This window comes from Mangifera indica, chromosome 1 (assembly GCF_011075055.1).
Source record: "Mangifera indica cultivar Alphonso chromosome 1, CATAS_Mindica_2.1, whole genome shotgun sequence".
NCBI classification, from domain to species: domain Eukaryota; kingdom Viridiplantae; phylum Streptophyta; class Magnoliopsida; order Sapindales; family Anacardiaceae; genus Mangifera; species Mangifera indica.
The window spans coordinates 16416600-16488688 of record NC_058137.1 but is presented as its reverse complement, the minus strand read 5'-3'; the positions used below and the strand labels follow the sequence as shown (position 1 = coordinate 16488688).

The window sequence follows — 72089 nt, the reverse complement described above, 5'->3', positions numbered from 1 at the left end:
AACTAAGATCTATATAGTGTTGATATAATGATATTTGTTAATAATACACATTGTAGCACATAATTCATACTATAAAACTCCAAAGAATGGCTGAAAGGAACTTAAAGGGAGGGGGTTGAATAGATTCTTTAAAATTTTCCTTTTTTTTTTAAACACTTTAAAAGAATTTGAGATGAAGATAATCAAAGCTTAATAAGAGAATACAACAACCCAATCATAAACACAATTAATGTTATCTCAACTAACAATCAAAAAGCAGTGAATACAAGCAATAAATGTAATTCAATATGAAATATTAGAGAAAGTAAAGAAAACCTCAGTTTATAGTGATTATAATTTTTTTTTTGCAAACCTCCTACGTCCACTTCTTTAGGATATAGTTTGTTTGGCTTACGCCCAATACATTAGTTGTATGAGATTTCACCCTTAAGTGTTTGTTCATAATAAGTTTTGTATATCAAATTGCCTCTCTAAGGCTGAGAATACAAGTTAGTACATAAGGTTTTTCAAATGATTATAATTGTAAGCTTTGTGAGTGTAAGAGTATGAATTTTTTAATATGCTTTTTTAACCCCTCTTCAATTGATTTTAGCTCCTTATATAGTGAAAATATTATTTGAAACATAATAAAGTTGTTATCTTAAAATTTTTCCCTTTGAAAATAAAGAAAGAGGATTTTCTCTGAAAACAATGCATGAATGCGTTGGACACCTTTTGGGAATGATCAATACCAACAATTTTGATGTAAGGTCAACCTTAGTAAGCATTCCTAACGATAGATAATAAATGCTCCCGCCAATAGGTATTGGTCTGTATATTTGACTGAACTGATCGTTCATTGCCTTGATGACTCATTCTTTAAAATTCTAGAAGCAATAATGAAGAAAGGAACAATTGAATGAGCGACCAATGTTCTGAGCAATTTTTACACTACAAACTGGTTGGATGCCTTCATGAATGGTTTGGACTTTTTCTTTGATTTTGATCATATTGACTGCAAGGGAATCCGATTAATCAAATTAGTAATGATTGTTTCATAATTAGTAATGATTGTTTCACAGTAAAAATCAGCTATAAAATTTGAAAATCCGATTAATCAAATTGATGAATAGGTTGCATATATGACGAATAGTCATTCATGACTTGAACTGCATATTTTTCAAAACATTTTGCAATTTTGTAATGATCAAAACACCTTAAGGTATAAACCTTCGATATTTAGATCTATTTGAAGACATTCAATGTGATTCATTGCCCAATTAATTATGAACACAAGTTTAAATTGATTCTATTCAAATTTTTAAAGTGTGTTTATGCAAATGTGTATAAAAATACAATTCCACTCAATCATTCTTAATCACATACATCAAGATATGTATATATACCAGATACATAATCAAGATAGTTCATAAAATCAACATAATCAATACGTATATCCATAAGAGCATTATACATTTACTAAATTTGAATCAATCATACTAAGCTCTATTTGAATGAAGCAAAATATATCCATATTAACAAGTTGATGGTTATTATCAATAAATTCAATTTGAATATCATCCTTACTAACTTGATCACCTAAAAAGTGATGTTTAATGTCTATGTGCTTGGTTCTTGAATATAAGATAGGATTTTTGGAAAGTTGAATGACAGTTGTATTGTTACAAAAAATTGGAATAGTTTTCATTTCAAAACTAAAATCTATCCATAAAAGTTGTGCACAACAATTAGCCATAGAAAATTATTCGACTTCCCTAGTAGATGTTGCACCGAATTTTGTTTCTTTGAAAACTAAGAGACAAACATGTTTTCTAAAAATTGACAAGTGTCATTAGTGTTTTTCCTATCTATCCAACATCTTTTAAAATCAGCATTCAAAAAATGCTTGTAACTGGAATAATGATCCTTTATGGTACCATGAACTAATATTTAGAGTTTCCTTAAAGTATCTCAAGATTCGTTTTATGGCATTTAGATGTGATTCCTTAGGATTTGCTTGAAAACATGCACATATGTAAACACTAAACTTGATATTGGGCCTATATACAATTAAATACAACAATGCACCTATCATGTTTCTATATGCATTGGTTTTGACACTTTTACTTCCCTTATCTACATCTAATTTGAGTGAAATGCTCATAGGAATAGGTTGCTCCTTGGCATCTTGCATATTGAATTTTTTAAACAGGTATTTGATGTACTTAGCTTGGTTGAGTAAAATCCCTTCTTCTGTTTACTTGATTTGAAGTCCTAGGAAGTAATTTAGTTCTCCTATCATGCTCATTTTGGACTCACCCTACATTATCTCAAAAAAATCTTAATGAAAAGACTCATTAGTAACACCAAAGATGATGCTATCAACATAAATTTAAATAATTAAAATGTCTTCTATATGTCTCTTTATAAATATGGTGGTATCTAACTTTCCTTTTGAAAAATCATTTTCAATTAAGAAATGATTAGTTTCTCATACCAAGCTCTAAGATCGTGTTTTAAAGCATATAATGCTTTTCTTAATCTAAACACATGAATTAGAAATTCTCGGTGTTTGAAACTGAAAGTTTGTTCAACATAAACCTTTTTTTGAATAAAACCATTTTAAAAAGTATTTTTGACATCCATTTGAAAAAGTTTGAAATAAAAAATGACATAAATATGCAAGCAACATCCTAATTGCTTTTAATCAAGCTACGGGTGCATAAGTTTTGTTGAAATCAATGTCTTTGTTTTTAGAGTATTATTGAGCAATCAGTCTGATCTTGTTTTGAACAATAATATTGGACTTATCCATCTTGTTTCAATGTACTCATTTTGTGTCAATGGTGGGATAATCTGTTGTCCTTAGAACTAGGTCCCAAACATTGTTTTTCTCAAATTGGTCTGGTTCTTCTCGCATAGCAAACACCCAAGTCTTATCTTCAAGAGCTTCTTCTACCTTCTTGGGCTCTATTTATGACAAGAATGCCACAAATTGGCATGTATTCCTTAATTAAACTCTTGTTTTCACTCTTTAGGTAAGGTCTCTAATAATCCTTCCTTTTTTCACTTCACTTTTGGATAAAAGATTTTCCTTTGTGGTTCCTAAGGTTGCATAAGCTCATCTTCTTGATTTTTAACCTCTAATTAATGATCTTTTTTCTCTTCTATTTGATGAAATAAGTCCTTGATTTACAGATCCTCTATAAGTTTAATGACTTCATTTTCATTGTTCTTTCTTACACACTTGGAAAATTCATCAAATACCATATGTATAGATTCTTTAACCAAGAAGGTTCTCTTGTTAAAGACTCTATGTGCTTTAGAGGTGGTAAAGTAATGTAGGAAAATTTCTTCATCCAACTTGGCATCAAATTTTCCTAAGTTGTCCTTGTCATTATTTATCACAGAGCATTTGCAATCAAAGGGATGAAAATATGCAATATTAGGCTTTTTCCTTCTAAATAATGTATAAGGAGTTTTCTTAAGGGTTGGCCTAATCATGACCCTATTAATGATATAACAAGAAGTATTTATGGCTTCCCCTGAAAAATACTTAGGTAAGTCATTTTCACACAACATGGTTCTAGTTATTTCTACAAGTGTCTTATTCCTTCTCTTAACAACTCTATTTTGTTGAGATGTCCTAGGTATCAAAAAGTTGTGATCAATGCCATGTTTATTACAAAAAATTTCAAAATCTAAATTTCCAAACTCTTTTCCATGATAACTTTTAATACTTGTAATTGTATAGCATACTTGGTTTTGCAATTTCTTAACAAATGCATAAGATGCATCACTTTTATTTCCAAGAAGCAAGACCTAAGTAAATCTAGAATAATCATCAATAATAACAAAGCAATAATGTTTTCCACTAGACTTGTAGTTCTAGATAGTCCACATAAATCCATATGCAAAACTTGAAGGGATCTTGAAGTTGAAATAGAATTCTTTGGTTTAAAGCAAATTCTTGGTTGTTTGCCTTATATGCAAGCATTATACACATGGCCTTTTTAAAAAACTAATTTAGGCAAACCTTTTACTAAATCTTTTTTAAAAAGTTTTTGTAAAACATTAATGCTTGCATTCCTTAACCTTCTATATCATAGCCATATGTCTTCCTCCTTGGTTGACATAAGACCTAGGTCTCTAGATTCTATATCATGCAAATTTATAATGTAAATACATTTGTATGCCTATGATCGTTAAATGCAATTGCAATTGTGCTACCACTAACTATTTCATAACATAAAGAGTAAAAGGTAAATTATGCTTAAAACTTTCAACAAGCAAGACATCATTGATAAAAAAAAGAAGAGCTACCTATAGTGCCGATGTCGATTACCTTTTCCTTAGAATTGTCTCCAAAGTTGACATTTTCATCATCCTTGGCCTTCAAAGAGAATAATAAACCTAGGTCTCTAGATTATATATCATGCAAATCTATAATGTAAATACATTTGTATGTCTATGACCATTAAATGCAATTGCAATTGTGCTACCACAAACTATTTCATAACAAAAAGAGTATAAGGTAATTTTGAAGCCTTTATCATATAATTGACTTATACTAAGTAAATTATGGTTAAAACCTTTAACAAGCAAGACATCATTGATAAAAAAAAAAAGAGTTACCTATAGTGTCGATATCGATTACCTTTTCCTTAGAGTTGTCTCCAAAGTTGACATTTTCATCATCCTTGGCCTTCAAAGAGAAGAATAGACTTCTATCTCTCATCATGTGTGTTGAGCATCCACTATCCAAGTACCACTTGCTAAAGGACCTCAAGGAAAGCTCATAGCACACATACATCGCACAGTCATTTATTCATTTTTTTGGTAACCAAATGGTTTTGAGTCTAGTAATGTTAGTTTGCATTTCATATGTAGTGTTTACGGTTTCTTTAAGGGCTTATATGAATTTGTTAAAGGATTATTTCCATTATAGCCTAACCCTTATTTTTTAAATTGTTAAGACCACTTTTTTTTTATATGCAAGTATCTCATTTAACCTCTTAGTGCCTATTTAAAATTTTTCAAAATAGGTCATTAGAGCTAGACACATTTTTTCATCTTTTCAGGTTCCTCTTTTAAACTTGTCAACTTTTTTAGGCATGAATCATTTTCATCTATGGAACTTTTATATTTCTTAACCAAGTCACTATGATTATGTAAGAGTGAGTCATGCTCCTTTTTAATATATATTAGTTGTTTTCTTAATGTCTTATATTTCATTTGCATGCTCTCATATTTATCTATTAAAGACTCAAATATATCTTGTAATTCATGCAAGGAGTATGAGTTTGAATCATTTACCTTATTCTCCAAATCACTTTTGGCCATGAAACAAATGTTGGCCTTTTCTTCCTTTGACTTACTTTCATCACTTGAGTTGTCACTTCTTCTCGAAGTAGTGGCAAGAACCTTTTTACCTTGACTTCTTCTTCCTTGGGTTTCCTTTTTATCTCATAGGTAAGGAGACTTTCTATGAGTTCATCCATTCCCTTATTGCTTAGATCTTTAGACTCTTTAATTGTCGCGACCTTCATAATCTAAGAGTCTGAAAGAGACCTTAAGATTTTTTGCATAAGCTTTATTGTCTCAAATCTCTTGCCTAGTCCTTTGATGTCATTAATGAGATTTGAGAACCTTTTATACATGGTAGTAATACTTTCTTTAGATTTCATCTCGAATAGCTCATATTCTTGAATGAGAAGTTCTATCTTCAACTTTTTGACTTAGCTCGTCCCCTCATGTTTTGTTTGAAGTATGGTGCAGACTTTTTTTTTGGTGAACTCATAAGCCAATACCTTATTGAATTACGTACCATTAAGAGAACAAAGTAAAATGTCAATAGCTTTAGCATTTAAACTCATCATCTTCTTATCCTTATCATTGAAATCTATCTCTTTTTTTTGGTTCATTTGTTATAAGGTCCATTGGCACTAGGTCTCCACGCTCAATAATTCTCCACAATTTCAAATCAATAGACCTGATATAAAGTTTTATTCTAATTTTACATTGTGTATTGTTTGTTCCATGAAACAAAAGAGGTCTAATAAGACATTACCCTTCAATGAAAACAGGTGTAGAAGTGCTAGACTTTTAAAAAGATCATTTAACCCAAAAATCATTAGATTTTAGCAAAACTTAAGCCCAAGCTCTAATACAAATTGTAAAACCTCAACGAATGGTAAAAAAGAAACTTAGATTGGGGAGGAGGGTTAATAGGTTCTTTAAAAAATTCTTTTAAAAAAAAAAACTTTAAAAAAATTTGAGATAAAGATAATCAAAGCTTGATAAGAGAATACAACAACTCAATCATAAACACAATTAATGCTATCTCAATAAGTAATCAAAGAATAATGAATGACAAGTAATAAATATAATTTAGGGAAAAAGACAATTTCCTACCTAAGTTTTGGTGAAATGACAAATATGTACTGTAGCAAATGAAAAACCTAAATACCCACCCAAGTTTTAATCTTTTAGGATACACTCACAAAATTTCTATTAGGGTTAAAGGGTAAAATCATTATCTTATTAGTAATATTAAAATAATTAAAATTATATCTCATTTTCTCTCTTGGTTTCTAAAAATAACATTTCCCTCATTGATTAAGTTTTAAAAAATTCATTTTTCCCCTCTATGATACCAAACTTGAATTTTACCACTTTCTCTGATGAACCTTAGACCAATGGTAGAGGAACAAAATAAAGTCATCTAGAGGATGACGGTTGTCATCCAGATCTAGACAACACTTGTCATCTATCAATGTGTCATGATGGTTATAAGTGGTTGTGTAATACCTTCTGGTATGTTCCATAAGCAATTATGTCTTTTGACCCTATTTTGAGATATTTCCTATTTTAAATATATATATATATATATATATATATTCACATGTATGGGTGTGTTTATATATATATATATATATATATATATATATATATATATATATATATATATATATATATATATATATGTATAAATAACTATATAGATATATATAAATACAAAAAGAAAAAGAGATAAAGAGAATGAAATAAAGATGTATATAAAAAGACAAAAAAAATAAAGGAAGCTTTAAGCTTTTTCTATCATCTTCTCCTGTCCACTCCAGCAGCCAGCCTCCTTCATGTTGTTTTCTTTTGTTTTGTGAAGCAAAAGGAAGAAATTGTAAGGATTTGAGAAGATAAAATAAGAAGAGAAAAAAAAGGAAGCACTTTGAAAGCTTTGGTAACTAAAAGATCTCTTTTCTTTCCCTTTACCTATGATTATATATATTTGATACATGTTATATGAATATGTTCGTACGTTTTGGTATTGATTTAAAGTAATTTTGGTGATAAAGGAAGCAAGACAAGGAGGAGGAAACCAACTTGCAAAGATTGGCTTGAAACAGGGTACCTTGATATGTTTCATGTTTTATGCTTTTGGTTCCTTGGATCTATGTTATAAATGATGATTTTGAAGTTGAGAAATATTGTTTTGTCATTTGGGGTATCTATGTGTGTGATTTTATTCATGGCAGAAAGTTGGATAATATTTATAGTTTTGCCACTGGTTTTGTCTCACGTTTTGGCTGCCTTATCTAATTAATTATGAGTGCTATTATAGCTTGTTGGAAAGCTCTTTATATTCTCTTTTCAATGATATATAGCTTGTATGAATTACAGACCTACTGGACTGTTACATGGCATGAAAAGAAAGACCTATCTTACTAAATCAATAGTGAAGACAGTTTTTTGCCACTGATTTCATCCTACATTTTGCCTACCTTAACTGATGAATCATGAGTGCTATTATAAACATATATTTGAATCCTCTTTCCAATAATATATATCTTGTATGAATGAGAGATCATTTGAACTGTTAAATATTGTATGAACCAAGGATTGTTTTACCAAATAAACAGAGAAGACAGTTTTTTGCCATTGATTTCATCTCATATTTTGGCTGCCTTATCTAATGAATTATGAGTGCTATTATAGCTTTTTGGAAAGCTTTTTGAATCCTCTTTTCAACGATATATAGCTTGTATGAATTAGAAACCATTTGGACTGTTAAATTGTATGAAAAAGAAGGTTGGCCTGTCAAATGAAAAGTATTTCACAGTTTTTGGAAAGAAAGAAAGAAAGAAAAGGAGGAGAAAAAGGAAAGGAAGAAAGAAAGAAAAGAAAGGAAAGGAAAGGAAAGAAAGGAGAGAAAAAGAAAAGAAAGAAAAGCAAGAAAAGGAATTTGGGGCTCAAGATTCAGGGGTCATCCCAAGAGTATAGTCTGGTGAGTTATAAATAGATTTAGATGGAAGCAAGATTAGTAAGATATAAGACACACATGCATGATATGAACTATGAGGGGGCACTTTACACTACACCGCCCGTAATAGGACATCGACCCCTAGTAAGGTTCGCTCGCAGTAGAGCATGCTCGTAGTAAAGCTTAATTCGGATTCAAAATGGTGTAGTGAGTGAAAGAAAGAGAGCTCGAGTTTAGAAAAGTGTCAAATCCTTATAGTCAGCTTCCATAAAGTATCAAGTAGACAATAGATGGGACAAAGTATGACCCAAATAGTAAAGAATGAACTAGATTATCCCCTCGATTTCTTATAGAGGTTATGAATGAGGTTGAGTCCCGAGAGTGAGTTAGAACATGAAATGAGATAGTTTACTTAATTCTTTCCCCTTATTGAGTGTTCTTATCTCTCACTTCCTTTTCTTTCATGATTGTAGGTACAGGTGATCGAGGTAGCTATGAGACAGGGTCATGTTAGCAAAGATAGATCTGACTGGAGCAAGTTATCTCTGGTTTATATTACATGCATACAGTCGCATGTTTTTGTTAACTTTTGACCTTTTTGAGATGATTGTATAGTTATATATGATTACTCCATGTTTTCAGATACTTTCAGATGAGTTTTCATATGAGTATATACATTTTTGTTCGCTTCCAAATTTTCAGTTTTCTTAGAATAATTTCTAAACATTTTTAGTGATGCATTCATTTTAAAGCATTTAAAAAAAAATAGACACTCTGGATATTAATTCGTAACATTTCTCCTTCAATGGGTAGTATTTCTAAGGAAGGATGTGAGGGATAAGTGTTAATTTTTAAAACCTAAGGAGGAAAATTAAATAAAATTGTACATTTTTTAATAATATTATTAAATAACAGTTTTATTCTTATATTTAATGAAAAATTTAACAGTTGTTTAAGGATAGGTAGGTGTTCGAATTTTTCATCTATCACAGGTGTATTATTAAGATTGAGCTAAAACTTGGGTGTGAAATAGTCCTTTGCCTTATAATTTAATATGAAATAGTAAAGAAAGTAAATAAAAGCTAATTTTATGGTGGTTCAAAGCTTTCTCTTGCAAGCCTCCTATGTCCACTTCCCAAAGCCAACCGTCTTGTAGTTCCACTAGCACTCGAATGTTCTTTACACATAATTTGTCTGGGGTTGTGCCCAATACATTAGTTTATGGGATTTCACCCTAAATTGTTTGTTCACAATAAGTTTTGCGTATCAAATTGCCACTACAAGGTTGAGAATACAAGTTAGCACACAAGATCTCTCAAATAATTATAACTGTAAGCTTTGTGAGACTAAGAGTATGAATTTTTTTAATATGTTTTTCTAACCTCTCTTCAATTGATTATGGCTTCTTATATAGTGAAAAATATTACTTGAAACATAATGGAGTCATTATCTTGAAAATTTTCTCATTGGAAATGAAGAAAGAGGATTTTCTTTAAAAAACAGTGCATGAATAGACTAGACGTCTTTTGGGAATGGTTGGTATTGGTAATTTCAATATAAGGTCAATCTTGGTCAAAGTTCCCAAAAGTTGACAATAAATGCTCCTACTAATATTCACCAATCAGTCAACTTGATAGTTCGTGTCAGTGGGTTATGTTCGTATTATGTTAGTTTGGGTTTCGTGTCAAAGACCTTGAACTCTAATATGACTTAAATTAGAATTGTACCAAAAAATTTTAACCCTAACCTAACCCTTTAATGTTCGAATTGACCTGATTTGAGATAAATTAACCAAAAATTATTTATTATTTTCACTCTTCAAAGTATTTTTATTGTTTTAATTTCTTCATCAAATTACCCTAGCCTATTATTAATAAAACAAACACTATAACATTTTGTCTTATTAACAAATAGTTTAAAAATTTACATAATAGAACTTTTAAAACATGTTAATAATTTTATCAACCAAATCAAATTCTTACTGCTTAATAATAACATAAAATATTTGAATGAAAATATAATATAATATGAGTAATTATAATTATACAAAGATATAATTATATGTAATATGTAGAGTTTTCAAATTTTTACTATAAAGATATAACATATAATTGTAATATGAGTAAGACCTTTAAAACATATCTATAATCTAACTAATCAAATAAAATTTTTACTGCTTAATAATAAAATAAAATATTTAAATAAAAAATAAAAAGAGTAATTATAAATATATAAAGATACAATTATATGCAATTTATAAAGATTTCAATTGCTATTGAAATTGTCTTTCAACATTTCTATAATTTATCTCTAACAAATTTTATTTATATAATAAATGTCTAAACAATTGAGTCAATTTGGGTGGTATTAGATTACTTTTATGTAAACTCTAACACTGTCAGATTTAATTTTAAGTCATATTAGATTGACCCGAGATAAATTTTGTGTCAAAAAAACTCAATCGTAACCCAATTTTTTTCATGTCATGTCAAGTTAATGGATCATGTTAAAAATTGCTAACTCTACCAATCAGTATATTTGAATGCATAAATCATTATGGCCTTAATGACTCTTTCTTCAAAATTCCAGAAGAAGTAATAAGGAAGGAAACAATTGAATGAGTGACCAATGTTCCAAGCAATTTTTGTACTATGAACGGGCTGGATGCCTTCATGAATGGTCTGGACTTTTTCGTTGACTTTGATTCTTCTTTTCTTTGACTTTGATCATACTGACTCCAAGGGAATATGTAAAGTAATGAGCTGACACATCATTCTGTAACCAAAATATGCTTGGAATAGTTTATACATCTAATGGAATGATTGGTACAGGCCAAATAGAATTTTTCAAAATTCCAAAAGAATGAACAACTAATGCATAGGTTAGGGTCCAACATATACGATGTGTGCATAAGTTATTCATACAGGTCCAACGATCATCTCTGTGATGTTTTAATGCATTCCATTAACTTTGTTAGATATTCTAACTTAGGTTTTTATCATCATCAAAACATCTAGGGGCAAACACATACCATGTGTGCATAAGTAAGGCAACCAATTGAAATAGTGAGAGGATGAATCTCTACTCCCTCACTATGTGCGACTTTATGAGGTTTACCTTGTATTGGCCCTTAGACTCTTTACTGTTGTTTAATGTTTACTCTTCATGCTGTTATCTTTGCTTGACACCTATAGCCGCACACGATTCAGTCTATGGAACATGACTAGAAAAATAGCTAAGTTTAAATTTAAAATTTTAAGTAGAAGAGAAAGACTTATATATTACATTTGTCCATCGGTCGATTGATCATGACATATTTGTAAGTATTAAATGTACTACTGTATGAGATTTCTATGTCTAAGTATTTGATTTGGGTCTTCTTTCAAGTGTGAGTAAAAGATATTGGGTTTAGGTTCACCTATGATTGGTTGACCTGACCTAACCCAGTTGCTACAACTGACTATAGGCATATAGAAGAAAGTTGAGAAGGTAGTTGGACTTGGATTTATATTGTCCAAAATTTTCCCTCTCAAAAGAGAGATAAACTCATTTTTTTTACAAAAGAATAACTTATCCCAAGAACCAATAACATAGTAATCTATGTCTCCCAAGATCAAGAGTACTCGGGTAAATGGTGTCATAGAAATGACTAATGTCAACACCTTTTGTCATATTCAAATTGTTTTAGTCACAAACTCAAAATTGGGTATGTAATTTCATTTTATAGAATTCTAAAATACAGAATGACATGTTTAAGATTTTCTAATAGTATGTAAGGATGTTCTTAACAACTATCTAATGATGTTCAGTTAGATCCGATTGATATTTACTACATACACTAAGGCATATATAACACCAACCTTAGTGCATAATATGAAGTATATTATGGATTCAATTACAGATGCATATCAAATCATACTAATTTTTTCTCTATTCTTTTGTGTTTAGGGATGCATTTTATTTGAGAGTTTTACACCATGCAACATCAATAGAAATTCTCTCTTTGATTCCTCTATGTTTAACCTTTTTAGTGCCTTGTCCATGTATGCATTTTAACTTAGTCCAAACAACTTACACTATCTATCGTGATAGATCTTTATTCTAAGGAAACAAACTGCTTTTATTAGGCCATTCACAAAAACATTCTTAGATAACCAATTTTTCACTAACTGCAAGTTCTGAATATCATTTTCTATAGTTATTATATCATCAACATATAATACCAGAAATGTCACTGCTCTCCCACTAACCATCTTGTGCACAAAAAGCTTATCTTCATTCTTAATGAAACCAAAATCTCTTAAACTTTGTTAAAAAGAACATAGTAGCTCTGAGAAGCTTCTTTCAGTCTATGAATGGACTTTTGCAACTTGCACACCTTACCAACTTGTTTCTTGAGAATAAAACCATCAAGCTATTTCATGAACACATCCTTTAGAAGGTATCCATTCAAAAAAAGTTATTTTGACATCCATTTACCAAATCTCATAGTCATTCTCTTTTAAAACCTTTTGCAACTAATTGCACTTTATATATATGCATGTTACGTTCCACGTTAGTCTTTTTCTTAAAGACACATTTACACTTTATGGGTTTTATCTTTTTATTTGAATCAACTAGAGTTCATACTTGGTTCTAGTACATGGAGTCCATTTCAAATTCATATCCTCGAGCCATATCTATATCCATAATAACATCTTCATTGATCATAGGCTTGTCAACTTGATTGACCAATACATCACTATACTAAGTCATAGGAAAATTGTATCTCTTGAGCTCATGACATGCTCTGTAACCTCCTCATAATCCAATTAACTTGTAAAATTAATTACTATTTTCCACTTGAGGTTAGAAAGAATCATTAGTTGTCATTTTTTAAATTTCTAGTTCGACCTCCTCTTGTGGCATAACATCCAATCCATGTATCATATGAAATTAGAATTTCATTAAGTTCAATCTTCCTCCTACTTATCCTCTTAAGAAAACCTTAGATCGAGTAACAAGGTTCTTCATGATAGAAGTAGTATCCTTTCATTTCCTTTGGATACTCCGAAAAAAAAAAAAAAAACACTTATCACATTTGGAGTCTAGCTTTTTTTAGGTCTATCTTTTGACATAAGTTTCACAACCCTAATCTTTAAATAAGTTTTCTTTTGCCTAATTCATAATTCATATGAAGTCTTGTTTACATATTTAGATAACAACCAATTTTGTGTATAGGTTGCAATCTCTAGGGTTTAATCTTTAAAAGATATTGATATATCAATTAAACTTATCATAGATCAAACCTTATCTATCAATGTTCGATTTCTCCATTTATATGCATCATTATGTTGAAATGTACCAAAAGGAGTGAGTGAGTTGTGATACTATCCCACACTATTATTTGAAATTTATGCTTAGGTATTCACATTTTCGATTAGATCAAAGGATTTTAATACTCTTTCCCAAATGATTCATTATTGCAATCTTAAATTCTTTGATTTTGTTAAAGAATTCATACTTATGTCTCACAAGAAATATAAAGCCAAATCTATTGAAGTCATCTGTAAGTGTGATGAAGTATAAGTTGTTAGGGTTGGTACCTTAGAGCCAATCTCTATGACTATACAAGTTCATTAATAAAAGTTATATTTGTAATTTTCTGTGGCATTCTTTTCCATAAAACATATTAATATATGTTTACACAAATATTCTAAAAATGGTTGAACCATGATGAGAGGACTAGTGCTTGACACCTAATCATGAGAAACCTATGTGCATAATAAATGGTTTATGTTAAAACTTCTATAACTTTGATATTACCATGACCAAAGGCATAGGTAATAGTGATAGAGTTGTCATAATGTTGAATGACCTCATCAAAAATGTTGACAATTCTCACGTGTTAAAATTGTTTATTGATAACTTGGTGTGATACATGAGTGCACATTATAGACATGTTCACTGAACTGACCTACTAAGAGGATTCCATATGGATGGTTGTTCTTATGTTTATAAAATATATCCTCTTAGTAAACGGAGCTATTTGAGATCACTAAACCATCTTATACAATGATCGGTATAATTTAACACTAGCCCAATATAGTTTGGTTAAAGGATTGCCAAAAAGATAGTGATTGGTCATATCTTGATTTGTATGAAGGTTGTGATAGATTAATAGAGGATTCATCACTCTTGAGCATGGAAACTGATATCTTAGTTAGAGCTCTCTAATGGATGGCAACGACTAATCAAATTAATGGCTAAAATGAGATTGAGCTGATACTCAATCTAATTTTTTTTAGTTATTTATAGAAGTCAGTCTATCTAACTCAAGGATCTCTGAAGGAGACATGTAATTTATACCTCAGCTTCAAAAAGATATCATATAACGAAATGATCAAATTGTATGAGTAATCATATTACTAATAAGTTAAGAAGTCAATGCTAACACTCTACTATTTGGGTGGTTGTGATGCCTTACTAGAGACCAACTTGGTCTATGTCTTAACAGATGCCAGGTTAGGAGCTTGACACAAATTTGATCACTATAGACTTAGTGGAGAGCTTATGGGTCACACACAAAAAGAGTTGATTGAACTTTAAAGGCATAAGATTTTTTGATTCAAATATGAGTCAATGCAATTTGAATTTTAAATTGAGGGTTTTGAGTCTTGGAAAGGTCTTTAGACCCAAGAGTATATTTTATTATGCTTAAGAACTAAAGTGAAATAATCCTGAGTAGTTAAGGGTGTATGTGAGAAAGTATAAGATTGGGTTAAATTTTTCTAATGTCCTAATTTATAATTCTATGTGGGTCATAAGTTTAATTAAAATAAAATATAATTTAAAATAATAATAATATATATGGTGGGACCAATGCCTATGTGCATATCTATATATGTATATATGTGTGTGTGCGTATAAATTTCTTATGGCTTCAAGAGAAGCATACAGTAAGTACATTATGTCTCAGAAAATAGAAGTTGGACACATATTTTCATGTGTTAAAATAACCCTAGCCACCTATGATGTTAAAAAAAAAAAGCATTGTCACTCTTTTCATCTAAAATGACAAATCATGCTCAAGTCCTAGCAGCTTTCAAGCATGCATTTAGCCTCGTCTCATTCATACTTTATGTGGATACTGAGATTCAAGTTTATACTTGGTTTTAGGAGTGACTTCGTAATCTGTCTCAATCAATAAAAGTTAAAAAAGTCATTTACACATACAGATTCAATAAACACCCTATGAGAGTAAATAATATGTTCATGAATTAATTATTATACAAAGTTAATCCAAATAGGGCTTTTGTGGTATGCTTGTTTGTTTATTAAAATTTTTAATCATTATTCCACTGTCCAATGGTTGCAAATTACGTACAATAATACTAGAGTCAACCTTGCTGAATTAATTAACAAAATTATACCTGTGGATTTATTTAATTCGAGTGCATATTTGTTAATGTCAAATTGTATGCTATTATAAATTGTAATTAGCAGTTATAAAAATTATTATTTCAATTTTATGATTGATGTTATTTGAATTTAAAATTATTGACTAATATTTTGTTGTTACAACACATTTAAGGCCATGTAAACAAAATAAAGTTTATGTTAAATTTATTGAGTTTTAATTTATTAAGTTTTTGTTTGATATTATTAAAATTTGCATGTTATTAAAAATTCGGTTGATTGTTGTTAGGTCTCGTATTGTTGCACAAAATCGCCTTTTATACGTCTTGCTGCGTGTCTGAAGGTTGTTGGTGGTGTAAGGATGACATTCATATCATATTACCTCATCTTAACGAAGGTATGCTTGATTTAAGGAAGTTCTCCAGCAACTGTCACTGCAAAACTTGGAAAACATGCCACAAGTGAATGTACATGTGACGAAGCATGACCATTCATTGGTGTATCTTGTCATTGGAATGAACGTGAAATTTTCCTATTATTTAGCATTTTGCAGAGTAAAGCCTATGTGTCATTGATGCACACTCATTCATCTATTCAAAACATGCTCGTTCGCTTGGATGTTTATTTTTCATTCACCTAGTCGTTCACGACTCTGGAATTTTTTAGATATATGAAGGCAAACAACCATTTTTGAATCTTGCATGCTCGTTCAAGGTGAAAATTGCAGTTCTAATCCAATTTTGTTGAATAGGTACCAAATTGCAATTTTTTAGTTCTCTTGGGTTGAATGATTATGAAAAACATGAGGAACTAAAATGTAAATTAACACTTCAGTAAAATTATTAAAATGAGTTAATTTTTATTTTGATTATGATGCATACATAATTGGATGATATGCATGGTGTCCAGTATATAGTTGTGAATGCTTTTTATTATATTTATATTTGTTTTTATTTTAGGTTTGTAATAATTAAAATAGGATCTACATGTCCTAACTTCTCTAAAATTTAGTTATAGTTCTCTTCCTACCTAACCCCCCTCTAATGTAACTCGAGATTTCTGTTTATGAATGTAAAATTAGAATAGGTTTTATTTTTCGTTATTAGAAAAATTGTAAACCATGTACAATTAAAGACTGAAGACGAAGAAATTATTAAAGACTTGAAGAGCAGGACCTAAGTTTGTCTATCTCTCATGGCTCGAGGGGATTGACATTAGTTAAAGTTATATACCGACATGTTTAATTTACGTTGTAGTATGCATGTTAGGTTTTATATTTATCGAATAATCACCTCATATGTTAAATAACTAAAATTGGTGAGCCCATAAAAAATCCCTTAAATATATTAATTCAAAAAGAACCAAATGTCTTCCAATTTGATGCCTCAAGGTAAACCCTTATTCGTCAGAACCTTATTCATCAAAGTGAAATGTACAATTGTACTAGGTAAAAGATTTAGTGATTGTTCGTATTGAATCCGACTTAACTAGTAAACCTAACTTGTTTGCCAAAATGAAGGTGAGAATATATTAGAGGTAGAGTTAGGGACATGTAATTATCGTTATATAAGTAATACGTAGTATTCATCCTAATGAAACCGAGAATCACAATTGATATCTCACGATTGGTTTATGTGTAACTGTTGAATTAAAGATTGTGAATTTTTGTAATTGGTTTGATTGACCTACCTAATTGGTTAATTCAAACTTATTCGCCAAAGCAAGGAAAACATTAATTCGATGAGATCTCAACCCTTTAGGAAGTCCACCGAGAGTTCCCAAGTTCAATAAAGAGGGTTGTTGCATGAATAAAAAAATAGTATGATCATGTTAAATAAATATAAAATTAAAGTATGACTTTATTTTGTTTTTGTAGATAGACTTAACACACAACCTAACCTTTGAAAATATATTCGAAAACAAGTTTAGGTTAGATGCAAAATATCTCGACTAGTATTGGCGTCTACGAACTGCACTATAAGAGAAGCAAAACTTTTATGTTGTCATACAAGAATAGTTTGTTTTGCCCAAACATTGCACCAAAATGAGGGAACTTGATTCTTTTGAGAAACATGAAAATAATGCGAAACTTACATTAAGCATCATATTATCTTCGTTGACTTCTTATATGCAAACAATTGGTTTACCTGATAAAGATATAGTCAATCATTTGTGTGATATCTTTCAAGGTCATGCTTGCTTAGAGTGACATTAAGTAATAAAGGAAACCTTTAAAAAAAATGGATAACGAAGCAGAGATTGGAACTCACGTGTTTAAATATAATTAAATTGATCGAAAGGGCCAAAACTTTAGACTCACTTATGACAAATAACCTGGCCTTTAACCTTGTTATCTCATCTCTACCTTAATCATATTGTAAGATTATTATGGACTTCAGAAGGATAGGAAGGGACAATTTATTATAGGTTTGATAAGAATGGTAGTGAATGTTGTTGTACACATTAGAATGGCTAAATAGATCGAAACTAGTTTGAAAAAGTATAATAAAGAAAGTTAATGTCAAGCTAAATTGTAAATCTCAGCCAATATGTCAGAAAACACTTAACTCTCATAAGGGCACAGTTGACAAAAGTAAGGTAATTTGCTTTTGATGTGGTAAGCCTAGTCACTAGAGTAAATGCTACAAAAATCTTACCAACTAATGAAGAAGGAAGACTAAGTCTTCAACTTCAAGTAAGATTAAGAATTGAATCTTGTCTTAAAATCTCACATTATTCAACACAAGATTTAAATTCACACATTTGTTTGATATGTAAGAATTGAGGCATACTAGATGTTTGCCAAGAGAAAATGTAGGCCTATAAGTTAGAAATACGACACGTGTATGCCACATTAATTGCGGGATCTATGTATTCATTCTAGTCTACAAGTAAGATGAAAAAAATAAAACTAGTTGTAAAATTTTTCAGAAATAAAACTTCTAAGAGATTTATAACTATGATTATTTCAAAATTCTTAATTATATAAATTAATTTGGACCTATAATTTGGCACAAAAGACTAAGTCATAGCAAGAATTTTTATTCATTCAATTTTTGTTGAATGATGGATATTAGTTATGTTTTTTAGACAAAGCTGATCATGTCTACCTTTCACTGCTTTTGTTAAGAGCATTAAACAATTGTTGAATTTCGTTTGTACAACAAGAATTAACAGTTAGTGCCAAACATAATAAACTTTGAATTTCATCTTATTCATTGAAAATTTTAATGAATATGATTTGTAGATCTTTGAAAATACAAATTTGAATACTTTGAAGAAATTCAAGAATGAAATAAAAAATTTATTAACATATGTATTCAATCACTTAGGATAAACTAAGAAGGTGAATACATAAGAGAGATGGTATAATTAATACCTAAGGTGTAATAGGAGTTTCAATACCTGCTAAATATTCTAAGGTAATATCTTAGAGTTTGTAACCTACAAATGTGTCGTTTATGTCCATGTGCAACACACTATGTGTGTTGTACGTATTGGATTAAAGTCTAATGACTTGTTTAATAATGGTAGTGACAATAATATTAAACAATTAACTTGAGTTAGTTATGTTAAAATGACTATCTTGTGTGATATTATAAAATAATTTAAGAATATTGTCTTTCCAGTATCGAACAGGTTTTAAAATTCTTTTTGAAATATTCTTTTAGATGTCATTCTCTAAAATAACAAGTGGGAAGATAATAGAACTTAGTCGAGTTCTAGATAACAAGAAAGATATACATAAAATGAACAATATGCCATTGAAAGATGTTTGGACATCATAATGAAGAATACTTATGTGACACATATAAGTAAGCCTAAGGATATTTCAGTCTTTTTTTTAGTTTTAAATTTGGTGATTTCTTTAGATTTCAATAGTATATGCCTGTGCATGGAGATATAAACGACCGTGTATGGTCAACAGAAGTCAATAAGTGGATCAGATTATGATTGCGACAAAACAGGAAGTTGTCTTAGTTATGCAATTAAACCCATGACCATGTATGATCTATACATGCTCGTATATTGAATCCTAGAAATAAAAATAAAACATGATCAACCCTAACTCACACATACTTTTTTACTTCCTAATTGCTCAAAAAGTGAGAAAGTGTAAGAGAAGAGTCTGTAGTCGTTAAAAAAGTTGTCACCATTCACTAGAATCACCATAGTCATGTTAGAAAGACATTTTCATCAGAATCCAAGTAAGAGGAATGGCTTTTCTTGTTGGATCATGATCTTTACAAGTTATTTTTTATTAAATACATAATCTAGGGTGATTTAGACGTAATTATGAATAAAAAAAGTTATAAGCATGCTTAGTTTCTGAGTTGATTAGTTATACATAAGAAATCATGTGAATGTCATAATCTAGGTATATTCATACAAATAAAACCATAAAATCTTTTTATTTTACTTAGATGAATATGATATATGTATACAAAGGCGAGTGGGATTACAATGACAATTATAACATTATATATCTATACGATGATAAAAATATCATAATTAAATATCATATTTGCAGTTGGTATAAGAATTAGATAACCAAGTAATCATTCATAAAAGAATTTAAATTAAGTAATCCATATCCTCATCTGATTTATTGTTGTAAATCATATAAATTATTGAATTTAAGTTAGAATAACAAATGAAGACTGAAAGAATTCTATAAATAAGAATTCAAAAGGATTCTCCTTCATCATGATGATATATGTCTCTCTTGGATTATGTATCATTGAACATATAAATTGAGAAACAAAGATGATTAAATTTCTATTAGCGTCAACTATTAGATTGATCATAAGTATCATGATGTATTTCTCAATCTCTTGGAAATATTGATTGTGTTTGAATAAGCATCATTAGATGACACACCAAGGAATATCCTTGAATTCTTGAAAAGGAATATGGACAATTTTTAATATCATGAAGGATGAAGCCATCAAATCATAAACAGTGACATAAGATAAATTAGGTTGAAAATAATGAACAACAATTTAAAGGACAAGTCATATACATGTTAAATCGATTCTACATTGAAAGTTGAGTATGAGGCATTCAAAATGTAATATCTTAAAGGACATATTAGATCATAAAATTTACTTTCAACATTGTTGATTTAATGTTATTAGTATAAAACAGGTGTTTCATGGAGTCATGGTCTTACCAAATAGTATGATTACATACTTTAGCAATTTTAACTTGTCAATAATTATTGAGAAGAAGAAAGGTTATTAACCTTTGAAAACTCATTGAACAAGTTAAGTTAATGAATACTCTAATTACAGTAGAAGTAATGATAGGCATGTATGGTCATCTAATATTGTTTGCATGAATCTTTTGCTATAGTGCAAGTAGGAGATTGCTAAGGCTAGTGCTATAGAGCAAATCCTTATAATAATACAAGTTCATCAATAAAGCTCATATTTGTAATTTCTTGTGACATTCCTTTTCCATAAAACATATCAATATATGTTTAGACAAATGTCCTAAAAATAGTTAAACTGTGATGAGGGGATTAGCGTTCGACACCTGATTGTGAGAACCTTACTTGCACAATAGATCGATGTTTTTAAAACATCCATAACTTTGACATTGCTATGACAAAGGCAATGATACAGTTATTATAATGTTAAATAACCTCATTGAAAGATGTTGACAGTTCTCATTTATCAATATATGTTTAGACAAATGTCCTAAGGTGCATGTTATAGATGTGTTCACCAAGTTAACCGACCAAGAGAATTTCATATGGATGTTTGCTCTAGTGTCTATAGAATATATCATTTTAATGAATGAAGGTACATGCGATCTTTAGACTTGAGGTCACCAAATCGTCTTATGCAAGGATTGGTAAGGTTTAACACTAATTCAACATAATTCGACTAAAGGATTGCCAAAAAGGTAATGATTGTCCATTTCGTGATATATATGAAGACTATGGTAGATTAATAGAGCATAAGAGTTGATATCTCAATTTAAGCTTTCTGACAGATGGCAATGACTAATCAAATTTATAGTCATAATAGGATTGAGTTGATAAACGATTTGATAATTTCTTGGTCGTTGACAAAAGTTAGTCTATGTAACTTAAGGATCTTTAAGAGAGACACTTTATCTATACCTCAGCCTTAAAGAGATATTATATGATGAAAGGATCGAATTATACGAGTAACCATATAATTGATAGTTTAATAAGTCATATGCTAACACTTCATTATTCAGGTGCCTATGATGTCTTCCTATAAGCCAATCTTAACTAGTGTCAAAATTAATGCTAGGTCAAGAGTTTGATATGAATCCAATCATTATCGACTTAATGGAGAACCTATAGGTCATATATAAAGGATTTGATCAAACTTTGGAGGTGTAGGGTTTTTTAAGTCAAATACATAGACAATTTGAAGTGAAAAACATAATATATCTAAAACTTTGAGAAAACTAAGTGGCATAAATGCCCTCAAAATCTTATGCCTTTTGACCGCAACCATCACAATCACCTATACCTGTATATAAAAAAGTAATGGAATGAGTGATAAAAACAATTAATAAGTAAGAGACTCAACTGATAACTTTTACTAAAATCTCTAAAATGTCCTTAGTTTTAACCTTTACTATCTCTATCATCTAAAGTCAGCATTAAACTCTTCTATAAATGATTACAGGTCCTATGTATTGTATATGTTCTTATACTAAATTATAGGGATTGTCTAGGCTATATATCATAACTCTCAAATCAAACTATATCCCTCTCAATCAATAAGGAACCACTCCTTTATATTCCTATCTGGTTTGACTATACTAAACTTGGTGGAAGCATTTGAATCTAAAAACTATAACTAAAGTTGTATACTATGTTAATCAATATGGATCGAATACAAGGATTTGACACATTGGCCATATGAGTTATCTTTTTATTTCATTACATAAACAAATCTTAATTAGGCTCCACTATAAACAGGTACCGTATTATGGGTCTGATATCCTACTATAGATAGTATAATGATTGTATACTCAAGGTGCCCCCTTGTAATGATCCCATGATGTTTAAAATGCATGCATCTCAAGCCTTTACTTAATTTAGCTCGCTTTCGTTTCCACTTAATAGTATATTTTGTGCCCTACTATGATTAAACTTTTAGGAATGTGGGGTATTACTACGTACCCTAAAATCTTTGCATTATTACTTAGGGCATGACCTCTTACTCATTTCTTTCTTTTGCCCTAAATGCACTAGTTTGTAGCTCTTAACAAATGAGTGTGTGTCTCTTTCCTTTACTTGCACACGACCACCTTTATGACTTCTCTTTACGTGCTACTATTTATAGATACACAGGCATGTATCCTATTTCAAATGAGTGTGTGTCTTTCATATAATTATTTCACTTTCCTTTTCTATTCCCTTCTTAACTACATTACTTCTCAAGGGCACTATGGTCATTTCATCTTATACATGGTCTTACTTAGTTATACATAGAAAGTCCACATGTTCTAGTTAACTACTGACCAGTTAACAATAGCCAAAGTGTCGTGAAACTCAACCAAACTTTTGGGTGTTATGCACATAAAGTGTGTGTCCCACCTCACAATTCTATTGATTATTGCACACTTTTCCATTTAATCTTACACTAAAGTTTTTCTCTATTTCCAAAACATCATGTGCAACAAAACTACTCCATAATTACAACCAAACTTATGTCTTTAATGTCATAATTCCCATCATAGCATGAATGACAACAATTAATATATATACATAGTTTATACTTCAATCTTTCAATTTAATTTTTATGGCATATATGTATTCAAGTCATCAAATACTTTCCTAACACCATTACAATCTCTTTATTTATAATGATGCATGGATATATATTCATACATCTATATTCACTAGTAACCCTAATAACATATACAAGAAATCTACCTACTTTAATAAGGGTTTTCCATCAATATTCATCACAATGTCATGCGTAATCAATATCATTCATGTGATACACACTTCTAACAGAGAAAAATATCTAATAATCTTATGAATCGATCATCCATCAAAAGATAACATGTGACCTACTTACTTTAATTTGCAAAAAACAATAACATAAGTAGGTCTTATTCTCTCTAGACATTATCTCTCCATGTTGTCAGAAACCAATCATCAGAACTACCAAACCGAAGTCGGATTGTCAACCTCTCTCATTCACCCAAATTTATGGATTTTGTGAGTTTAAAGATTATGAAATCGTAATCCCAAAAATGTAGTGACATGTCATATATACTAAAAATGCGCTACACACATGCAGGTATGTGCTCAAGGCACATGACTATGTGTCACTTAATTTTTGAATTCTTGTCGAATCAATCTAATTTGACTAATATGGCATGACATATGGGCATGGCCTCTCTACACACAGTCGTGCGTCACCCAAAACTTATATTTTGACTTTCAAATCATGTCAAATCATGCAAAAAGACTATCTTATCCCTAAGATGTATCTGTAGGTGTTACAGATGGTATGTGACCTGTTAATAAATAGTCACGACTAGGGAAAAAAATTCTTTCAATGTGGCTAGGTAATTCACACATAAATAATATGTGTGTTGCATTATCTTTTTGTGAGAAATAATACTTATATATGTATGGCATGTGTCTCACTTTATTTCCGTGAGAAACTAGAATTGCACATAATGTACACTAGCCCTTTTATTACCTTGATAGCTAGGGCTCCTTCTTTATGAATATATTTATAAGTGTTTCTCACATATGCATTTATTGAGAAAATAATACACATAAAACATATATACATGAATGCATGGTTGCAGGCCCTACTTGTGAATTTCCATACACATATATATTATTTATTATCTAATTTAATTTTTTTAATTTGATCTTAGGCCTACATGTTATTATGTACTGGGCTTGGATTTATCGAAATCCAATCTAACCCTACACTTTCTGAGATACAACCCTAATCATTCAAGATTATCTTACTTTGGTCCCTAAGTATCATAAAATATACTTTTGGATCTAAAGACCTTTTTTGAAACCCTAAACCTAGAATCCAGAGTAGATCTGACTCATAGTTAACTTAGAAAATCCTACACCTCCAGAGTTTGATCAACTATTTTTTATATGTGATTTATAGGCTTTCTACTAAATTGGTAGTAACCATATTCGTATTAAGCTCCTAACCTAGCATCCATTTGAACATAGATTAAAAGTGGCTTCTGGCAAGACATTATATCCACCAGATTAGTCAAGTATTAGCATATGACTTTTTAACCTTTCAATGATATAGTTACTTGTACAATTTGATCCTTTCATCATATGATATCTCTTCGAGGCTGAGGTATAGATGAAGTGTCTCCCTCAATGATCCTCGAGTAACATAGACTGACTTTTATGAATGACTGGATAAATATTGGATCAAGCATCAACTCAATCCCATTATGGCCATAGATTTAATTAGTCATTGCCATCCGTCATGGGTCTTAACTGAGATGTCAACTTCTATGCTAAGGAATGGTGAATCCTTTATTGATCCACTATAACCTTAGTATAGATTCAGTATGACTAATCACAACATTTTTTACAATCTTTTGACCAGACTACATTGGACTAATATTAAACCATACTGATTCTTATATAAGATGGTCCAGTTATCTCAAGTTTAAAGATCATATGTACCTTCATTCATTAAAAGAATATGTTCCATAGATATTGGAACAACCATTTATAAAAAATCCTCTTGATAGATCAATCTGGTGAACACATCTATAACGTGCACCTATGTGTTATACTAAGTTTTTAACAAACAATTTTGACAAGTGAGAACTATCGTCATCTTTCGATGAGATCTTTCAATACTATGATAACTCTATCACTATTAGTTATGCCCTTGGTCATGTTAATATTAGAGTTATAGAAGTTTTAAGAACAACCATCTAATATGCACATAAAGTTTTATAATCATGTGCTAAGCACTGATCCCCCCACCACAATTCAACTATTCTTAAGACATTTGTTTGAGCATATATTAATATGCTTTATAGACAAAGAATGCCATTATAAATTACAAATATAACCTTTTATTAATGAACTTGTATCATCATGAGAATTAGTTCTAGGGTCCTAACATCTCCTACTTAGTAACTTTTTACTCACTCCCTTACTTTTAATGTTTATAAGTATAGGTAATTATGCTATGATTAGACTATGTAATGTATATATGTTTGATGTATAGACTACACACATTATACATGTTTGGATTAATGGTTTTTAGTTGAAAGGCATCATTTGTTATGTTTTAGCATGTTACTAATATATAGGTATTTCAGTAATTTTTGATATTGTGTTTGATTTTCTGATTGTGTGATTTATGATTATAAGTGAATGCATGTTCATTTAACTATAGTGACATTTTACTTTAAAAGACAATGTTTTTATAAGGGGTTATTACAGCTCATGTGTCATCAATGCCAATATCAAACATGTAACATTATTGATATCGCCAATATATTTTTGATAAATATTTATACCTCTTGAGCAACATTAAGATTAGGTTGAATGGGTTAGTACCTTTAATGACATATAGCTTCTTCTCTTAACATAATAGAATCCAAAGATTTTGATACAGGTCTATGAAGTTGTCATCCAACCTATTGTCCTTTCGAGTATAGATCACAATCTTATGTTATTGGTTGCTATAGTGAAATAACACATCCAAATTAGGGTTAATTAGAACACATCTTTTGTTTTATTTAATAAGGTCTTATATTAAATAAATGTTCCCATTATTTTTATCAAGCTAATAACCCTCATTATTAGTCTTAGGAAATCAATTAAATCTCCCAGTAGACCAAGATCCCATCTAGTCCATTTCACTTTCATTGTGGCAAACAAGTTATGTGAGTAATTAGGTAGGTCTACAAGCCAATTGCACAAGCCTTTGAGCTCAAGTCAAGATTCTCAATTTAGACAATTCAAATGACCTCAAGTACAACTCTTGATATCAATAAAGTAGATATCACATACCACTAATTCATTGCCAAATGGATATAACTCTACTGTTGCCTTTAAACTTAATCCACCTTGGTTATTGCAAACAAGTGTCATGGTTTAGTTAAGTCAAACCCATCATCATCGGTCACTCAGTTTTCTCTAGTTTGAAGAGTAACATTCGCTATGGCAAGCAAAGCCTAAATGAACTAGAGCTTAACTAAGCCTATGATAATTGAAGGGTTTTGTATGACTTAATATTTATTAAGGGACTTTATTCTATTATTTATATAGGTCTCACCATTATTAATCATGTTTCATGCATAACTTAGGTCTAAACATACTGCCTTAAGCATGCAATTTAAAACATAAAGTACATTTTAGTACATGGCCTTATCTAACATTGGCTCTGTTGAGCCCAAAAAGGTAGACTTGGTCAACATAGGTCCTACTCTTCATTTTTATATTCTCAGGTCTTCAAGATGTAATGTTTTTCATCTCTTCAATTACAAATTTCATATCCCATTACATTAATTTTATTCTAAACTAAATTATATCAATAATAAGAGACCTCAAATTACATTCAAGGGGAGATGAGAAGATAGTAGAATTATAATAAGAAATTAAGAGAGGCAAGGCTTATAGACCTATTCTAAAATTACACTTAAAAACATAACAAATAATAAGTTAAAACAACCCATCGGCCTTAGGCCTATGTACCAAACACTATGGCAAGCATACAAAACATGTTATCAACCAAACATGAAATCTAATCTTGGTTAAGTTAGCGTTACTTCAATTTGATTTTTAAATTTTGCGTACTTTAATTTTTAACCCTTACAAACTCAAAACAAAAATTTTGAATCCAATCATGCAATAACACAAATTTAGGCAAATGGTTTCTAGACCACGCACAATGACACATAGTAAAACTTATTGAAATATACACATCAACATGCATCGAGTCAATCCTTTCACGCAATAATATGAAAAGACTAAAATGTCCTTACTATTGAAACTTGACCAATCAATTTAGGAGACCCAATCAATTGGATTGGTTGATCATAGGTTCTTTTGGCTCTTGTTTGAACCAATAAACCAGTTGGTGAACTAGTCAATTGAATTTTGGAATTCCAAAATTCGCTTTCACATGAATTTCGAGAATTCGATCAAGCTATTTAGATCTGTTAGATTTAAAAAGGCATGAAACTTCTCCCTATGGATCTTGGACATCTTGAGAGACTTTCTCGATCAATTATTTTGTGAAAAATTGCATAATAACACAAGATCTGAAGAATAGCCTTTAACTTACGATCAATTTGAATCAACACTTTCAACTAACAAATTTACACTAAATCTTCAATCATGTCAAAGTAAAATATTACTAATACCTGTTATATTGATCACACTATCATATCAAATCAATATAAAGCATAGATATGATATAATTATCAAACAATCAATATTTACATATATAATTTAATACCCTTGGGTTTTGATATTATTGTACGGTTTTCTCATGCCTTATAAAACAAAATTGTAGTGGAATAGATCACAAAAACATGAGAAACCTAATCCCAAGGTCAAGGATTAATTATAGATGTAAAGAGAGAAGGTTTGAAACCTTTATACTTGCATTTGTAGGTTCAGTCTCTTTGGATTTGCCTTGAATCCATCCCAAATTAGAAAATTATCCTTTACAAGCTCTAAGAGGTCTTACTTGTCCACACAAGGCTCTATGATGATAAAAGGACACACATGTATTAGCCTGTGCTAGTAGTATGAGTGTATTGTTGGATTGATGAACAATTTTTTAAGAAAATTTTCTTCTAAGGAGAGAAAGAGTGGTCATAAGGAGAGAGACATGTATATTTTATGTTGTCTATGGCTCGCAATTGTATGAGTCAATCAAGTAATATAGAAAGATGTCAGTCCCACAAGATTGAATATCCAGTACTAGTTTGTTTTGTAATTAGAATTAGTTAGAGAAAGAAAATGCTAATAAAGGAAGGATGAACTAAAATAAATTAAAATATAGCTAACTACTCAAAATCAATGAAATGAAATAAACATTTAACAAATTAAAAGTAGCATATTAATATATAGAAGCCTAAGGTTCATAATTTTACCATCAATTACTCAATAATTACTAACGAATCAGATTAAGACCAATGATAAAACAAATTGTTGATGGTTGATTATCCAATTTTGTTGATTCTGCAATTTTTTCTAAGTCTTTTCTGAAAGTTAATTAGGTATGTTAAGATTAAGAGTTTACCTACTTTTATGGTATAAAGTTAATCAATACTCATTAATTTCTATAATAAACAATTTACCCATAAAGAATTTATATTTATCTAATAAAATTCAAGGTTTAACAATTATATGAACTACTAAATCAAACATTCATTACCATTAATCAATAATAAAAACTCATTAGATAATTTGTTAGAATTTATAAATCCATTACAAACCCTAGAGAAAGGGTTAGCTACTGTAGCAATTATGTTAAAACAACAAGATATGGTTGAAGAAAAAAGCACTATAAATCAATTAAAAAAAAAGATTTAGAGAGAGATCAAAAAAACTCTTGATTCTTCAAATCTTGATTATCTTGTGTCTTCCGTCTTTGATCTTCAATTTTCAATCTTCTTTTTGTTTCTTGATGTTTTTTCTCACTAAAAACCTCTTTGGCTATTATATTTTGATGATACATGACTAGAAAAAAAAAACATTTTTTTATATAATGCGCCTCTTGGCCTTTTAATTCTATTTTTTTTTTTTTTGGTCCAGTAATTATAGGCACAATTATGACCATACTGCCTATAATTTACCATTACATTACTTTCATAAAATCTTCCTATTTATTTCCCTAAACTTCCATTTTTGCTTCTAAAAGGCTCAAACTTTTTTGAAACATCTAAAACATGATTCAAAGTGTAGAAATAAGATCAAGCCATAAAAAATAAATGAAATTTAAAGAATTCAACAAAATAAACCAAAATTTACTTAAAAATATACTATTATAAACCCTATTTGTATTGTTTTATACACACATCATTTTCTCTAGTGGCTCTCATTTCTAATTCACCAGTAGGGTTATGAAAATAACATGAATTTTTAGCGTAACCCTAATGCTCCCTATATATACTTCACCCTAAGTCTTATTGGTATTTGTACAATTTGTCCAAACCATTTAATTATATCAACTAGGTTTCATAAATATTTTAAACATAATTTTAGAGATTAAAATCACCAACCTAATGTGATTCACTCTTTGCACTTAACACTGCAATAATTATAGTTGTAATAAATAATTTTTTTATGAATGTGACTTATAGGTTCCTTAATATAATAACAATGAATGATATACATGATTAATTCACAATTAATTATCCACTTATTCACAAAACATAAATGACTTCTAGTAGACATCTTGACCACCCAATATACCGTAAATTAGAAATAACTGATATAACATTTCAATTGTATAGTTTCCATAAAATCAAATCTCTTATCATTTTGATATATTAAAGATTGAGATATAAAATTAGTGTCTACCTCAATATTTTTGACTTAATGACTTAACTTCCAAGACAACAATTGAATTTGATTAGATTCGAGCTTTGGCCCAAATCCATGTTGTAATCATAGATTTCATTAGTTATAGTTATTAGTCTAACAACACCATGAGATATCTTTCTCTTGTATCCTAAAATAATGAATTCTTTATTGATCTACTATAGTCTTGCTACACTTCTCAACATAGCTAATCACCATCATAGTAATAACCCTCTGTCAAAGGTAACGTTACGCTAACGTCAAACTAAGTCAATTGGCGTACGAAATATTCTGTTGATATCAAGTCTTGGGATCACATGCACCAATATCTATCAGAGGATTTATTCCACAAACACTAAGGTTATTATCCATGTAGAAACCTCCTATTGAGTCTATTTGGTGGACATGCACTCATATGTAATACCAAGTTGACATCTACAACTTTGACATATAAGATCTATTACTACCTTTTAGCAAAATTGTTCAATACTATAATAATTTTAGTATATTATTTATGCCCTTAGTCACAATAATACTGAGGCTATGGACATTTCTAAATCGGTCACCTAATGTAGTTATAGGATTCCTACTATCAAACGATTCGTTCATTCTCTCACCGCGGTTCTATCAATCTGAGGAAATTCATCAAACATATGTACACAATTATATATGATTAACAAATGAATAATTGTCTCTTTATCAACAATAAAATAATTACATCTTTGGATGACAATTACATAAATGCTTCAAACAAATTGACTCTAAATCACCTAATCTAACATGAACATTATATTGACTAGGCGTTGGTACATGACACCAACATTCTCAAGTTAGAGCATGATTTTATAGTACTCTAGTCCACAATCGATGATGAAAAAGGTCTATCTTATCTAGTTCAATCTTGAGATCTAATTGTAGCCTAAATAGGCATCCATGAAGGTTAGTGGTGCAGGCCCTCATGTTAGGTCCATGAGCTGGTCAATTCTTGGTAGAAGGAAAGTTTTCATTGGGACATGCTTTATTTAGATTTGTAAGGTCAGTGTGATATATCTCTTATTAAGTAGGGGCACACATGCAAGCTTAGATTAAGAAGCAATTTGTCAAATGCTCGCGCGTAGCGGAAAGAACAATGCAAACAACTAAAGGAGAGAGCGACTAGCAAAGAGAACGTATGAATCAAGTGGGGACTGGGGCTGGAAAGGATGTGAGCCAGGGAGAATTTAGCTGCACCTGTTATTGCCACAAGGCTCAATGATCTACCTGTGGAAGGAAATTTGTTATGCAAAGGATTTAAAAGGGGCATATTAACCGAGCGAGGGGAGAAATTGTTTTTGGTTTGTGGTAGCATTTTTATGAGTCTTTTTAACAATGGGAGAAAACTTGATTAGAAAGTCAGCCATCTGAAAACGCTCACTTCCAGAAGTCTTTGGAGGTGAATTCCTTTCTTTTTTCTTCTATTTTCCTTTTTATTATTAGAACTACTTGCTGTGAAAGCTTAAAAAATATTTTCGTTTCTATCTCTTCCGCGGTAGACATGGATGACTTGGTTTGTCACTCGTACTTAAGAGTCAAGTTTTAATTTAAATTAATAATTTTTTAAAATTTTAATTAGAAAATGCATTTTTTTAATTTTTTATTAAGCTTTCTCCCAAAAGCCTCCAATCATATAAAACAGTGAAAACATACTCGCTCAGTGATTCTCAAGGCGTACTACAAGATGACTAACATGACAAAATTATAATTCGAATACAAGATAAAATAACTCATATACTTTATAAAAACATATCTATTTCATATCACTTATTGACATGACAAAATTTAAGACATAGCTCAGATGATTCCTTCTTAAATTATTAACACAGAATGCACATTTGAATCAAGATCAACAGCTATGTTGATGAGGTTATCCACACCATTCCAGCAACAAAACTAGCACGAGCAATACATGCAATACTTGTGTCTGGCATATTAATTAAAGAAAACAAACACCCAAAAATATTACAAAGATTAAAATAGAAAAGCAAAAAGCAAATTCAAGTCAGATAATTATTTCTCAGCATGAGTCCATCCAACTCAAATTGTACAGAAGAGGCCAACTTCTATTAACATAGCCAAAGCAGATTTCTCATGGTAACACAAAAAAAGGTAGGATACAAAATTTGGATTATAGAAAGCTATTCATGTATAAACATTTCATGATGGATTGACGATACATCTGATGTGGACTAACCTCCCTCTACATGAAAAACAGCTGAAAGATTACACATATAGTCGAGGAATCAGACTCTTCTTCAATGGATTTATATAGCATCCTCAATTTATATCAGCCTAAAATTCAGTGTCAAAGCAAGCTACCATGACCTTGGAGACCATGGTCCTTGCAAATGGGATGTAGCTCAAGCTATACCTATAAATGAAGAGGAAACAAGAGAAAAAACACATGCAGTAAGACAATGAAGACAATGGGGGAGAAAGAGATTAATGTACATCATTCATTAAGAACTCATGCAATGGACAAGTGAACTGATACAGACGTAAACAAGTAACTTTTTTCTAGCAGATGTTTTGGTGCATCCAATAAGAAAGTAATTTGCTTTCACTTTTATGTAATTATAGTTTCTTTGATTTATGCTTTACTTGATTGAAGTCCAATGTGCTATCTCCAATAAGGGCTACACCAAAGTTAGCTGAGGCATGAGTGCTGAGGTCTCTTAGAGCTCAAAACACATGTAAGGGTTCAAAGACCAAACAAACGGACATTATAAAATTGTTTAGCAAATATCTGAACTTCCCATTTAAAAGACAATACAATCAACTACAACATAAAACACTAGGCATTAGTCTTGAAACCAAAAGGTTGATAGATTTAAGGAAAAAAACAACACGTCCAACAGAAGCTGTATATACAATTCTGAATGCATTCAAGGATAGGTTATTCTAAAATTTTGCAAAGTTGACCTAACTTGGAAATTATATTTCACTTGGATGCATTGACTGGTCATTGGCATGAATAATGCATTTTTAACCAAATTTGCATGTCCAAATGCCCAAGAAAATGAAACATAATCATTTTAATCCTTGAAAGTTCAAATTCCAATGTGGTGTGAAATTGATTAAATAGAAGATATTCATAATGGAAGAGTATGTAAGTGATTCAACATACCAAATTAGTGCACCAAACTCTAAGATGATTGCTATAAGTGTCAATAGCTTGTTATGAACCTGCTCAATGAAATCAAAGAAAGATTCCATTTAATGCATAACATAAGGTTATCGCTTATAAGAAAAATGCATATATTAAATTTAAATAAAAGAGATGGGAAGGAAAAACACAACATGATGACTTACATAGAGAGCACAAAATAAAGCAATAATTATACTTGCAAGATATAAGGCTGTTGCATATATACGAACAGGATCAAGCATCATTGTCACCTGCCGTTTTGGACCGATTAGGAATGCTGTGCTGCCATACAAAAAAGCATCAACTTAGAATCTAAAATAACCAGAAAAGAACCAAATAATAATTTGTATAAGAAGAAATACTACAAAAAAAATAACAGATTTTCTGTTCGAGAGAGAGAAAGAAAAAGCAAAATTGAATAAAGAAAATAGTCCATTAAATGAAGTGGCTGTGAGAACCAAAATAAAGAATCAATAACAGAAGACTAAATTCATAAGGAAAATAAAAAGTAAAATCCTCTAACTGCCAAACCACATGGTTTCCTTATTAGCTCCTTTTTGTTGGGTTTTAAAGAATTGAAATCTGATATATAGACGGCCCTTTCAAACAGATGAAAGACAATACAGTTATTGAAATTTGATTTTAGTTCAAAACTACTGATTTAATCAACCCAAGCCGAAATAAGGCAGCACTGATATGACACTCAGTTCCAACATTCACAAAGAAAGAGATTATGAAAAATTTTAAATTGCAATGAAGCAGAAAACAAGAGATCCTTCTGGTTTTTAATTTTTGATTTTTCCTTCTAATTTTAAATATTTTCAGAAAGCAAGTGGAGATGTTTAGGTTATATCTCAACCAAATAAAATGACTATGACTATCACTAAATCTTAAAAACCCCACCCCTAAAAGCCAAGATTATAACAAAAAGCCAAAAAGAAAAAAAAACATAACACCTATAAGTACAGTGGGAATAGGCCACTCCATCAATGCCAAAAACGAAAGACTATGAACAGCCATCTACACTGGAAACTAAGAAATCAAAAAATCTAACCCACTACTTTATTTACTCTATTCTAAATCATCTTACACTTATACAAGACTTCAATATTCAATTAGTTATTCCAGCATGTAGAATAAAAGCTATAAATCCATAAACAGTACTTTTGAACTATAATTCTAAAAGTAAAATAATTATTGCACAAAAAAAAATTAAAATACAGACCTCCCAAGAGAAAGTAAATTCCCAAATGTGAATGTGATCCCGAACTTGATTGGATTGAAGAACACAAGCAATGACTGTGACATGAAGAAAGCTAAAGGTAAAAGAGAGTAACGCCATTAAAAACCACAAAAAATGTGATAATTTAAACAAAGTACTCACCAGTAGAGTACAAAATAAACCTGCTGATAAGCATATGGCAAAACCATACATCCTCTGTTTGATGAGAGAAATCGGTTAAAAACTTGTAACATGTGAAAATTGTGATCTCAATATATATAGCAAAAAGTTAATCATAGCAATGTTCCTCTTGAACTAGTTATCTAAAACTAAATGATGGCATTAAACTCAAATAATAAAATCCCATGTACAAAATATAAAATTAACCTCGGCGATCAAATAGATCTACTTAAAAAAAACCCTAGAATAGAAATAAATTTAACCATCAAGCATCAAAATTGTGTGCCCGTCAGGAAATAATAAAATTACAGGCTAATTGTAACTGAAAGAAAGGATCAAAGATTAGATTGAGGACCTGTTTGGTGGACAAAGTGCATTGGCGATTGAAGTCGTCCATAAAAGCAAAAGAACTGCTATTTTCAGAAGCTGCAGCTCCTTCCGATTCTTCGTCTTCAACCTCTATTCCCACTAGCATTTTCACTTTCTCAAACGCATGGTTCACCTTCTCCATTTTTTTCTTTAAATCTTCGTTTATTCACTGGATCTGAGACTATTATTGCTGTTTGTTGTAATTTAAGGAGGGACAACTTTTGCTTCGAAATTAAGAAAAAGAAACACACGATTTGATAGCAACGAAGCAACTGTAAATTAGGGAGGTGAAGAATGTTGAGTATACTATCTATGACGCCGTTGCGCCGAGAAATAAATTTATTTCATGGGGTCATAGCTGCAGGCCTTCGGATCGGACCGGCACACTAAAAATATAAGGCCACAGCACGCCCTTGTGCATATAAGAATGGCCTAAAATGCGTCGGCCTACTAAACAGTTTTTTTTTATTTTTTAAATAAAAAATTTAAACAAAAATTATTTTTAATTACTAAAATGAAGAGTACTTCGAATATTTTATTGATAATTCTTCACTTATGATAAAAAAAATCATGGATAAATGATAAAAAATATTATAACATATTATAAATAAATTTATTTACATAATTTACAATTACAAATATAAATATAATATATTTATTATCTATCTATTCGTCATTAACGTTCAGATTCTTAATTTCTTTGAAGATATTTTTTATGATCCGATTTTGTAATTTAAAATCACTTTTGATTCAATCTTTCATATACATAATCGTCTCAACCATGTTTATGTGTAAATTAGACTGTTTATCATCTAGCATGCATCTACCTATACTAAAAGCAAATTTTGATGTTATAATCAATATTGAAAGGGTTAATAGATCTTGGGCTATGGGGGCAAGTACAAAAAACTTTCTGTTTTTTCTTTCCACCAAACCAAAACAACTAATATCTCATCACCATATTACTTGATAATTTTTAGATAATGATCAATATTGATATAGTTATAAAAACTCATCATAATTTGAATTTTGACTTGTCAATTGTTTTTCTTTGTGTATGAGCAATCATATGCGTGACCATTTTTTGTCTGAACTACCGAAACTTACCTTTTGTTTTAAACTTTGTCCAATCCTTTTATATTTATATTTATAAATACTATACATTTTCAATATAAATTCTTTAATATCATCTATGCTATTAACAAATTATCATTAATACCATCAGATAAATTTTTTACTCTTAATATTTTTATCTTATGATTTATGACAGTGGTAATAGCATATAATAAAAGAATTTCATTCAAATATATTTTTAATTTATGTTCCATTTATCTAGATATATTTTGAAAAATATTATGAGGCTTATATTTTTTAATAATATCACTGATTTCTACTATATTATACAAAATTAAATAAGTAGTTAAATAATATACACCTGAGTATTTGTCCATGACTATCTTCAATGACTCTAATATGTTTATTAAAGTCACAGCAATCTCCCACTCAATATCTGTAAAAAAAACAAGATTTTTCAAATCTTTTGGTTATGTATTGAAGAACCGTGTTATAGGTACTTTATATTCTTCTCATGCTTTCAACATAAGGCATGTTGAATTCCACCTAGTTTTAACATTTACTTTTAATTTTTTTCCTATTAACCTTATTATAGAAAATTTATGATATACTTGCATCCATGCTAGAGATAGGGATGGCAATGGGGAGGGGCAGGGATGGGATATCAATCCCCGTCCCCGCCCCGTCCCCGTTGCGGAGATAAAAAATAATCTTCATCCCCTCCCCGCGAAGAAAAATCCCCTCCCCATCCCCTTCTCATCCCCGTGAGGAAAAATCCCCTCCCCATCCTCTTCCATCCCCGCGGGGAAAAATCCCTTCCCTGTCCCCGCCCCGTCCCCGCGGGGAAAAATCCCCTCCCCATACCCATAAATATAAATTTTAATTCTTTTATATATTTCAATAAATAAAATAAATCATATTTTCTTAAAATATCACTTGCTACAAGAGCTACAAAATATTCTTTATTATTTTAGTTCAAATATACAATTTTCATAAAATCTAACAATATGCAATAATCAATCTCTTCATTAGTAGCTCTTCATGTATGTGATTTAGGGTAATTTTATAATAACATTTAAATTTAACACTTTTTATTCACTTCAATTGATTTTATCAAGTTTATAATTTATTATTTTTTTTGTGCAAAACCTAGTGGATTGGCTAAATAAGTTTTGAAGTTAAAATAAAATTAATTTGGTGCATTTGTATTTTATGATAATAAGATTCTGGGGTTTTTTTAATATATTAGATTAATAGTTTTGAAATTAGTAAAAGCTAATAATTGATAATTTAAAAATTAGTAAAATTAAAATTATAGTTTTAATAAATCATAATATAAAAATTTCTAAAACTTAATAGTTTAGAAATTATTATATTAATATATTAGGTTTAGGGAATGGGGATGGGGAGGGGCGGGGCGGGGACACATGTATCCCCGTCCCTGACCCGTCCCCGATTACGGAGATTTTTTTCGTCCCCATCCCCGCCCCTTTCCCCGTTTTTATTAGGAATTCCCTCCTCATTAGGGTCGGGGAAGGTCGAGACCCCTAAAGTCGGGTCCAAATTGTCATCCCTAGCTAGAGATAATAAAATGTACACGATGACATGCTAACTATTGATGTATCATTTTTACTCATACTCAAACTATCTTGAATTATTAAATTAATAATATGATATGCACATATAATATGAAATAATTTTCCAGTAAATGAAATAAATATATAATTAAACATTAATTCAATAACGTTGTTATTATTTTTTTGCATTATTAAAAGTAATTGTATAAATAGAATTAATAATTTTATATTCATAAAAAAATATTTGTTAATGTTCGATAAATTATAAAATTACTATGCAAATATTATAAATTTCTAAATGCAATAACTTTTTTGCACAATTGCCAATCATAATCAATGTAATGGGCGATTGTACATAAATACCCTATGTTTTGATTTGTCATTGTCCATAAATTTGAAGTTATATAAATTACATCATTAAAATTACTAAATTCTTCAATAACTTTTAATTTCATTAATTTATAATTTTTAAGAATGTTTGACCTATGAGTTGACTTAGAACTTCTTTTAAATGTAGGTTGAACACTAATTTGTCTTATCCATTTTAATATTTCATTTTAACATAAGAAATAAATCGGTCAAAAGCAACAACATATCTGGTCATATAGTTTCACATTTTCATTTGATTGAACATGAAAGTGAACATTATTCCCATGTGTTTGGAACCACTGGAATCTCATGTTGCCTCATGCCACTTGAAATTGCACATGTTAAACAAGAACTATAGTATTTATATACTACTCGGCGAATTTTTCTTCCTTTAATCATTTCTTATATTTGATCGAAGTGATTCCACACTATAGATTTTTGTTTTCTTTTTGTCCCTATCGAACTTGTGGCTATTCGACTTTCACTAGTTGGCACTCCACCTGTTCCATATTGATCATCAATAATATCATCAATGTTAGCATGATAATATTCAAATGGACTAAAATCATTTAACCCTACATCCATTTGTAAATATTTTTGATAAATTATAACAAAAAATTATAATTGATTGACAAAATTGAAATGAAAAAAAATTATAAACACAGAAAACTATTATTTATGAATTCAAAGAGTTTTAGAATGAGAATTGATGAGAGAATATGAGATTAATAAAAATGAAAGATTGAGAGATTGAGAGTGTGAGCATATATGGAATTTGGAAAAGGGAAGGGAGGTTTATATAAGAAAATTGTTATGAATTTTTTTTTCTTTTTGGCAACGGTTACTAGCAGGCCAGTTATCTTTGGGCCATAATAGCTACTGGCCTGCTAGTAGCCATTTTGGCTATAAAAAAAATGAAAATTTTGTTTTTGTTTCTAATTTATTAAGTGAATATTGGCCAACTACAATAGCAAGTTGTGCTCTTTCAGCTCGAGCCATTTTTCTGTACTTCAAGCAAGTTGGGCCATTTGACATGTCTACTTTCAAGTTTCATTTCTTTTCTTCAAAATAAATGACTAAAATGAAAAAAAATTAAAATCATTTAAAAATAATGCCAACCCTTACCTCATATATTAAATCCTATCCTATCACACCCAAGAATGACCACCACCTCTATGTTTATCCTTTTTCTCTGCCACACCTTTATTTTTGTACGTTCACACATGCACGTAGACAAGCACATGCGCATAGACAAACTTAGTTGTATGGGGCATGCATATAGTCAAAGATGCTACTTATGTGCGAGACTGGCACAAAATGACACAAGATGGAGTACTACATGAGCTGGTGTTCAAGGAAAAACCATGTTTGGGGCAAGGCATGGCAATATGTATAATTGGTTATGAAATTTTATAAAGATGAATGTTCATGTATGGTAAAGGACACCTATTCAGCAATTGGGAATAATTCATGTAAAGTAAACAATCATGAAAAGGGAAAAGTTAAAATTTGACATTATGAATGACCATGTATATAAGGTGTATTGTCGTTCATAAAAATAAGTTTTTGGAGAATAATAGTTCCAAAGATGAGGTAATATGACATGAATGATTGTGTATGAAGGGTGCATGCCCGTTTATGACATTTGTAATACTCGTAAGTATGTCTAAGGTTACTTTTGTGTTTTGACTTTTATGTGTGATTAATTATGCTTGAATAATATTATTTGTGATTTTGTGGGTTGCACGACTGTATGGGAAGGCCACATGCTTGTGTATGTGATAACAAGGGCAAAATATTATTTTCCTATGTGTTACATGAGAAATGGTTAAGTATTGGATGACATGCACACTTGTGTATATTGGTATACATGCCCATATATGGTCAATATGTTTGAATATTGGATGAGGATTCGTTTTGCAATGATTTCTAAAATTGCCATTAATTATAACGAACTACATGCCCGTGTATGAGTTTTTTCTGGAAAAATAAAAAGGAACCTAGACACATTTTAGCTCATTATTCTTGCATTATTGTCAGAAAATCCAGAGAGAATTTGAGAGATTCTTGGAATCTTGAGACCAAAAGACGTGAGAGAATTTTTGGGAGCCAATCTTGTCATACAAAAACTTGCATTTGGACTATGTAGGCAAGATAAGTAGGCAACTACTCTTTTCAAGCATCACATGATCTATTATTATGTTGTAATGTTGTAAAGTTGTAAGCAATAAATATCAAAGTTACATGTTTATTGTGTGCAAATGTTATTAGTGATGATCTATTTGACTAATTTGGATGATTTGTTCATAATTTATTATATGAATATTCTACCCTTGTGTTGATGACAAAGGGTGATGTGGATGATAAAGTTCTTTTTGAAATATGCATGTTGGTTAATCAGTAGCAATTAGTAATGTAGTCAAGGATTGTGTTCTATGAGTATATGTGTATGTTTATGGAATAAAGTTTCATGTTGATGTTTTGATCATGATATGTCATATTACTAGATGATTTTGGGATTATTGTTGGCATTGTGGTGAAGTAGAAAACATGTTTAAGACAATTAGTAGCGTTGTGAGATATCCTTGAACTTGTAAGCATGAGTTAGAAGGCCAAAAATTGTAGAAAACATAATTTATATTTTGGAAAATTCGCACTACATGGCCCATGCATACGATTTACATGGCCATCTATAAGGGATACAAGGTCATGTACTTTTGGGCACAATTGTTCTTATGTTAGGAAATATAAAGGAGTGTAATTCAGAGATGAATACATGCTTGTGTGGTATGAGACACATTGTCATGTATGCCACCTTGGAATTACTTGCCCATGTTAGTTAGATACATGCTCCTATGTATATATCTTGAAACACATATACAACTCCATGTATAAAGAGTACACCCCTAGGTACAATTGGGGGAATTTAGAATATGTTGAATCAAGGAGTCATAATACTTTTATTTTGATGACAACAAACTAATATGTCCTTAAGCATATTGACTAATGACTTTATTTGAGTGTCAATTTAGATTGCAAGAATTTATCTAATATACTTAAAGAAGTATCAAGATGAAAATGAAAAACAAGACTCAAGTGAGGAATTTGTGAAGATTTAAAGAAAAATTCAAGTTTAGGTAGATATGTTTGTAATCTTGAAGTATTTGTTTTGATTAGAATATTTATTGCATATGATAGCTCACTCAAAAATTTATTCTCAAATCTTTCATAATTTTGGTTAAAATGTTGTATTTCAAACTTATTCGGTTAAGTCAAATTTTTATGAAAGTTTATTAACTCATTTAAAATGATCAAACTTTATGAACTACATTTTCATATCTTAAAGTTGATTTTGAAAGAATTTTCAAAAATGGATTAAATTGTCACTTTTCAAAGGGCAAATTATAAATTTTTAAAAATTTAGGAGGTAAAAGGTAATAAAATCTTTGATAGCAACTTCTGAATTATTCAAAAGTCATGCATTTTAGCTTTCAAAAATTCAATTGACCAAATTCCTTCTAATCAACTAAATTTTGCTTTGAATTTTTTAACAGCTAGTGTCATGTAGACACCACGAAAGTACCACATCACATTTGATTGATCAAATTACATCCAATCAACTGAATTTTACATTTTTTGGAAAAATAAAAATGGCTAGTTTCTGTGCACAATAGTAACTTTTTTTATTTTCATCTATATAAACCCAATCAAACCACTTGAGATAGATTTTTGCCGCTAAGAACTTTCATATATTTGAGAGCAAATCAATTTTGCACTATTCACTTGCAAATCCTCTTTTTTATTATACACTTTTTGATTTTGTTTTGCATTGAGTTGTACAAAGCTTAAATTTTCATATTTACTCTTTGAGAGAGATTATATTTCAAATTTATACAAAAATCCACATGATAAAAGAGTGAGGTTCACTCTTAAAGAGACTAGAAAATTTTTAGTGAAAAAGATTGAGTTCTATACTTGTAATGGTTAATAGCACCTTAGAAGTTATTTTTGTTGTGAAAAAAAGCTTGGTTAAGATTTTATCAACCAAGGATTAATGGAATACTCCAAAAGAGATAGTGTGGAAGAGTGGACATAGGTCGAGTTGTGCAAAGCCACTATATATCACATGTTTGATTTTCTTATCCATTAAACTTATATTTTGTGTTCTGTTATTTTGATTATGTTGATTATCCAAAATATCTCTTCTCACTCTCATAAATTGCATTAAAATAGTCAACATTCATTAAATTAAATAAATTGGTTTAATTCTTTAATTTGGTAAAGATTGTTTTGAATTACCTAATTCACTCTTTCCCCTCTTAGGCCATTCACTCCTTCAGAATATAGAAAGATAACAATGTTAGTATGAAATTGTTATGCTTGTATATGAATATGAAAATGATTATTTTACTCCTTATGGGAATAATTATGAGGAGACAAATAATAAAGTCCTAACGAAGGTTATATTGCATGAATATTAGATAAATGTGTCAGACTATGTGAAAGATAACATGAAGGGTAATTTAGATTTGTTAAACTATATGGACAATGACATAGACCCCAATGGGAGTGGTTCCAAGTCGAAAACTAGAAACAATGTAATATTCAAATTTGGGCCATTAAGTGTGTGCAATATGGTCATGAAAACATTAGAGCTAGATTGTGTGACTTTGATACTTTTAGATGATTATGCACCGACGTTCGGTGTTTTAGCATTAGAGAAGCTTGTGTGATTTTGGAAGAGACTAAAGTCTTACTCCCCTATAAGACTACATCCATACCCCGAAGCTCAACCAATAGGTGTACTGAGTACACCTTATGATTGACATTTAGAATGTTTCATGCTTTCACTAGGCGCTTGGAATGTTGTTATACATCATTTGACACTAGTCATTTGGAATGACACTGCTATTGAAGATACAATGCTAAGCATCGAGATGGTTCAGATGGGCATCTATGATGTTAGAAAAACATATATGATACCACAAGGAGATTAACTAGAGGATATATGCGTTGTTTTGATTAGTTGTGCTATAATTATATAATCATTAGGTGTTGTAAGGTCATCTATTTACTGATTGTGTTTCACTGATGTAATTCTTTATGGGTTTACAGGTAAGATTGTAGAGCAGCAGGCCAATGGTGAGGGATTCAACAAGTCAACTTGAGGTAACGCATGATGATAAGGGCATTTTGGTTTTTTCCTCTATTGAACAATAATTATGTATTTTGGATTTATTTGTATTTCTTTATGCACCATGTCTACCATTAATTGGTTTTTAGACTTTTGAACTTTTTTTTTATCAAATAATAAATGCACTTTTGGGGATTGTGGAATATTAATTTATTATGCGTGTTTTATTGCAAACCTTATATAAGGAATCTTAAGTTAACATGTCTCTTTGGGTGTATATTCTGAATAGAGATATGCATCTAGAGAGGGGTGTTGCAACATTTTACATTGAAAATCTATATAAACAGTCACATTATCGAACGAAAAAATTTATGCATTTGTGAAGTTATACATAGAGTATACAATTGAAAGGAATACAGAGATGAAGGATTAAAAGTTGAGTTATTACTAAATCACCATTACCAAAAAGATTAATCAGTGAAAATAGCCACATGAAGACTAACAATTCAACAAAGGGCAAGTAAGTAAGTGATAAAATCTTGTTTTGAATTTATTCACACATGATATCACATGTTATAGTTCTTTAATTGAATTATGAGAATATTTTAAAAATTGAATGTCTATGCCCTTAAAACTTTGATATGGTTTCAAGCATGTTGAAATTTAAGTTGTCAAAACCATAATAAAAAATATAGAATTTATAATGAAATCTTTAATGTGTAAATTGATGGGATCACTGAGTATTATACACACACACACACACACGAATATGGGATGTTTTCATGAAGGGTCGTAGAGATTTAAATTTTGTGTGTTAAGGTGTAGAGATATTAATCAAAAGTCAAAAAATAATATTTACAAGTGGGGATAAATTGTTGAATCCCTAAGTATTTTGATGATGATAAAAAATTGTGTTAAATACGTTAATATGTCTAAAATATGTAACTTTCTCTTTTTAACTAATTGAATATTTATATGTTTGTTTTCAATTGCCGACACACTATCTCTTCGTCTTTTTCTTTCCACTACTAATGCACAAAAGCTTTTCAACTCTCCAAGCTCCAACGCTCTTTTTAACTAATTGAAGAAACTTTCTCCTAATTTTATATGTTTGTTTCCAACTTTTCATCACCAAATATATTTTAATAATAGTTCCCTTGATTGAAATGGTTTAAATAAAGGAAATTAAAGTGATTATCCTAAACATTTGGGGCTTAAACAAAATTGTCAAAATCTGTATAACTTAAGCAAAAATGAGTCATGTACATGAAATGACTGAAATGTTTTTATATATAAACCAACCAAATTCATATTCCCACTCAAATTTCCTTGAATTCACTAATTCAAAATTTGAAGATAACCTGAGGTGTTCCACAAGGCTCCATCAACAGTGTAATCTTTGGCTTTTCTCTGACACTTTGCAGTTTTTTTTATTACAAAATGGCAAAGAAAATGAGTACATCGTCTTTTATTTTGTTTGAATCATTTTGATGTTTAAATTTTATCGATTAAATGAAGATTTTGGGCGTCATTAGTTTAAGGTTTTCATTTTTAAACAATTGATTTTGTGGTTTGATTCTTGTCTGTTTTGGATGAATTAGTTTATGGTCATTGTGTTTTAGTAGGTGTAGAATTTTTTTTTATTGAAATATTAGTCAAAAAAATGAGATTTTATTGGAAAATATGGCATTTTGAAATTGAAGTGTCACCTCGAGGGAGAAATTTTCAACCCGAGGAATCTTAGCTTTGAGAAATATCCCCCGAGTTGAATTTACATCACGAGGGGAGGGAGAATGTGATTTTTTAAACAATAACCACAACGGGAGGTCCACAAGGAAACCCCAAGGGAAGGAGGAAATTACACGTTTTTTAATAGTACCCAATGGGGGAGGAGGAAAATTGTGATTTTATAAATAGTGATACCCATGGGATCCCTTTGGAAGGGGGGAATGACAAGTTTTTAAACATTTTGCACCTATGGGAAAGAGAGAAATTTTTTAAGGGGACAAATTGATATTTTTAAATATTTTGGACCTATGGAAGAGAGAGGAATTGTTAAGGGGCAAATTGATTTTTTTTTCTAAATCTACTGTTTATCAACGTTTAGTTTTCAAATTTGATATTTTTTTTTATATTTAACGTGTAGTTTTCTAATTTTAAGTTTGTTTTTTGTTTTTTTGTCATTCTAGGGTTTTTCGATTTATAGTTTTCAAATTTCAGATCTTTTTTATTTTTGTTATTCTTGGTTTTTCAACGCTTAGTTTTTGAATTTTTGGTTAGTTTTTTTTATTTTTGTCATTTTAAGATTTTTCAATATATAGTTTTTGAATTTAATATTTGTTTTTCAATTTATGTCATTTCTGAGTTTTTTGACATGTAATTTTCAATTTTCAAATCCATTACTCTATTTTTGTCATTTTTAGGTTTTTTGATATGTAGTTTTTAAATTTTAGGTTGGTTTTTTAGTTTTTGTCATTATAGGGTTTTTACATATACTTTTTAAAATTCATATCAGTTTTTCGATTTTATCATTCAAGGATTTTTCGACGTGTAATTTTTGAATTTTAGACTTGTTTTTCATTTTAGTCATTCTAGGGTTTTTTTATGTGTAATTTTTTAATTTCAACTATGTTTTCTGATTTTTATCATTCTAAAATTTTTCAACGTGTAGTTTTTTAATTTCAGATTGATTTTTATCATTCAAGGATTTTTTGACTTGTAGTTTTTAAATTTCAAGTCTATTTTTTTTATTTTTGTCATCCTTAAATTTTTTGACATATAATTTTCAATTTTCAGGTTTATTTTTTTGTTTTTGTCCTTCTTTTTTTATTTGTAGTTTTTGAATTTCAAGTTTGTTTTTTTTATTATTAATTTCATATTTTATATGTGTTTTTTCTAAAATTCTTATCAACTTTGTCATGATGATATATTTTTTTTTATAGGAAGTTTCCCAAAAAAGAAAATGTAAAGACCCTAATAGTGAATTGAGAATCTCAAACGAGTTACGACATTTTTTAGCAAAGGTAACTTCTTGCGTGTACCAAAATGCAATGTCCAAGATTAAATCTACATTGACACAGACACAGTAACAATTGTTTGAGATTACTTGTTTTGGAGATTTGCTTCGATTATCAGATATAAGATTTAGTAGAGTATTGGTGCACTCATTCATGTTGCGATAATTGTATTGTGGTTTAAAGAGAAATGAGTTTTGGTTTAGGATTAATAGGGTTGATGTGAGATTCAAATTATTTGAGTTTGCACTTATGACTGAGCTATCATTCAGCTAGATCACTACTATTGCATCATATAGTCCACGAGATTTCAGAGATAGAATTCGGGAGACCTATTTTTAGGAATGTAAAAGGTGCAATATCATGATTTGGAGTGAGTTTTCTCAATGAAATATCGACATCATCAAAATGGCCTTGTTGTTTTGTATTACTGGAGAATGACACCAGATATCGACAATTTCCAAAGTATCTCCAATTGTTCATCACTTGGATAGTTTCAATTCCTACCCTAGGGTGCTCCGGTGTGGAATATGACATATGAGTCGTTATCCTAGGTGAGTGAAAGGATCTACTCTGATAGGATAATAGAAATGCATAAATATGATATCTACGGGTTTCTGCTTGCATTCCAAGTTAGAGTGCATATGAAAATAAAATATTTCATGGTGTTATAAGCTTTCTAAAAAAACATTATTCTTTAAGAGCATCTGGCTTTTTCATTGGTGAATGATATAAGCTTATCTTTTTGAAAGCCATGCACTTACCTGTGTCTACACTAACAAATGTCATGAACTTACCTTAAAGATAGTCATAGGTTCATCTTTAAAAGTATGTTGGGTTTTATAGAATTTTAAAATGACTATTCTCATTTATGTATGAAAAGAAGTACAAAGCCTACTATTTGTAGGCAAAAACATACAATTGCATTTACAATATTTCATAAATTATAATAATACAACAATTGCATTTTGTACTAAAATTATATTTACTCTATCAGCCCCTTAATTAAAGCATATGGCAAGATGCAAAGATTACTACGCAATGTGCGAAAGCGATTTGATAACAAATCAGTAGGTTGATCAATACTCGAGACATATTAGACTTTGATCATTTTGGCTACAACCTTTTCATGCACAAAGTGTATATCAAGTTCAATATGCTTTGAGCAAGCATGTTGGACAAGATTAGCTGCCATATATGTAATACAGACGTTGTCACAAAGAATAAGGGGAACAAAAAGTTCTTGTAACATACTTTGAATCTAAGCAATTTCGGCAACTATTGAAGCAACAACACGACATTCAGCCTCTACATTGGATTAGGATACAATGGATTGTTTCTTAGCAAGCCAAGAAATTAAATTAGGATCTAAAAAAGACACAAAAGTTTGTAGTGGAAAGTCATGTGTTTGGGCAACCAACGTAATCCATATTGGAATAAGCTAAAAGATTATCACATTTACCTTTAAAATTTTGGAGACAAAAGAGAAGAGTCCCTTTAATATATCGAATGATACGCTTGACAATAATAAGATGAGCTTCTCTCAATTGTTGCATAAAATGACAAACTTGATTTACAGAGACAAAGATGTCACGTCTTGTGAAAGTAAGATACCGAAGAGCACCCACAAGACTTTGGTATTGAGTAAGATCAAATAACAAAGGACTTGTGATAGTAGATAATTTTTCCAAACTAACAATTGGAGTAGCAACAAGTTTAGTAGATTCCAATGCACTTTTCTAAATTAAATCATTAGCATATTTTTGTTGATCCAAAAAGAGACCTTCTACATTTGGAGTTGTAGCAATGCCCAAAAAATAATAAATAGGACTGAGATTAGACATAGCAAATTCACTCTTTAATACATTTAACAACTTGTGTAATAAATCAGAAATAGATACTATTAAAAGAATATCATCTACATACAAGAATAGAATGGCCATACCATCAATGCCTTTGTAAATAAACATAAAGTGATCAAATTTGCTACCTTTAAATCTTTTGTCTCTATGAAAATCATTAAAACACTAAAACCAAGCATAAGGTGCTCGTTTCAAGCCATACAACGCCTTATGCAATTTATAGACATGATATGGAAATCAGGATGAACAAACCCACGAGGTTGAGATATGTACACATCTTTTATCAAAATGTCATGAAGGAAGCATTTTTTACATCCAGTTGATGCAAAGACCATCTATTACAAATAGCCAAGGAAAGAACTGATCTAATTGTTGTGGCTTTAACAACGAGATTATATGTCTCATCATAGTCTACCCTTGATTGTTGTGTAAAGCCTTGTGCCACTAATCACTCCTTACACCATTCTAAAGAACCATTAGATTTCTTTTTGACCCTAAAGATCCATTTAGAGCCAACAAGATCCACATTGGAAGGTTTAAGGACCAAAGACCAAGATCCATTTTCAATGAGAGCATTGTATTCAGCTAAAATAGCTCAACTTACAGCTTAAGTATATGAGGTTGGTTCGGGTAAAATGGAATTGTAGGTCATGATAGTAAGAGAAAATTGAATTTTAGTTTTAAGATTGCTTGACTTAGAGCGGGTTGTGTAAGGATAGGTTAGGATAGTGGGTTTAGAAGGAGCTAATTGTAAAGGGATAGAGATTTGGCATTGATTTTGGTGGTTGAGATCATTTGTTAATTAATCCATTGGTGAAAGGATATTATCACTTGGAGATAGAGGTGATGAGGAATGCGAGATTTGATTGGAAAAATGAGGTAAATTTGAATGAATTGGAGAATCTTGGTTTAAAAGGCAAGGATTTGAATTAAGGAAGTTGCAATTAGTATGGATGTTGAAATAGGCAAGGTAAAGGGAAGAGTGGTTTAAGGTAAGAAGTCAGTTGTGGGAACAATTGGTGGAATTAAAGTATCAAAATTTAAAAAGGAAGGTGCAGGTAATTGAAGTAGTGGAGCAAATTTGGAATGATGAGCTAGAAATTCAATTGACACCAAAATTGGAAGAGTAGAATGAGGTGATAGTGGACTTTGTAGGACAAGATTCACAAGATCATGAGATGTTGGGTAATCGAAATGTGATGGTTTAGGAAAGCTAGATTTTAGGTGAGTAATAGTGGAAGAGAGTGAATCATTTAGGTTTTTTGGTGGGAGAGAAGAAAGTCATATTTTGACTTTGAGATTTACCATTATTTATGGTAAATTCATGATAAGGAAAAATATTGTCGTAAAAATGGACATGATGGGAGATATGAACAGTTTTGATAAAGGTATTGAAACATCTAAAACCCTTATAAATTTTTGGATAACCAAGAAAAATACAAGGTACAGAAAAAGGGGAAAGCTTATTGGAAACTTTAGCGAAAAGATTTAGATAACATAAGCTACCAAGCACTTTTAAATGGTCAAAATTTGGTTATTTGAAAGTCAGCTTTGTATAAGGTGAAATATTGGACAATGTAGAGGTAAGCAATATGTTGTAAAGATGAATAGTAATGTGTAAAGCTTTAACCCTAAACTCTGGTCGTAATTGAGCTTGAAACAAAAATGCTCGTACCATGTTAATAATTGTGCGATAAAATCTCTCAGTAGCCTTATTTTGTTGTGGAGTATTGGGACATGAAAATTGTAAATGTAAACCAACAACATTTGCAAATTGTTTCATGTTATTATTAAATTCGTCACCACCATCTGTTTGGAAGACTTTGGTGAATTTGGAGAATTGAGTTTGTACAAATTTATGAAAGATAACAAATCGCTCATAAACCCCACTCTTCTTTTTCAAAGGAAAAACCCACACAAAGTGAGAATAGTCATCCATAAAAACTACATAATATTTAAAAATAGAAAATGAAGACATTGGAAAAGACCAAACATCTAAATATATTAAATCAAAAGGAGCTTGCGAGCATATATGAGAATTTAATGAAAGAAAAACGAACATTCTTGCCAAGTTCGCAAGCATTACATGGTGAAATTAAATTCCTATCTATAGGAAAGGAAATATTATTAGAATGAAAAACTCAAGACAAAACAAAATGTCCTGAACGGCCTAAACACTACTACTAAATGTTAGACATATTTTTGTATGCCGAATAGCTAAATTGAGTTATAATGGGAGCTTGACCATCCGAGAAAGACGAGAATGAAAAAAGATCACTAGGGTTATTATAGCTATGAAAAGGATTATGACTCCAAAGATCCTTAACACGAAAACCAAACTTATCAAAATTAATATTACAGGAATTATCATGAGTTAATTTCTTTATAGAAAGAAGATTATGGGTCAAGTTAGGAACAATAAGAGCATTATACATGGAAAATGATTTAGATGGGGTGTGAATAGCTATATAACAAATGTGAGAAATATCATCAACAAAACCAGGACCAAAAACTACCTTTTTAGGTCCAAGATAAGGAATAACAGAAATTAAAGTACCTGTAAAAAGAGTGATAGCCTTTGTTGTAAATCAATTTTCTTTTGGTTAGGCCAAGTCATATTCCAATAATCGTTCTTCCACTTGGTCTTTTTATAGTTTTGATCAATCCCAACGTGATCACGGTTATGGTTGTTTTTCTTATGGTCCTCGCTTCTCCAATCAACATAATTTCTATCCTTCTAATTCCTATAACAATGATTTTAGTATGCTTGGTAGTTGTCCATAATTTACCAATAAAAACTTTGGTTCCTTTATTCAGTGTCAATTGTGTTTTGCTTACAATCACATTGCAAAGGATTGTCCTTGAATTTCTTATCCATCTTTTAGTTCTTAATCTCTAGATATTTTTCTAAAAAGTGTGGAGGATTTCAATAAATACTGTGGATTGTATCCATGATAAGTTGAGCAACAAGATTAAGAATTGAAATATTATCAAATCCAGTAATTTGATCAGGCGAACAAACACTAGTGCCATCGATATGATCTAAAACATCAAATCCTTGAAAAATAGGGTAAAAGAGAGATCTCCAAAGAAGATAGTTGAAGAAGGTAAAAAGTTCGCTCACATGATTGTGAATGCTATTGACACCAAAGGAAGGATGAGATCGATTTGATGAGGACATAGATGAAGAAACATATCAAGAAGAACATATTGTTTGATCCTCGAGGTTGGATTTTTTGAGTGATGAATTCTGGGAAGTCATGGTGAGAAAAAGAAAAAGAAAGGGAAAAAAGAAAAGAAAAACTTAAAATTATAAAACAGGAATGAGACATAAAAAATTTTAGAATGACTATTCTCATTGATGTATGAAGAGAAGTACAAAGCCTATTTATAGGCAGAAATATACAACTGCGTTTACAATATTTTCTAAATTATAATAATACAATAATTGTTTTTTATACTAAAATTACATTTACTCTACCAGCCTTTACATTGAAATTGCAATGGGCTTATCTTTGAGAGTGGCATACGGCTTACATTAAACAATGACATGGATGTGCATAATTTTAACATATTTGTGGGCTTTCATTAAAAGAATGACCTGAGTTTTGTTGAAGTTTGAAATAAACCATCTTCATTAATAATATATTGTATCAAATATTAAAAATCAAATTTTATATATTGTATATTACATATTATATCGTATTATAAAATATATTTTTATAAGAATAAAATAATAAAAAAATTAATTATCATGTCATTATCTTTTAAATACACTTTTATCACATATCATTTTGTTAAAAAATGTATCCATCTATATCAATTTTATATATCTTATTATTTAACACAATACACTCATTTTATAGTACTAATTTAATACACTTTAAAATATGTATTATTTTTTATATATGTCATATTTTATCGTATGATATATATTGTATAACGTAAGATATCAATAATTATGTTTTACATCCAAATTGGCCTTGGATTGTGTTAGGTGTCACTAAAAAAAAAAAAAAAAAAGGTCATCAACATAGACTTATTTAGATAAATATTATCTATAAAACTTAACAAAAAATAAATATAATTAATTAATACAATCCAATCCAGTCCAGAGCCAAAACCTCATATTTGATATAATATTGTATAAATTATCCCATAAAACACAATACAGAACACTACTTAAGTTTTACCACATAATGCCGTGGCACATCAATGAAACATACCCAAAAGCTATTACATTCGTTTAAATCCTAGCTAACGCACAGGACTTTCATCTTTGTTTATTCAAAGTACAAGGGAACAAAAAACATATTACATGTACATTAATTTTGCTTACACATATAATTAATTAGATATTTAACAAAGTTTTCCGTAGCTACCTAACTGAAATTATGAGTTAACTTTGCGACAGTTTGATCTTATTTCTCCTTTGGCTCCCTCCTTAACATCAAGCAAGCTCATTTTAAGCATGGCCCGCTGGAAATTAAGGAAAAACATAGCCTGGTTCATGGCATAACCATTAACAATGCCTCTGGTTCTTGAATCTGTATACAGTGTCTGGTCTGAAAAAAGCACCCCGGATTTCCTCTGAATTGCATTGAAGTAAAAATTATCGAAAGTATTTCTGGTAGCATCAAAGGGCTGCTCTGCGTTGTCACCACCACTGCATGTCTTTGATAATGTCTTTGCAAACTCTGGATCTAAAGTTGGATCAGCATTATTCAATCTATTTTTGAATGATGAACATCTTGCCACTCCAAGGGTATGTCCCCCTGAAACAAAATATTAGGAAAATTGAAATTAATTATTTGTAGAGATCCCTTTAATTATTTTATTTTTAATTCAAAATCCCCTAATCACGTGATGACATATATCAAATATTTATTTATTTGTATACTCAATATAAATATACACAGTTTTATTGATTATTTTAAACCGTTTTGGTGGGTGGAGAGAGTTGAAAAATATATATATGTCAAGATTTTTTAAAATGAGATGTCATTTTAGAAGAAGCTTTCAGCCAGCTATAATATAATTAGATTACCAACCAGATAAAGCAACCATATCTTGAACAGAGAAACCATGCTTCCCAAAGACGTTGATAAGCTGAGAGGTATTGAAGGTTGGAGGAAGCAGGTTGATCGTGTCTTCCATCTTTGATCTTCTTCCATCCTTTCTTCCATTTGGTATATCATACACGGGACCTCCTGCCTGTTAAAATTTCATGCATTTTTTTATTTATCATTACACTACAATAATATGGCTGTTTCGTTCTTCTAGTTATAGTACAACTGGGATACCCTAATTAATTAAGTTCATCTTGTTACAGAGATATTTATTATAAAAAAGTTTACTGATTGTATTAAATATCATTACATATATTCATTAATTATTTAATTACGTGAAAAAAACATTGCTCATAACACAGAAAACTTACCCAGAAAACAGCATCTCTAGCAGCCATAGCAACAATATCAGCGCAGGAGACAACACCAGGACATTGATTTTCAAGCATCTCCTTAGCATCATCAATAATTTCATATCCTCGCAGGCTCAAATTGGCAGGGGAGTCTTTTTCTGCTGTGTTATCTTTTGTTGAATCAAGAAGGACTGACCCATCACAACCCTGATTCATCACAAAACATAATATGTTAAAACGACGTATGTATAATTAATTTAAAACTATCTTTCTTAAATAAACCTAATTAAAATATTCTTTAACCTCTATGAAACAATCATGGAAATGCATTCTGAGGAGTCCTGCTGCGAGAGTAGGATCATTATTAAGAGCTCTTGTAACAGTATTTCTGACGATTGGTTCAGCAAATGGGCAGCTCATTGTGTAGTAGCCCATGCTCAGCGCATCAGCTCCAAATGAAAAACCACTTACTATCACTTCCATTATCAACAAAACACCAATTAAATTACCCATCACCATTTTTGCAAAACTTGAAGGAGACTTCAACAGATTATAGAAATTAATATATATTATAGAATAAAGGAAGGAACGAATGGCTGAGAATGGATGAATATAAAACAAGTTGATGTACTGAGGAAGAGGGCAATGGTTGTGTGTGTGTGTGTGTGTTTATACACACACTCTCAAATGCGAATGATTAATATGAAAGTTTGCTTTGAAAGGAATTCAAAGTGGAAAAAGAGAGGTAGTGGGGATGAAGATTCCTCCACCTAACCCATTTGTTAATTAACATCATAATAATAATTGATAGTCGTTTTCCATTATTGCATGTGAGAATTAAGACAAGTAACAGTTAAGTTTTCCATTATTGATAGTCGTTTCTATGCTAATTAAGTAAATCTTTAAATAATCAAACACCACCTTTAGTTACAAGATCGGTGTTCAAGTCTTAAATCTTTAACATTGGAATCTTAATTGTTACTTAAGCTTTTTTCTATTAGATTAGTTGATTAATAACATGTCAAAGTCATTCTCTCATGCTTTACATTATTACTACAAGTTATCTGGGTCAGTCAGAACTTTTAAAGGAGAAAGCCAAACATTGTACAGAAAACAATGACAATTGGAGTAATTCATCAAAGCAATCGTCCAGATTGCCCTCGAATTCGTGGAGCCTACTTGTTTAAAGTAGAGTACGACACAGACTATTTCCATATGAAAGAAAATTTTTTATTGAATAAAAATTTTGGTATACAATAATATTAGTTATAGGGCTGACTAGAGAAAGAAGTGGATGTGCATGCAGCTGGTTTCCATTTTGAAAATGAAACCTAATTTCATTGTCGTTTTATATTTAGTGGGAGAAAACTCAACTCATAATAATTGAACAAATAAAAGTTGCCTTTTGGTGCGCGAAATTCCACAAGTGTGAAATAGTGGTTTGAACACGTTTTGGAAGAGGATATTGATAGTGTTGGTGAATGGTGATTGTGATCCATCTTTACATTAGTGCTTTCCACTTAATTGTTTTCTTCCCTCGTCTGAGGATTTTGGCCATTATGTGATCATTTTACAAGAATTTTCAGTTAGGTCAAAACATTTGAAAACCATAGTATTATTATTAATAATCAAAGTGAGACAATATTTTAACGATTTCTACCTTAGCAAGTTAATAAAAATATAGGTCCACCATCATTGCATCCAAGTTGCAGAATAACCATATCGAATTTTTCTATCAAGATTTGATAACAGCTCCACCAAAAATTTGAGTTGTTGAAGTCCATCTCTTTTATGTAGGCATCATTTTGAAACTATATCGAACTTAGTATATGATTTAGTATTTGTTCAGTATGGTAAATTTAGTCTAGATTATTGAACTAAATATTCAATTATTAGATGTTTAATTGTAGATCGCACACTTAGATTATCATAGTCATAATTCAAAAAGTACTATATATATGATTAATTTTCATTTAAAATTATTGGATTATTTGATTTAATGGATTTTATATTCTTAATACAAAAGCTAAAGTATTATGTATATTGACTATTTTAACATAAATGATTAAGTATTTAGATTATTTGTCAAATAATCACAATAGTATTATAATTATTCATAATCCAATAATTATAAGTGGTACGAAACACACACAAATTAATTATGAATAGTATTATATATATAACTTTTGTACATAAACAACGTATATCATCATATGATTGAATAATTAAAAATTAAAAATAAAACAATATCTAATCACATGATAATACATCGTTGTTTGTATACAAAAATTGTATGTATAATTTTATTTATTAATTATCATATAATCAATACAAACAAACACTTAATAAAGTGGAAGTGCAATCCAGGCTTCTATACAAACTTACGGAGTTTAAACAATCCCTTACGGCACATACTTCATTTAACTCACTCTTCTCAAATAGTCTTGAATTAATTCTCACCCTATAATTATTATAGGTAATACACGATATATTCTATTTCTAATAGGAATCTTATTTTATTCACCCTATAATTATGATTTGTAAATATTATAGTTCTATTATATATGCAGATTTCATGAGAATCTATATATTTATATCTTTCAAAAAAAGAAAATAATTACCATATATAAACGTTGGAGTGAAGATAATCTAAGATATTAGGTTGACACAATTATTATTATTGTATTAACGATATAATGTATGTTGTAATAATGTAATATAATTTATTAATTTTATGTCTCATGTTTAATTTTATCTGTGGACATAATTAAAGTGATAAATTGTTATTTATTGATTTGATATTTGACAAAGAAGAAGGAACATAATATTACTATATAATTTGATAATTTTAAATTAAAGATAAAATAATATTTAATCATATAATAATATATCATCATTTATATCTAAATTTATACTATTATTTATACATATAATAGCATATAAATCTCCTACAACTTAAAAGCCGTTTAGGCCAAATTAAAGCAACAAATATTCAACGTCATGGAGTCATGCCGAAAGTTACTCCACTTCCTAAAAAAAGTGAGATAGAGAGGGCCGACGCCTTTGTATTTATTTTGCTGAATTTCGTGTTTTGTCACTTTTTCATATAATAATATGGCCAAAAGATAATTACCAAAAAAAATATGGCCAAAAGATTCCCACCTAGGGTTTAGTAAAACGTCAAAGTCCCATCAATTAATTTTTAAAAATCTAAATACTTACTTATTTATTAAAATTTATTATTATGATTAAAAATAAAAATATTATTTAACGAAAATATTTAAAAACATAAAAAATTTATCACATTTTTTTCTAAGTTTAAAAATATAACAAATTTTCCTAATCCAAAATTTGAATAATTATTATTTTTGTCTAGGGTTTTTCTAACCATCACTACTGATGGCTAGAGACAATGACGGTCACATTCTCTCTCAATCCTGGGCCACACCGACCCTATCACTGATTGATAAATATGTGTCTTCATCTTCAAATGAAGATGACAATTTGTCTTTATCTCAAATGAAAACAAAAATAGGCCAAGATTGAGAGAGAAGTCAAGAGGGAGGCAAAACATGACCACCACTATCTCCAGCTCCCAACTATAGTTGTTGAAAAAACCCTAAAAGAAATAGTCATTTTTCAAACTTTAGATAAGAGAAATTTATTATATTTTTAAACTTAAAAGAGAAAATATGATAAATTTTTAATTTTTTAAAATATTTTTATCAAATGATATTTTTAACAATAAATTTTAATAAATAAGTATTTATATTTTAAAAAATTAATAGATAAGAGTTTAGCTTTTCACTTAACTTTTTGGGAATAAGTCTTAGGGCATAATAATGTTGACCATGCTACAAAAATATTTATGTCATGTCTTAAAGCTAATCGTATTAGCATGTGCATTACCGATTCGCATGGTATGGATTAACTTTCTTTTTTTTTTATAGTGAAAGGCTGCAAGTCAAACAATGGCTTGGCTTATTTATCACTTTATAATTCGGAATTTTTTCGTAGCATAAATTATATTTGTATTTAAATATATAAATTAAAGCATATAACAACAATTTAAATTAATATTATGAAAATGATTGAATTATCAATTACATTAGAAATTTATTTTGATATAATTTTATAACAACTTAAGGTATTTTAGTTTTGATTTTTTTTAATAATTATTTATTTTGAATTTTTAGTGTTTTATCAAACAATCGAATGTAGAAGTTTCTTCTTTTCCTAAACAATTTATTGAAGTGTTGGTGTGTAAAACGATAAGTATACTACACCAATGAGATATGAGTTTAAAAATATAAAAGGGCAAAAATGATTTTTACATGGTTTAACTAGAAAGCTTTATAAAGATTGACATCCACAAGATTACTATTGAAATAAGTGAAATGTGTTACAAATGATAATAAGGATTGATTTGTTTTTTATTATTTGGTGACTTGATCTTAGCTTATCCTCGTTTCTCTACTTACTCACTAATTATATTAGTATTGAGATGGGTGAAATGTGAGGGATTTTATATTTTTCAAATAAATTATAGAGATATACTCTAGAGAGTTTGAGGGACAAATTCATGACAATTCAAGATTCATTTTTTAGATTTCAAAGCTTGAAGAAATATCATCTTTGAAGAAGAGGTAAGTAGGCAATTATCATCTCTTTTAAATTTGAAATTTGGTGAAATTGGCATGTTTTTTTTTTTAAAGGTAAAAATGAGATGTTTATTCGTACACAAAATGTAAAATTTATGTTATAAGTGATAACATGCGTAAATAACGATTCTGATATAATATAAGCATGATTGGTGTGAGTTTATGGGAAAAAAGTTAATAAGATTAGATTTTGTATACTTCAATCTGTTGAATATGATGAATTTTGTGTTATAAGTATGCAATTTAAGATGATGGGATGATAAAACGGCCTTGGTACTTGAGTCTTAATTTGTATGCATTAGGGCATAGATGATGTGCCTTCTTAAGCAGTGTATAAGGTCCACGATTGGGAAAAGGACTATTTCCCGCCCATATTTTAGCCCATTCTCAAATCTATACCCACAAGAGATTAAAAACCCTTTTTCCCATCCATGACCAAACTATCGTCTATTTTTTCAGTTAGGGACAAGGGCAAAATGGTCATTTTACTGTTTAAAACCTTAAAATTTTAAAATTCACCATTTTCCCCCTCCAGGTTTTAAAAACTAACAACTAACTCATCCTCAAAGTTTGAAAAGTTTAATTTCACCCCTAGGGTTTGCTTCCTTCTCAAGCCACCACCAACGGCTGACGCATTCGACCAATCTCCCATCTCCGACTACAAAAGACAACTCTTTGTCGCCCAGATCTAGACAACAAAGCATCGTCTAGATCTGGAAGAATAGATGAAGGACGATGAAACGTCGTCCTTCGTCGTCTAGGTGGAGCGACGAAGAGAGACCTCTTCGTCGCATCGTGCGATGAAGAGATCTTCGTCTCTTTGTCGCACCGTGCGACGAAGAGATCTTCATCACACAACCGTCGTCGCACCAGGAGAAGGAGGAGGTCGGTAACGACGTCAGAAGATGAAGTTGAAGAATGGGGGTAAAACTGCTAGTTTTGAAAGTTATGGGGGGCGGCTGCGTTTTAGAAATTATGAAAACCCTAGGTTTGGGGGTGAAAATGTTAGTTTTCAAAGTTTAAAAACTTTAGGTAAAAGTGAAATGTTAGTTTCTAAAACCTAGGGGGTGAAAAGTAATAAATTTTATAACTTTTTAATATAAACAGTAAAATAATGATTTTACCCCTGGCCCCAACTGAAAAAATGGACGACAGTTTGGTCATGGGTGGGAAAAAGAGTTTTTGATCTTTCGTAGGTATAGGTTTGAGAATAGGCTAAAAGATGGGTGGGAAGTAGTCCTTTTCCCTCTATGATTCTCTTAGATGTGTGTATTAAGGCATGTGAATGAGAAATAACCTTAATCTATGTCAAATAAGATGAAAGATTGCATATAAAAAATTATTCAATTACATAATAACGCAATATTTATATTTTATAATTTTCTATATTAAAAATTTTTCCACACCTAAGGGAGTACATGGTTAACCTAAACTAATTAACAGCTACTATATTGGAATTGAGATTTTGATCCTCAAATGATGCATTTCTTAAACTCTTAATGACACAATTAGGTTAGAAATACTCCAATTGTCCACGACTTTATAATGTATTATCATATGGGATATTAATTAAAATCGATAAAAAATTTTTCGCATAAACTTTTTTAGGCAAACGTACAGTGATTTTACTTTTATAAGTAAATTTACTTTTAATTTCAAAAATACCCTTCTTGCTTATTAGTCACTTTTAGCAACTTATGTGTGTGTAAGGTGAGTACAGGGTGGGTAGAGTGAGTACATGGTGCGTAAAAAATATAAATAAATAAATAAATAAATATATATATATATATATATATATATATATATACACACACACACATATATATATATACACATATATATACATATATAGCGTGGGTACGTGAGTGCATACGCACCCTTGCACTGTTCACACACTGTTCACACACCCGCACGCACTCACGCACTCTGTACGTACCCACATATTTTGTACGCACTCACGCACCTTGTACAACTCTTGACATCTCACACACGGCATAGTTGAAAATGACGTAATAAACCAGAGGGTATTTTTGGAGTTACAAAAAATTTGCTTATAAAAGTAAAACTACTGTACGTTTGCCTAAAAACGTTTACGCGGGAAAAATTTTACCGATTTTAATTAATATCATATAATTTAGGGAAATTATAAAAAATAGGCAAAATTAAAGGGGTCTAAGCGAAATTGCCCAAAAAATTCAGGTTTAAGCAAAAATGCCCAGGTTTTGTGAAATGACGAAACTGTCCCCATATATAAACACAACAAATTTCATCACTTCCCACGGTCATTTTATTGTGCAAATTCAAAGAAAATTCAAACTTTCCTCTTTCCCACGGTCGAACCTCATTTCCATCGATTTTCTTGCTTTCCGACAACCGCAAATGGCAAAGAAGGTTAGTATATCTCCCGTAATCTTGTTTGGATCAATTTATTGCTCATATTATTGAGATTTGATTAAGATTTTTCGGTTTGAAATTTTAGAGTTTACGGTTTGAACAATGCTTAAAATGTTTTGATTCTTGGTTGTTTTCGTTGAATTGATTGAAGGGTTTTGTGTTATACAACGTGTAGTTTGATTTCTGTGAAAATCGAAGGCCAAAACGACCAAAATTTGGTCAAAAATGGCTGCCGAAAGGATCAGAAGTCCGACCATGGGAACAGTGTTTCCCACGGTCAAACAATTTATCCCATGGTCAACAAACATTGACCATGGGTTAGGGGGTAAAGTGGCTTTTTTAAAATATTGGGGTGTCGGGGAGAGTCCTTAGCCCACGTCTGGTTTTTCTGAAATTTCCCACGTGATTGTGGGTTTGGCAAAATTATGAAACTGCCCCTCTATATAAACACAGCAAAATTTCATTTCTTCCCACGGTAATATTTGTGATTTTCATTATGCAATTCAAAGAAAATTCCAAAGCTTCCCACTCTCCCACGGTGAACCTCATTTCCGCCGATTTTCTTGCTTTCTAACAACCGCAAATGGCAAAGAAGGTTAGTATATCTCCTGTAATCTTATTTAGATCAAGTTATTGCTCATATTATTGAGATTTGATTAAGATTTTTCGGTTTGAAATTTTAGGGTTTACGGTTTGAACAATGCTTAAAATGTTTTGATTCTTGGTTGTTTTCGCTGAATTGATTGAGGGCATTTGTGTTATACAACGTGTAGATTTTATTTATGTGGAAATGAGAGGTCGAAACGACCAAAATTTGGCCGAAATGGCTACTGAAAGGATCGACAGTCCGACCGTGGGAAACAGTCAAACGATTTATCCCACGGTCAGTAGACATTGACCGTGGGTTAGGGGGGTAAAGTGGCTTTTTTAAAATATTGGGGTGTCGGGAGAGTCCTTAGCCCACGTCGGGTTTTTCTGAAATTTCCCACGTGATTGTGGGTTTGGCAAAATTACGAAACTGCCTCTCACGGTAATATTTGCGATTTTCACTATGCAATTCAAAGAAAATTCCAAAGCTTCCCACTCTCCCACGATAATCCCATGGTGAACCTCATTTCCGCCAATTTTCTTGCTTTTCGGCAACCGCAAATGGCAAAGAAGGTTAGTATATCTCCCATAATCTTGTTTGGATCAAGTTATTGCTCATATTATTGAGATTTGATTGAGATTGTTTAGTTTGAAATTTTAGGGTTTACGGTTTGAACAATGCTTAAAATGTTTTAATTCTTGGTTGTTTTCGTTGAATTGATTGAGGGGATTTGTGTTATACGACGTGTAGATTTTATTTATGTGGAAATCGGAGGCCGAAATGGCTACCGAAAGGATCGGCAGTCCAACCGTGGGAACAATGTTTCCCACGGTCAAACGATTTATCCCATGGTCAGCAGACATTGACCGTGGGTTAAGGGGGTAAAGTGGCTTTTTTAAAATATTGGGGAGCTGGAGGAGATTCGTTAGAACATAGCGGGTTTTTCTGAAATTTGTCGCATAACAATGGACCTTTTCAATTAAGGAATTTTCATGAGGGGGTAAATTGAGAATTTTCTTATCTAGGGTTTCTGATCGTGTAGTTTTCGAATTTTATATCTGTTTTTTCTGTTTTAAGGTTTTTCCATATGTAATTTTCAAATTTGAGATTCGATTTTTTGAATTTTGGTGCTTTTTGACACATTTTACGATATAATGACGTAATTTCAACTTAATATTTCGATTTTTTCGTTTATAGGATATATTGATTCGTGTTTTTGAATTTCAGTTGTGTTTTTCCGTATTTTGTCTTTTTATGATATATCGATTCGTATTTTTCAAATTTTCAAATGATTTTTCGGTTAGTGACATTTATAGGTATTTCAACTGATAGAGTTCAAATTTCAATTCTGTTTTTTCGATTTTCCCCATGTTAGGATAAATCGAGTCTTCTTTTCAAATTATCTAACGATTTTTCGATTGTTCACATTTTATGGTATTTTATCGTATAGATTTCGAATTTCATTTTCGCTTTTTCAAATTTCGCCGTTTCAACTTCTAGAATTCGAATTTCAGTTCCGTTTTTTCGAATTTCACCATTTCAGGATATATCGACTTGTATTTTCAAGATTTCCGAACGATTTTTTGATTATCGTCACTTTAAGGTATTTCAAAGTATAGAGTTTGAATTTCAGTTCTGTTTTCTCGAATTTCACTATTTCAGGATATATCGACTCGTATTTTCAAGATTTCCAAACGATTTTTCAATTATCTTCACTTTTAGGTATTTCAAAGTATAGAATTCAAATTTCAATTCCGTTTTTTCGAATTTCACCATTTCAGGATATATCGACTCGTATTTTCAAGATTTCTGATCGTTTTTTTTATTATCGTCACTTTAAGGTATTTCAAAGTATAGAATTCGAATTTCAGTTCTGTTTTTTCGAATTTCACCATTTCAGGATATATCGATTCGTATTTTCAAGATTTTCGAACGATTTTTCCATTATCATCACTTTAAGGTATTTCAAAATATAGAATTCGAATTTTAGTTTCGTTTTTTTGAATTTCACCATTTCAAGATATATCGACTCTTATTTTCAAGATTTCTAAACTATTTTTCGATTATCGTCATTTTAAGGTATTTCAAAGTATAGAATTCGAATATCAGTTTCGTTTTTTTTTATTTTCGTCCTTTCAAGATATCTTGATTCATATTTTGTTATTTTCGATCGATTTTTTGATTGTTAATATTCTAGGGTATTTGAATGTATAGAACTCAAATTTCAGTTCTTATTTGTTAAGTTTTGTCATTTCCTTTTTGATTATTTGGTATTTTTCATCTTTTTATGTTTTTTTCCACTAATACATTTGTTTACATATTTATTTTTATGAATGTCTTAACAAATTTTTAAAATTGTTATAGGATAATTCTCGCAAAAGAAGACGGGTTGACAGCGAGCTGCGAATCATTGATGAGTCTAGACACTTCCGGGCAGATGCGATATGTCGTGCACAGCGTATCGCATTATCTCAGAATTCTTCTACATTGACCCCGAGTCAGCTGCGGCTATTTGAGAGGACATATTTCAGGTCTCTCCTTCGTTTACCCGAAACCAAATTCTTTGGGATATTGGTTCATGCATTTCTACTACGACGGTACATCCACCCTTTAACAGAGACAAGTTTTGGTTTAAGGTTAGCAGGGTTGATGTGAGATTTAGCCCGTTTGAGTTTGCGTTGGTGATAGAGCTTTCGTTTAGCCGACAGACTGATGTTTCTTCATATATTTCTTGCTCCTCTAGACATAGGATCAGGGATACGTACTTTCGCGATTGTCCGAAGGTGCAGTATCACAACATAGAACGTATTTTCTTATCGAGGTCATGGGGGGATGATGATATTGACGCTGTCAAGAGGCCTTGTTGTATATTCTTCACATGGTTTTGTTGGGGAATGATCGACGAAAGAAGGTGTCAACGAATTACTTACAGTTAGTTGATCATTTGGACGGGTTTAATTCCTATCCCTAGGGCATTGTTGTGTGGTAGATAACATACAAGTCTATGTCACAGGTGAGTGAGAGAGTCGGTTCTGAACGGATGCCTAAAATTCGTAAATACGACCTTTACAGATTTTCTTTCGCATTTTAGGTAATTTTTATATTATTATTTATATATATTAATTGACAAAAATATAAATTGATTTATTTATATCGCAAATGATTATATTGCAGTATTGGATATATGAGATTCTAAACATGTTATACTATTGGATTGACCTTGTTGATCCTTATGCGTCCCCACGAATGTTGAGGTGGCATATGCAAGACGTCCCTAGTTGGACTCATATAGGTCGTATTTTCACTGGTAATCTGGTATGTACTTATTAATTAATAAATTGATTAATTCATATGATATTGCAATTATTTTGACTTATATATCTTCATCATTAGGAGGATGTCACATTTCCCCTTCGTCCATCATCGATCGAGGAGGGTGCACCATGGTATTCTGAGATTCATGAGTACACCGATTTATCCAATGTTGATTCCTCCTCATCTTCTTTGATTCCTCCATTGACCGAAGATGGGGCTTCTCCAGCCTCTATACCTTTAGATGTACCAGTCGACACTTTTGAGACAAAGGAGGAACCTATTCAACCTCCTATTATGGAGCAGCCTTTACGTTCCTCTGTAGTTCAAAGCCCACGGATGACAGACCATCCTGGAGTGGAGGACTATACTACCCATCATGCCACCGAGTAGTGTCTCCTATCCGTAGTACCCAGTATTTCTACATTAGATGCTACATTAGCGCACTAGGGTGCTACGATTTTACATGAGATATCGAGTTTTCGCGATGATGTCTCTTCCCAGATGACTCGATTACGCGATGATATGCCCGATTATAGGATCGTATGGCTCATTTGGAAGATATCGTCATGCGTACATATCCAGCCCCCGTCGCTTAGGTTATAAAACCACTTCTAATTTATTACTTATTAAAAATGCATACACTGTTATTATTCTGACAACTATTATTACATTCGTACAGGAGAGGGACAACGATATCCGATCGACATCCCCCATTGATACCTCTATACCATCTCATCAGTCACACGAGGTCCGTATGACATTTCAAATTTATATTGAATGTCGTTATTATATTATAGTATTGTTATATATGAAATGTCATATAATTAAGTTATTATTACTATTATCTTAGGGTAGTCGCCATGAGGAGGCACCAGTTAGCCCTTTTGTTGTATCACCTGTCTGAGCTGAGGTATGTCATTTAGGACCAGAACTTTATTGGCTTGATTGTTCGGTTATCGATTAATATAGGATATATATATTCGTATAGGGTCTTCCTCAAGAAGACCATCCAGTCGGATCTCCAGTTGCTTCAGATCCTCCACTTGAGGTATGCTAATTATTAATGATATTATATTTTATATGAAATATCACTTACCATTTTACCCTTTTCATACATATAGGGAACCGACATTGATATATTATCGATAAAGGGTTTTCCCCGAACACTTTCCCTGGAAGTTGAGGTTAATTTTTTTAAAATAATGTCATTGATTGATTTGTCTTTTCTGTTATATTGTTTATTTAATGATATTTTGACTCTTTTTCAGGACAAACGATTATGGTTACTTGCTGATATCTCGAGCTCAACCAAAAAGATAGTGGATATTAGTTCACAGGAGGAGGACTTCTAGGAGGACGTTTCTGAGGCCATCCATATTGAGGTATATCAATTATACTTGGTATATAAATATTTGTATATATTGGTCACTGAGATGTTCAAAATTATAATTTTTCAGTCTGTCGAGGGAGCACGCATGGTGGACTTGACCGTGATTTAGGATTCTCCAGCTAAACCTCCTTTCGCATACATGATGAAGGTAAAATAAATCGATTAATGCTAATTGTTACGTAGGATAGAATGATGAATTAATTGTTTTTTGGGATCATGCAACTTATTCATACAGCATGTGGTCGGATCATCCGGAAGGGTCCACTGGTTCATACCCCATATACAAATCCACTTAAAGGGAGGGCAAAATGGCAACTTAGGACCATTCCATCCTCTGCCTCAGAGCATGAGGAATTTTTCCTCACGTGGTACACCAGAGCTATGGCTTCCGACACACATGATGTCTACTTTATTGGGTCGAAGTCAAAGAACATTTTTTGGCAGCTTGTGGTAGAGTTGCGCCAGTGGCTGACCGACGATGTAAGTTGTCTATAGTATATAATTCCTGAAAAAGTTTGATATATTTATCAATAACTAACACGTGAACTTGTTTATACCATTTTAGCATGTGGATTCTTTTTTGGCTTTATTACGTCAGCATCAGGACGACCACCGTGTGACTGTTTCATAGTGGTGGACGACTGCTCATACATTCTTTGGAGGCCATATTGAGATGGCTTGGAAGAGTTGGCAGACCATACCGTTTGAGGAGTTTGAGTTTTCGGGGCTCTTCACGAGGATTGTTGAGGTAGCGTACACCTCGGGACTGTTGTATAAACCATGGGGGATGGTCGATCAGGTATAGTATATATGTATTTTCACTACATTGAATTAGTTGAATTAGTCTATTATTAACTAAAATTTGTTATTGTTTATAGGTTTACATCCCTATAAACTTCGACTGCGCACATTGGGTGGCAAGAGTTATAGATTTCTGTGAGTGGTCGATTATAGTATACTATTCGGATGTATCATATTCGGGGAATATGGGGTCTCTTGAGCAGCGGATGCGACCGTATCTGATATTCATACTCGCATTATTAGAGGCGACGAGTTTTTGGACCGCTTCTGGATAGACTCCACAACGTGATTCTCTCACTTTATATCGAGCGGATATCCCTCAGCAGGGACTGGGATCCGATGATTATGGCGTGTTTATGTTACATTTTTTTGAGTGTTTGGCATTGTTATAAAGCGTCGATTTTCCTCGAGAGTCGTCTACCTCTATGCATCACCGTTTAGCGTTGCAGTTATATTTTCACTATATCGAGTAGCTCACAGATGTATATTTAGTTAGCTCATTATTTATTTATCGTTCTTCATATGTTCGTACGTATATTTTATTGTATGTGCGTATATGTACGATGTACTTTATCTGTCATTATATATCGATATGTATTTGATTTCATGCTTATATGTGATTTGAGTGATGTTACTATCCAGCAACAATCGAAACAATAAAAATATAGGATTACTCAAACAATAATACATTTGAAACAACATGATGAAGGTACAAAATATACTCAAACAACTCATTATTTATACTTAAGTTATTACAGCACATGAAAATGCAATTACACCTTTGAAACAATAATAAAAATACATCGGTTACATCAAACTGAAGTACAACAATGAAGAATCATATAAGCATGTCAAGATCTCGTTCCTTTGCCTTTTCTAGATGAACATTGCGGGGCGGAGCTCGAGACCAGTGTTGGGGATTTACATTGGGTTCGTGCATACCTCGGTTCATGGCAATGACTGCAAATTATCGGTGTAACAGTTTCTCCCTGCGACGGTCATCGATTTCTGTTGGATGGACGACCTGGACGACGATTATCGAGGACGGGGGGCAATATAACTCTTTCTTCTGGTGAGTGTAACCAATCATATTGATTTCCAAGAGGATTGATAGGTTCTTGATATATTGCACAGTATACGTCGGTTCGGAAGAATGGATGAACCCATGCATTAACATTCGTGAGTCTCACATGTCGTGCAATAGCAATGGCATGCTTGCACAGAATACATGAAAGCTGAAACTTTCTACACGTGCAAGACATGTCACCAAAGTCCACAATACCCATGAATCCACCAAATCTGATGACCTGATACCGAGTAGGTGTAATCGATCGAACCTCTAGACTTGTAGACTTTGATAGATGACTGCTGATCTTCTCCTCCACCCAAGGGGTGATAAAGTTAGGACATTCATCTATAATTTGAAAAAATATTAACTATACATTTGGTAATAACCAAAAGAAAGGAGAAAAAAGTACATGAGATAAAACTTTTAATTAATAACAATTTGATACTTACCTGCATGGGTTCTCCTCTCGTAAAACCAGCGCTACATGGTACCACGAATAAACTCCAAAAGCATTGTTATAGGTAGGCCTTGTGCATGTTTGACAAGGGCATTAAATGACTCAGTAATATTAGTGGTCATGATGTATGATTTTGTCACTTTCCAATATGCACTTGCAACCTGTAAGTTGGTAAAAAATAAGAAAAATTGAGTATAATCAAAATGTATGAAAAGGATGAACTGTTACAATGTTAATTACTTATTTAAAATACTATACATTTGAGTCTTATTTATACTTTGCCCGCATGTTACACAGAAGATAATAACAATAGTATCCATGGTAGACATCTGGAAAGACTTCAGCCATTACCGAGTATATAGCATGATGTTGATCTGAGATTATTGCCAACTCAGATAGGTCATGGATACATTCTTTAATCCTCTGGAGAAACCAACACCACGTGTCATGATCTTCCTTTTTACTGACACCGAAACTGATTGGATATATCTGGTTATTACCGTCAAAAGCCACTGCAATGAATAAATGCCCCAGATACTGACCTTTAAGGAATGCAACGTCAATGCAAATAATCGAGCGGAGATATTGGCTGAATACACGAATGGAACATCATAATGCCATGAAAAAATTCTGAAATCGATGGTCATCATCTGTTTCAATAGCAGTAACGGTGCCCAGATTAATACGCTGAAGATTGTAGCAATAATATGATAAAAGCATAAATGATTCCTCCGGTGAACCCCTCAACAAATTTATAGCCCAATTTCTTGCCCGTCAAGCCTGTGAGTATGAAATATCAATTTTATATCGATCGGCAATGTCAACAATTATTTCCTTAGGCCGATAAATTCGATCAATAATCACAAACTTTGATCTCATTAATTGACCTAAAGCTCGGGCCTCAACTTGTCTGTGATGTGACATGATTTGATCAACTGAACATGTGTGGGTAGGATTCATAGAGTTGATCCCCCAGACTTCACCGACTGTGGAATTGGTTGCATATATATACCAGTTACAATTTTCAGTCTTACACTTAATTTCCTACCGCTTCTTGTCAGACTTTTTTACACCAAATTGAAATTCTTTAAGTAAGGCGAATTGTTTCACAACGTCTTTCAATTGGACTTTATTATGGAAAATATCATCAACCTTTACACCATTCTCCTCTCAGATCGATCTGGAACCACCTAATGATGTTGATGGCTGTGGAGGAAAATCAAGAAGCCACCTAAATGGATCAGTGGGGACATTGTCAAAAAATGGCCCAAAATAATTCCCACCACCTAAAATAGGATTTTCAAGCTGCAAACTATCCATACCCTCGGTAACTGATGTCATATACTCAGGCTCTACATCTTCTGAAAAAATATCGGACATATCATTTCCATCAAAGTCACCCCAATCGAGAACTCTATCTTTTTCTCCACGGGCCCATGAGTTTGCAATGTACAATAGGTCATTACTGAAATCAATCAACTTTTCCAAGTCGTATTCTTTCTTGACCCCAGTACTTTCTTCTTCATCTTCATCTTCTTCCTTCTGCCCTTCAATTAGGGTACATGTAACAAAAACAGGAATACATTCTTATAAGTATTAGGACATATCAATAAGACCTTGGACATCTTCATCATTTTGGATCTGTACGGGGCAGTCGAGCTGAATTTTTCTTGGCTTCATTGATAGTTGAAGGTAGTTTTTCATTGGGTCAATACTACAAGACTCCTTCAAAAGCTCAATAAATCCCTCGAATGTTGTTCCATAAGGGATTCTAATCAATTGTTTGGCTCCTCCAACATATTTCATTGTGTTATTGCCACGTTGAATCCATTTTCCCTGGTAACGAACCGATGCATAAACATTCATTTTAATTATCAATCCTGCAATGACAAGTTTTTGAAAATAATTATTCATTTATAATAAAAAAATCTATAATAACTATGTAAAACAGTCGTACCATTATTAATATTAAAAAAATTCCTCATATTTTTCTAATATTTTATTTAATCCCATATAATTATTTAACAATTTATATAACACCTTCGTATGTTATCTTATATCAAAATCTAGAAAACACGAGTCGATATATCCTAAAACGGTGAAATTTGAAAAAACGAAACTGAAATTCGAATTCTAAAAGTTGAAATACCCTAGAATGGCAAGAATCAAAAAATTCTTCAAAAATCTGGAAAATACGAGTCGATATATCCTAAAACGGTGAAATTCAAAAAAAGAAAACTGAAATTCAAATTTTAAAAGTTGAAATACCTTATAATGGTAAGAATAGACAAATTCTTCAGAAATCTAAAAAATACGAGTCGATATATCCTAAAAGGGAGAAATTCGAAAAAACGGAATCAAAATTCAAATTCTCAAAGTTGAAATACCCTAGAATGGCAAGAATCGAAAAATTCTTTGGAATCAGAAAAATACGAGTCGATATATCCTAAAACGGTGAAATTCAAAAAAATAGAACTGAAATTCTAGTTCTAAAAGTTGAAATACCTTAGAATGGCAAGAATAGGCAAATTCTTCGAAAATCTAGAAAATATGAGTCAATATATCCTAAAACGGTGAAATTCAAAAAAAAAGAATTGAAATTTGAATTCTAAAAATTGAAATACCCTAGAATGGTAAGAATAAAAAAATTCTTCAAAAATCTGGAAAATACTAGTCGATATATTCTAAAACGGTGAAATTCGAAAAAACGGAACTGAAATTCCTATTCTAAAAGTTAAAATACCCTAGAGTGGCAAGAATCGAAAAATTCTTTAGAATCTAAAAAATAAGAGTCGATATATCCTAAAACGGTGAAATTTGAAAAAACAGAACTGAAATTTCTATTCTAAAAGTTGAAATACCCTAGAGTGACAAGAATAAAAAAATTCTTCGGAATCTGAAAAATACGAGTCGATATATCCTAAAACAGTGAAATTCAGAAAAATAGAACTGAAATTCGAATTCTAAAAGTTGAAATACCTTAGAATGGCAAAAATCAAAAAATTCTTCGAAAATTTGGAAAATACGAGTCGATATATCCTAAAACAGTGAAATTTGAAAAAACAGAACTGAAATTCGAATTCTAAAAGTTGAAATACCTTAGTATGCCAACAATCGAAAAATTCTTAAGAAATCCAAAAAATACGAGTCGATATATCCTAAAACGGTGAAATTCGAAAAAACCTAAAATTTCATTTATAATGCTCCTACAATGTTTAATATTAAAATGCCCCCAAATTTTAATAACATTTATTTCAACCCTCAATTATCTCTTTTTTTTATTTAACACCCTTGTATGTTGTCTTTTATCAAAACAATATCTATCTATTCTTAGCATGTTATATAAATCCTTTATATATTGTATAATATAAAAAAAAATCTCATATTTATCTAAAAGTACATTTAACCCCCATATTTGTCTAATATTGCATTTAACCCCTATATTATGACATATAAACTAGGGTTAACAAATAAAATTAAGTTTTAGACTAAGATTGGTATAAATACCTTTTTTTGATGAATAGTCTTTTTTCGAGTCGAATTCAAAAATACGAACTTCTTCTGTCCGAACGAATCTCTACTAATTGATCTTGAATAAAAATGAGAGTGAGAGTGAGTGTTTGAGTGATATGAGAAGTGTGTGTAATAAAAGTGAGTGAGGAGGGTTTATATAGATGAGAGAGAGGGTAATTTTGACATTTTAGAAAAAGTTATGAAATAAAGAAATATCAAATACCCTCTAATTTTAATAAAATTTCATTTAACCCCTCATAGTGAGTGAGGAGAGTTTATATAAATTAGGGAAAGGATAA

The 72089-nt window shown here is 30.9% G+C and overlaps 2 protein-coding genes across 4 annotated transcripts; both read right to left on the bottom strand.

Annotated features, from left to right (window-relative positions):
* Nucleotides 1-32190: 32190 nt before the first annotated feature.
* Nucleotides 32191-35558, bottom strand: LOC123209391 (vesicle transport protein SFT2B). 3 transcript variants are annotated; one of them, XM_044627451.1, is made up of 6 exons: nucleotides 35136-35556; nucleotides 34763-34816; nucleotides 34604-34677; nucleotides 33630-33660; nucleotides 33358-33416; nucleotides 32191-32601 (listed from the first exon to the last, which is right to left on the bottom strand). In XM_044627451.1, exons 1-6 carry the CDS (start codon nucleotides 35289-35291, stop codon nucleotides 32523-32525), a joined length of 453 nt encoding a protein of 150 aa, XP_044483386.1. In that variant the 5' UTR covers nucleotides 35292-35556; the 3' UTR covers nucleotides 32191-32522. The 3 variants fall into 3 exon arrangements, with proteins under 3 accessions (XP_044483386.1, XP_044483369.1, XP_044483377.1); XM_044627434.1 differs by having other exon boundaries at nucleotides 33543-33660; nucleotides 35136-35553; XM_044627442.1 differs by lacking the exon at nucleotides 34763-34816 and having other exon boundaries at nucleotides 33543-33660; nucleotides 35136-35558.
* Nucleotides 35559-52293: 16735 nt separating this feature from the next.
* Nucleotides 52294-54292, bottom strand: LOC123213782 (peroxidase 47). Its single transcript, XM_044633349.1, has 4 exons — nucleotides 53905-54292; nucleotides 53620-53808; nucleotides 53231-53393; nucleotides 52294-52954 (listed from the first exon to the last, which is right to left on the bottom strand). Exons 1-4 carry the CDS (start codon nucleotides 54118-54120, stop codon nucleotides 52572-52574), a joined length of 951 nt encoding a protein of 316 aa, XP_044489284.1. The 5' UTR covers nucleotides 54121-54292; the 3' UTR covers nucleotides 52294-52571.
* Between the last annotated feature and the right edge of the window lie 17797 nt (nucleotides 54293-72089).

Coding starts and splice junctions, on each gene's coding strand:
- LOC123209391 (XM_044627434.1), bottom strand. CDS start 35,291: ATGGAGAAGGTGAACCATGCGTTTGAGAAAGTGAAAATGCTAGTGGGA. Junction 34,678..34,762: donor GTTTATTTTGTACTCTACTG/GTGAGTACTTTG, acceptor TTCATGTCACAG/TCATTGCTTGTGTTCTTCAA. Junction 33,661..34,603: donor AATTTACTTTCTCTTGGGAG/GTCTGTATTTTA, acceptor TTTGTATGGCAG/CACAGCATTCCTAATCGGTC.
- LOC123213782 (XM_044633349.1), bottom strand. CDS start 54,120: ATGGTGATGGGTAATTTAATTGGTGTTTTGTTGATAATGGAAGTGATA. Junction 53,394..53,619: donor CTAGAGATGCTGTTTTCTGG/GTAAGTTTTCTG, acceptor AAATTTTAACAG/GCAGGAGGTCCCGTGTATGA. Junction 52,955..53,230: donor AGATATGGTTGCTTTATCTG/GTTGGTAATCTA, acceptor ATTTTGTTTCAG/GGGGACATACCCTTGGAGTG.